The sequence below is a fragment of the Nicotiana tabacum genome, chromosome 20, assembly GCF_000715075.1.
Source record: "Nicotiana tabacum cultivar K326 chromosome 20, ASM71507v2, whole genome shotgun sequence".
NCBI classification, from domain to species: domain Eukaryota; kingdom Viridiplantae; phylum Streptophyta; class Magnoliopsida; order Solanales; family Solanaceae; genus Nicotiana; species Nicotiana tabacum.
In genome coordinates, this window is record NC_134099.1 from 112,564,632 (window position 1) to 112,636,720 (window position 72,089).

Sequence of the window (72,089 nt, forward strand, 5' to 3'; positions counted from 1 at the left end):
AGGGTGATTTCCCCTTTTGTAGTTTCATTCGCCATGTTGAATCTGTTGAGGACTCGAGAGGTGGGTACAATTTGGTCAAGCGGTCCAAGCTGCTCTACCACCATTGACCTGATAATGTTGGCCGAGCTACCTGGATCCACAAGTGCACGTTAATTTGAAATGTATTTACAAGAAAAGAGATTACCAGTGCGTCGTTGTTAGGCTGAGATAAGGTTTCGATGTCCTCGTCGTTAAATATGAGGGCATCCTCGGGTATGTAATCCCGAGTTCGCTTTTCTCTAGTGATGGATATTTTTGTTCTTCTCATCATGGGCTCCTGTGGGGCATCGATGCCTCCCAAGATCATGTGGATGACATGTTGTGGCTCATTCATTTCGTTCTTCTTGGCCACCTCTCTCTCTCGAAACTGATTTTTGGCCCAGTCACTGAGGAATTCTCGGAGGTGACCTTTACTGAGTAATCTGGCTACTTCTTCTCGGAGTTGGTGGTAATCTTCGGTCCTATGGCCGTGCGTGTTGTGAAATTCACACACTAAGTTATGATTTCTTTGCGAAGGATCTGATTGCACATGCCTGGGCCACCTGGCGTCTATGATTTTACTGATGGCGAACACGATGTCTGATACATCTATGTTGAAGTTGTACTCCGACAAGCGAGGTGCCTCCGTTGGCCCCGTGTTCCTATTGAATCCAGCTCTATTGACGAGTTCCCGAGGGTTCTGGCCTCGGTCTATCCTTCGATCATTGCGGGGCATGTTGCGCCTCGGGGCATTTTTCCTGTCTTCGGTATATGGCTGGTACCTTTCTTTGCTCGACTTTGGCTCCTTCGACAGAAGCTTGGTTGGGTATACCAAGCCCTAGGGGGCTCCTAGTTGGTCGTCCTCGACCCTAATTTTAGATTGATATCGGTTGTGAACGTCCGACTAGGTCACGGTGGGATATTCGACCAGATTCTGTTTCAGCTACTTTGAAGTCATCGAGCTTCGTTCATTCAGACCTTGAGTGAAGGCCTGTACTGCCCAATTGTCAGAAACTGGTGGTAGTTTTATTCGTTCCATTTGAAAGCGAGATACGAACTCTCGCATTATCTCGTTCTCCCTATGCTTGATCTTGAAGACGTCAGACTTCCTTGTTGCTACTTTAATGGCACTGGCATGTGCCTTTATGAAAGAATCTGCCAGCATGGAAAATGAGTCTATGGAGTTAGGAGCTAGGTTGTGATACCATATCATGTCCCCTTTCGATAGTGGTTCCCCGAACTTCTTTAGCAAGACAGACTCGATCTCGTCTTCCTTTAGGTCATTGCCCTTCACTGCACAAGGGTAAGCAGTAACGTGCTCATTGGGGTCTGAGGTTCCATTGTATTTCTGAAGGTCTGACATTCTGAACTTCTTTGGAATGGGTTTTAGAGCCGCTTTCTCTTGGAACGGCCTTTGTATGAACTGCTTTGAATCCACGCCTTTCAGGATTGGGGGTGCGCCCGGAATTTGGTCGACCATGGAGTTGTAGGTCTCGACCTTTTTGTCTTTGGCTTCTATCTTCTTCTCGCCCGATTCGATCCTCTTTGTGAGGTCCTCGAGCATCTTTACGATGGTAGGGTCAGCCACCGACCCGTTGTTTCTTGATCTCCCCGGTACCTGCTCGGCTGGGAGGAGTCGTCCCCGACATTACCGTGCTGGGAGTTTTTTGGTGACTTTGCAGTTGAGCAATCGCTAGCTGTTGTGCCTGAAGCATTTCAAAAATAACGTGAAGGCTAACCACCCGTTCTTCCCTAGCCGGGGTTTCTTGAGCTTCTTATTGGTCTCCTTGGTGCACATTCCTATTAGTGTGGGAGCTTACATCGACGTGTTGAGCATCGCGTGAGACCGCATCCATGAGAATTGGTTCTAGTGTGTTCTCATGGTTTCGTGGTGCTACACCAACACCTAGAACATCCACCCTATTTTCTCCATGGTTCTCAAGATTGTTGTTCACTGAGTCAGATATTTTGACATGAAATCAAAGGTCTTGGGCAAGAAAAAGTGTGAAAGATAACTTGCGTTATGTAGTTAAACCAACAAGAAAATAATCACTATTATTTTTAGCCCCACGGTGGGCACCAAACTGTTTACTGTGAAAATGGTAATAACAATTAAATTTGATTTTGTGGTTCTAAAAATATGTGATCTTTTTTTATGCTAGTTGTTAGGCAGTTGATGCTATATGAAAGATTTAGAAACGAGATAAGAGCTTGAGAGTAAGGCGATAACCAAACCGAATGATCAATAATCGGGGCCTCGAGCTTGCCTATTCGAGGGTCTCGGGGTCGAGTCCGAAGCTCGGCTGTGAGCAATCGAGGGTGGTCGATGGAGACTAACAGTGATAAATAAATCAATGACAGCTCTTTATGACCAATAATAAGCAATAAATGATGAACTTTCAGTAGAACACAATAAATATGAGCAATAAATGAAGTAATGAGATCAAGAGAATATGTTAGAAAACAGAGAAAATGTTCTTGTGTCTTTAGTATTGAGAAACAAATGTTTACAAAATGGCAAGTATCCCCTTTATATATGAGGGGGCATCCCAACATAATACAAAATACATTAATTACAAAGATATGGAGATGGGACAGCTAGTTGACGTCCTGATTCGGGTTTAGACTAGCCTGACAGACTTTGTCGGCTCTAGCTGCACGTCTTGGGAACTCCCCACTTTCTCTTTGTAACCATAGGCCTATACTGTCCTGAGATTGGGCGTCGATGGTCCTCGAGGGATAATGCTCGATTGTGGTCTCGATCCTTCGAGGTGTGCTTACGAGGCGTCGTAATGATGGAAAATTGGACCCTCCAACTTTCAGATACTTTTGCAGCAAAACTGTGGTGGATGTTTTGGACCAAGGAGTCATTATGGACTCATTTTATGAGAGCTACGTATTCTCAGAGAATTCATTCAGTGGCTAGGAAATGGAGCTCCACACACACTCATACTTGGAGAATATTGATGAAAATCAAGAATAAAGTTGATCATCTAATCCTTTGGAAAGTAAATAAGGGTAATTCCAATTTTTGGTGGGACGGCTGGACTGGATTTGGAGCTCTGGCTCAATTTGGAGAAGCATCAAGATCTATCAGATTTCATGTTGTAGAGTGAAATATTTCAATGCTCCGTCAACAACTCCCTTTACATATTGTTCATCAAATCATGGGAGTTAACATTGGCTCATCCACTATAATCGATCAGCCAATACAGACTATTTCAATAGGTAGGAGATCCAATTGTAATCCGGCATGGAATATTCTAAGAGAAACAAATGGTACTTCTTTGATAAACAAGATGATGTGGCACAAGAAGATCCCCTTCAAAGTATCCTTTTTCTTATGGAGATTACTCAAGCATGAAATATTTGTAGATTCCAATATGGGTAAATTTGGAGTTCAACTTCCCTCGAAGTGTTCTTGCTGTATCAATTCAAGTCAGGAGGATGAGGAGAATTTGTTTATTCACGGCAGAATAGCACAAGAAGAGGAACATCAAACATATGGTCATCACATAGTGGTTAGAAAATTATCAAAATCCTCTTCATAAAATGATTCTCCAGATCCTTCCAGGTATTATTATTTGGAAAATTTAGAAAGCAAGGTGTACTAGTAGATATGAAGGGGGGAGAATATCTTCAAACAGAATCATCTTGAGCATCTCTCAACAGATCAACATAATCGTTCATTAGAATTCCCCTCTTTATGAGATGGAACCATTTCTTTGACCTTGTTGACAACGCTGGACCTGTGTTCAGCTCCATTGCTATAAAATGGAATCCTCCTTCTAATGGTTGGATGAAGTTGAGCTCTGATGGCTGCTTTAAAGGTAATCCAGGTCCTAGTGCTGGTGGTTCCATAGTAAGGAATGAAAAAAGGGAGATAATTATTGCCTGTGGAATGCCCTTGGGTGTAATGACTAACAACACTGCAGAAACTCTTGCATTAAAAGTTGGAATTGAATGGTGCATTGATCAGAATGTAAGGAAACCCGAAATAGAAAGTAATTCTCTGATGCTGGTCCAGTGGTTAACAAACACAGCTAGTATACCCTGGAGTTTGCAAAATGAGGTGCAAGACATAAAAAGCAGGATAGAGCTATTTGAGGAGACAAAGGTGAAGCACTGCTACAGGGAATGCAACAAAGTGACTGACAATTTATCTAACTGTGGTCTGAATTGTAGCGCCATAACCTGGTATACAACCTTTCAACACCTCCCAAGGGAGGCCACAGAGGAGGTTAAAATAGATAAGCTCCAATTCCCTTCATTGAGGATGAAACAAAAAAAGAGTGACTTTACATTGGATCGACATCTACTTAGACAATACAATTTTAAAGTACCTCGATTTACCTTTATGTATATAGGGAAAGTTATCACTCCCTACCCTCTTTTGTTAACATATCTAAAGGTCTACATATGTACTGGTTGCCGCATTCTACCTCCATGGAACAGAGTGTTTAGGATGCCAACGCCTCTGTCTTTTGCACTCCTAAAAAAAATAAAATATATATATATATATATATATATATATATATATATATATATATATATATATATAGTGTGTGTGTGTGCGCGTGTGTGTGATTGATAAAAAAATAAGATCTTGCTTCAATATAATAGTTTGAGACGGCTGACGACTCTTTGGAAAATGTTGTAGTGCCTTCAATTTTTACATTTTCCTAAAAGTGCAGGGTACGACAATTCTGTCTATTTCTTCATTGTATTTCCTTTGAATTTTAATTAGAAAGAGGATTCTGTGTAGACAATGATTACAGATTCACTTTCTAGATTAAATGAACGGGGACAATTAACTATTTGTTAGTTTAAAATAGCCACATTGTTATCTAACCTTTTCCCTATTTCTATACATTAAGACAAAAATGCGAGATAATATATTGATAAATACATGGCTTTTGCTCAACAACTTTCATGGTGGGTGTGGAACATATTTAGAAAGCTAAAAATACTTGGTTGTTAGGACCTTTCGTGGCTTTCTCTCTGAGTGAAATTCATTAGTGAATTAATCTGCAATTGGCAAAGGTCGTAATCAAATCTAGGTGTATTTGATCCCATTTGGGGGTTCCTCTCGAATCTCCGCGATATCACGCCATCATCTCTTTCTCTACAACAACAACAACAACGACGACCCAGTATAATCCCACAAGTGGGGTCTGAGGAGGGTAATATGTACGCAGACCTTACCCCTACCCCGAAGGGTAGAGAGACTGTTTCCAGGAGATCCTCGGCTCAAAAAAAGCAACAGGAGCCGATATATTAGTACCATAAAAATGCATAATAAAATAACAGCAATATAAGAGATATGAAATACAGAATACGAAATACAAAATAGATGGCTGGTATAGTAAAACTAGCAGGTAAAGCCCTGCTTCAATAGACGACCAATGACATTCTTAGTCTAACTCCTAACTGACTAGTCTCACTCTATTGTGCTGTAGAAATATTCACAAGTTTCCCCTAACCTACAACCTTAATGCTCGACCTCCATAATTCCCTGTCAAGGGTCATGTCCTCAGTAATCCTAAGTCGCGCCATGTCCTATCTGATCACCTCTCCCCAATACTTCTTAGGTCGCCCTCTACCTCTCCGCGTGCCCACTACAGCCAGTCGCTCACACCTCCTCACCGATGCATCAGTGTTCCTCCTCTGAATGTGCCCGAACCATCTGAGTCTTACTTCCCGCATCTTGTCCTCCATGGGGGCCACACCCACCTTCTCTCAAATATCTTCATTCCTAATATTATCCATCCTTGTATGCCCGCACATCCACCTCAACATCCTCATCTCTGCTACTTTCATCTTCTGGATGTGTGAGTTCTTTACCGGCCAACATTCAGTTCCATATAACATGGCAGACCTAACCACTACTCTATAAAATTTACCTTTTAGTAACGGTGGCACTTTCTTGTCACACAAGACTCCCGACGCTAACCTCCACTTCATCCACCTCACCCCTATACGGTGTGTGACATCCTCGTCAATCTCCCCGATCCTCTGAATAACCGATCCAAGGTACTTGAAACTACCCCTCTTGGGAATGACTTGAGAGTCAAGCCTCACTTCAACTCCCGCTTCCGTCGGCTCAACTCCAAATTTGCACTCGAGGTATTCCATCATCTCTTTCTCTCTCAATAAATAATTGCAATAAATTGAAAATTATGAGAAGGAAAAAAAAAAAGCGAAGTAGGGGTTTGACCTAACGTCAGTAAGGGATCGTTTGGTTTAAAAATAATTTATACATAAATTAATAATGCAATAATTATAATACATGGTTTATTTCTTGTTAGATGTTTGGTTTGATATATTGCATACTAGTATATATTAAAAATATATCCCTGTTAGTACTTTTTAAACATAAGAAATTAAAACCATTTATTATTATAAGTGTTAGTTGTGTCATTTTAGTATTTTAATCAATGTATGATATATTAATATCCGAATTGTTATTTTATATTTTATCTCGCATAAAATAATGTATACATTCACGAATAACTTATGAGTGAATTATTTATGAGAAAAAAGAATTAGCAACCAGATATTGTATTATTATTAATAATGTTAAATTTTACGTGGATATTTAATCTCCTTGCTACACTAACCAGAAGATATATCCCTATAGTATAAGAAGGCAAGCCTGCTATTTTCAATAGTCTAACTCAAAAGGAAAATCATATCTACACAGTTATAGTCCGTCTAATGACCCCTTGCACAATCGGGCTTGGTCTCGTACTATTCTATTTCTTCTTGTTATGTGACAATAGACGTATAATGGATTAGTATGTGCTTTTACATTTGGCTTACATTTTTCATACATATGCTTTCCCTAATTGAGTTTTGCAAGAAACTCACAAATTCAATAATTTGATCTAGGAATTATTTGCCCTAGAGATTAATGTCGATTCTAAGTTATAAGGGAAACTGATTGCACGTCACTAATTCTACTTGATCTAGGAATGACGTGCATGAGTCACATGTACAGGGCGCAAAATACAGTTGCCGGTCCATGAGAACTTTTCTGTAACGATCCGACCGATCATTTTATGCAATTGTAACCCGTTTTTACACATATGTGTTTATGATCTTATGATTTACGGGGCTGGTTAGTGTCACGCCTCCTTTTTACCCGAGGAGGATATAAGGAGTTTTTTCAATTTAAGTGACATTAATCGAAATGAGATTATTTATTTAATTTCAGAGTTGCCACTTGCAATAGTTATGGTGTCCCAAGTCACCGGTTCATTTTAAATCCTAAATCGAGGAAAATTTGACTTCATTTAAAAGTCTACGAAACCAGAAAAACTAGGTAAGCAATTCTGTTAACCCGTGAGAAAGTGTTAGGCATTCCTGGGTTCCGTGATTTTAGCACAGTCGCTTTGCAATTTATACTTGGCTTATTTTGTCTAATTACTCATTTTAGGATCGATATTTATTTTACCTTTTACCGCACTTCATAATTTGTATTTAAAGAATTAACTTAAGCTGAGTTACGCGTACGTATACTCCTTTAGTTTTAGTGTGTCAAAAATCATGTCACGCGTACGTATACACAATTCCTAACACTTAGTTTATTTAAGAAAAAAGGTTTGGGCAAAATCGCGCGAACACGTACTTTGAATTTATTTGAAAAAAAATCGCAATCACGATAGTAATTTAAAAATTACGCCTAAAGCATTTCTAGGAATATTTGATTAAGACGTTTTATTTACTAAAATGTTTGACCATGATCACACGAACGTATACCTTGGATTATGTTGGGCATCACAACTATGTCATGCATGCGTGTACATAATTGTAATAGTTAGTTCAATTTAAAGTGTACCTAAAGTTATGATTATGTCTCTAAGCTAAGTATCCTATACGTATCCTACATGATTATGTAATAGTTGAGTCTAATTGATTCTGGCCCTAATGCTTACTTTAAAGCCAGCTAAATCAATTTAGTCAGAACGACTTGGGCCTAATGATCATGGAGTCCAGATGACTCTGTTCTAATACAATGTTATCAAACATTTAATCATCTAAACGAATTTAAATCAGGAAGATTTGGGCTTGATAATGATGAGTCCAAGTGACTCTGGCCGAATGCATATTTGTGTGAATGAGTTTGAGAATAAAATCTATAGTAACCATTGTAAAATTTTACTTATATTTTTATCCATTTTTTTTTAAAAAACAACAGGAAGCTAAAAGGGGTTTTTTTGAAACGCAAATAAAGTAAACAAAAAGCTGGTTAAATTTGATGATTTTTCCTACTTATTGCCTAAGTCTTCCCTTTCTTAGATTAATTTTATATTAAAGCGCTAAGTTTAAAATTCATTTGTATTTTTTGAAAATCTTAAAATATAAAGGCCATTGATCAACATATTTTATTTAGCAGAGAATTAGAATACAATTCCAAGGAAACCAATTGGTTTTGGGCCTCAACAATTTATTTTAGGCCTACTGCCCAGTTTGTTTGTGAAAACCAGTTTCTCATGATCTAAAACTAAATAAATTGGAATTACTATATTTGATTGTTTAAAACAACATGGTAAAGCAACTAATATATTAAACTAAAGTATTGTACAAGAAAATATAGAAATGAGCTAAATCAATACATCTCAACAGTGATAATAAATCTGCCTGTTGCTACTTTTAAAAAAAAATATTGTTTTCTGTTTCTAATATTACATAGTAACGTGTAAATCTTATGAACATGTGAAAGCTTTAAACAGATTTTGCAGTTTCCAAAAAACTTGAAAACGGAGCTGGTATATAACTTAAATAGTGTAAGTAACCAACTCTACATGAATTTATACATAATTCTCAACCAAACAACCAACGTGATTCATGCAATATTCAAACGAAATACAAATTTTTGATAATCAAGCAGAGTCATTGCCATAATATAACAAAGTTAAACTTTACATTGTTAAAAAAAAGCACCTTGATAACAGCAAGCAAACAAACAGATAAAGATAATAGGTGTCTGAAACTTGAGTAAACAACAGCAGCAAGAATACCAAATAGGAAACCCAAAACAGCTTCAGATTTAAACTTAGAAATCCCAGCAAAAGTATGAAACCAGCAGGAGCTCTTTGCTAAAAATGAAGGAAATAAAATCCAAAAGAAATGCAGAAATCAGTGTATTTTTAGGGAATTTTTCTGTGTGTATTCAGATCTATTCAGGTGTATATAAATGAGTGTCTCAATGTGTAAAAATGCATCTATTTAATGAAAAGGAAGAGTGTATTTATTGAGTGAAGGAGTGAAAAGAGATAAGAATTAGGGTACAAAAGAATCTGCTAGAATTCCCTAAAAATCTGGGAAAAGGCATCTTTCTTAATCAGAAATGGACATCTGTCCAATTTCTAGTACCTTCATTATCTCAAAAAATGGATAAGTGTCCAGTTTCTGGATATTTTTGGATCTTATCCCTATTTTCCTACTCAGCATTGGGTCAATTGTCCCTATTCTAGAAGTTTCTAGCAATTTCTGAAAGAATTACAAACTAAAATTTCAAAATTGACCCTTAAAGGCCTTGGAATTACCTCAGAACCAGATTGGTTTTGGGCCTAAGTCGTGTGACTCTTAACTTGAAGAGCTTGAGCTCGTAAGCTTTTAACATAGCTAAGGCCACTTTAGTGAGGCCCAATTCTTTAACAATGAACAAAAATAAAAATAGCGAATAAACAACAACAATAAAATAACAGTAAACAAAAATAAAATAATAATAACGGAAATAAACGCAAACAATAATAACAATAAAACACATAATAATAATAATAAATAATAATAATAATAATAATAATAATAATAATAATAATAATAATAATAATAATAATAATAATAATAATAATAATAATAATAATAAAGGAAAAACAGAAAAGAACAGGAAAAGAAATTAAAGCTAAAGAACCCTTTTCTTGTGGTAAAAGATCTAGTTGCTAAAAACCCTCGTGCCATGACACTCTCCTGGAATCTGAGATCCCAGGTGAGAGATCATGGCGCGAGGATTATTATACAATCTAACTGACTTTTTTTTTTCCAAAAGGATCAGATCTAGCCGCTAAAAACCTTCTTGCCAAGGCACCCACCTGGAATCTGAGATCCCTAGTGGGAGATCTTGGCAGAAGAATTTTTAAACGAACTAAAAAAAATTGAAAGGGGGCAGATCTAGGGTTTCTAGAGTTTTAGATTTAAGATCTAGTTGGTGGGGTTTTGGTTGATCCGTTGGTATGGTTGGATTTAGGAGGGTGTGGGATGTTGTGGTATAATTTTGGGTAGGTTTAGGGTTCCGTCGCTGCCATAAGCAATTTTCGGCGGTGGTGCACGGCGGGGCTAGGGTTTCTGCGGTTTCTGGATCTTAAATTCACTGATTTTGTTGGAGCTTTTTGTGGATTTTGTTGGTGGGGTGATATAGAGGAGAAGAAAAGGAGTTGATTGATGTATGTTTGAGAATATTTGGTTAAGTCCGACCGGCGGAGCTGATTTCCAATCGGCGGCTGTGGGCGGAGGGTTTTGGTGCGACTAGGGTTAGGAGATGTTAAGGGAGATGAATGAAATGAGAGTGTATTGAGGATTTTGGGGATGAGTTAGGACTGTTATATATTAAAAAGGGAGGGAATTTTGAACCGTTACATCCAAGAAGATTAACGGCTGAGATCAATTTGTACCAAACGATATCGTTTGGTTTAGTTCGGGAGACGGGCTGGTTTTGAGGACTGGGCTAGGCAGAATTGGTTGGATTTTTTGGGCAATTGGGCCAACATTGGCTCAGTCCTGTTCTTTTAAAAGAAAGCCCCTTTTTCTTTGATTTGAAAACTAATTAATTGAAATAAACCCTAAATTAAGTACTAAATTATCTTAATTTGTAAAACTAATTAGCTATTTACCCCTATTATTTAACTAAATAGTCAATCCTAAGTTATAAAAAGTAAAATTACTAATTTCAACACTAAAACTAACAATGTCAAAAATAACAATTTTTCATGATATTCTTTTAATGATAAAATTTATGCAATTAAATTGTAAACCTAATAAAGCCATACGATGCAGATTTAAATATTTTTTTGTTGTTTTTTATAACTTAAAAAAATGCAACTAAAAATACAAATAATCTCAAATAATTGTCAAAATCCTAAAAATAAAATCTAAAAATAAATAGGACTAATTTGTTTGTCAATTTTGTATGAGTATTTTTTGTAGGGTAAAAATTACATGCTCACAGCTGCCCCTCTTTGCTCGGAAACACGAAAAGTTTTCGAACAAAGACAAAGTGAGTAGTCACGAACAAATTTTACCCGTTTTGATACTCCATGGGAAGCATTTTGAAAAAGTTTGGCCGAACCTTGCTTCAAAGGTAGCCTACATATCCTTGGCTATAAAGGAATCAGGTCAGTGTAGTTCTGGAAGTTTTGGTAGATGGGACTAGCGGAAAGCTACGATTTCACTATTGTTACTGCTATTACTACTACTGAACTCCTTATTACACCAAAGCCAAAATGAAGAAAACTAACTAAGCCTATCAGCTATTAGTTATAAGATTCCTATCTATAAGTATTCTAAAGCTTGATTTTGAGTCTTGGTTGGTTCTTTATGCAAACTTTGATCTGGATCTTGATACTTGTTAGCTGCAGGTGCTGGTTCAATCTTCTTCATCTTTTTCAGATCATGATGCAAAACTTGTTACTTCAATCTCGTCTTAAACAGTCCATATCTTCTCCGCTTATGTACTTTGGGTTTAACTTTTCTTTTTCTTCTTTTATTTTATTCCGGATTGAGACTACTACTTTTGTTCATCATGAACCTAGTACTTTAATGTATAATCTGCTCAGGAATCAAAACAAACGAACGAAATTTTCTGTCCCAGTTTTCACTAGGAAATTTCGTGAGTTATTGTAACCAAATTCTATACTACTTCATTATTGAAAGCGATAAAAAGACAGGAATGGTGTACCTGGAGTAAATGTGGACTAGGGAGTGGAGACCCTATGTCTAAAAGTAAAATCAACTAGGGATTTGGAACCCTATGTTGAGAAAATCATCAGGTTATGCCGGTATCAACTAGGGAGTGGGACCCTAAGTCAGAAAGTCATCAGGTTATGCTGGCATCAACTAGGGAGTTGGACCCTATGTTGGAAAGTTATCAGGTTATGATGGCATCAACTAGGGAGTGAGACCCTATGTTAGAAAGTCATCAGGTTATGCTGGCATCAACTAGGGAGTGGGGCCCTATATTGGAAAGTCATCAGGTTAAGTTGGCATCAACTAGGGAGTGAGACCCTATGTTGGAAAGTCATCAGGTTATGCTCACATCAGGTTATGCTGGCATCAACTAGGGAGTGGAGACCCTATGTTGGAAAAATGCAGTTAGGGATTGGAGACCCTATACTACCCTGTCTTTGAACTTTTCTTGTTTTCTTTCTTTTCATTTCATTTTCATCATTTTTATTTAAGAGAGTGAGTAAAATACAGGAAAGAATTCGGATGAGACTTTCCTTTTGGATTGGTTATTGTTGCATAGTTATTTTAGTCTCTGTGTGGTTTGCTTTTGTTGCACCTCCATCTTGCAAGGTAGCTTTGAAGTACACCTGTTTTCCTGCTTTACAAACGAAGAACAATTTGTCAGTTCGAAATAGTGGTTGGTTTTGTGGCCTTTAGCTTTTCAGTCACTTGATCTCGGCCCAACTCCTTTGATGAAGACCTCGGCTACAACTGCTTGTTCATTGAGAACCAATTTTATTTCTAGCCCTATCGAACTTGGCTTTTTGAGAACTTTACCATGACGGTTAATCACGTGGAACTTGACCTCTTTGAACTTTATTTTGCCTTTGTGGGCGTTTGACTTTGATTTTCTTTCTTTTCAGGAGTTTTTGATTTCAAGGCATCGGCCATTATGGCCAGTCGAAGTCGACTCGATGTACCTGCCGAGGCTGGGCGCCTTCTTGAATGTTGGCTTGTGTCAAACAAAAACCCTATAAACCATTCTTGCCATCTTTTCTTTATCTTAGTTTCGGAACGGAATTAGACCGAAAGGGATTCAAAGAAAACAAGAAATGGAATGGACAAATGAATTAAAAATGAGAGGTATCCCTTTCGGGAAAAAGAAAGAAGGACTTATCTTGAGTGTATACGGACTTCAATGAATATGACATGCCTCTTTGACTGGATGCCCAATCTGTGTAAACCGTCCAACTCTCAGAAATTCATCACAACTTATGCTTTCAAACCAAGAAACCTTGCTAGGATTCTGTTAATGTCAAACATTCGTGAGGATCATTTTTTCGATCAGTGGCACCCTTTGCGGGTTTTCACCTGCTGTCCTCTCTCATTTCTCTTCTCACCGTTGCCTTGTAGTGCTCTTTGAGAGTTTTCACTAACAAGACTCTCTCATTTCAATTTCTCTGCTTACCATCGTCTTACGGTGCCCGTGAGGGTTTTCACCAATAAGACTCTCTCATTTTATTTCTCTTATTTTGTTGTACCAGATCAAAATGATTGTATCCTCTAATTTGAACATTCTTGCTGATTGATCGGAAGGACTTGAACAAGATTTGGGTAAAAAGAAATATGAGCGAATTACAACTTTAGAACTTTCTAGGCAAAACTATTCCGAGTCATTGTAATTTCTTCCCCAATTTCAACTTTGGGAAAATGTGAATTTTTGTTTTGGTGTGACTGAACCCCAGAGAGAAGCTGCCTATATATTCTTTCGGAATCAAGTCGAACATAGTTCAAGGAACTTAGTTTTTGATTTGTTTTTTTTTCAACTTTCATAACAACTTCCTACTTCCAAAGCGGGTGATCAAAGAAGAGCAACCGACACAAAGGGTTTGTAAAGGGTTGATAGTGTTTAGGTAGCAAGAATGAAAACCTTCCTCATCCCAATCAGAGAGCATTAAAATCACGTGAAAAGGGTTAAACATAATACCTTTTGACTGCATCTGCATTAACAGTTGTGGATCATTTCCTTTGATGTCCCCAAATATAGTTCTCCTTTTTGCAACGGTTTTCTTACAATGTACAGACCTTTCCAATTTGGAGAAAATTTTCCTTTTGCTTCCTCTTGATGCGGGAGAATACATCTTAGAATGAGTTGCCCCACTTCAAAGTTTATGGGCCGCACTTTCTTGTTGTAGGCACAAGCCTTTCTTTGTTGGTACAACTGCCCATGGCAAACTGCGGCCATCCGCTTTTCATCAATCATAGTTAATTATTCCAACCGGGTCTTAACCCATTCATCATCCTCAATCGCAGCTTCAACAATGATTCGAAGAGAGGGAATCTCAACTTCTGCAGGTATTACGGCTTCAATGCCATAAACCAATAAATGGGGTGTGGCCCCAACTAATGTGCGCACGGTTGTGTGATATCCCAATAATGCAAAAGGCAGATTTTCATGTCATTGTCTAGAAATTTGAATCATTTTCCTGAGGATCTTCTTGATATTCTTGTTTTCTGCTTCAACAACACCATTAGCTTTGGGCCAATAAGGGGTATAGTTATGATGCGTAATCTTAAATTGTTCGCATACCTCCCTCATCAAATGACTATTCAAATTTGCAGCATTGTCTGTAATGATAGTTTTAGGAATACCAAAACGACAAAGGATGTTGGAATGTATGAAATCCACTACCGCTATCTTGGTGACGGCTTTGAAAGTGACTGCCTCAATCCATTTTGTGAAATAATCAATGGCAACCAGGATGAATTTGTGCCCATTTGAAGCTTTCGGCTCGATCATCCCAATGACCTCCATACCCCAGGCAACAAACGACCAAGGTGTTGACAAAGGATGCAACTCTGAAGGTAGTGCATGAATCAGGTCACCATGTATCTGACACTGATGGCACTTTCGGATAAAACTGAAGCAATCATTTTCCATGGTCATCAAATAATAACCTGCCCAAAGGATTTTCTTTGCAAGGACATATCCGTTCATGTGGGGCCTACATACTCCTGATTATACTTCGTTCATAATATTTCCAGCTTCTTCGGTATCTACTCACCATAAAAGATTCAAATCTGGAGTTCTTTTGTACAAGACCTCTCCACTCAAGAAGAAACTGCTGGCGAACCTCCTAATGGTTCTATTTTGGTCTCCACTGGCTTGCTCGGGATATTTCTTTCTTTTCAAAAATCTTTTGAGATCATGATACCATGGCTGAATATCTGGTTCTATTTTAACTGTATTGCAATAACCATGTCTTTCTCGAATTTGGATCTCCAATGGGTCAATATGGACATTACCTGGATATGGCAACATTGCTGCCAAGGTAGCTAGCGCATTAGCTAACTCATTATGGAATCAAGGGATGTACCTAACTTAAACAGACTTGAATTGTTTGCTAAGAACTTCCACATGTTGCATGTATGGGATAAGTTTGATGTCCCGAGTTTCCCATACACATTGAGCTTGCCGAATAACCAAGTCAGAATCTCCCATGATTAATAATACTTCCACATCCATGTCAACTGCCATATTCATACTCATAGTGCAGGCTTCATACTCAGTGGTGTTGTTTGTACAGAAGAATCGAAGCCGGGCTATGGCTGGATATTGCTGACTAGTGGGCGAAATCAAAATTGCCCCTATCCCGACACCTTTTGCATTTACAGCTCAATCAAAGAACATTTTCCAAGAAGTAGTGTCTTCTGGAATTACTTCAACTGAATTCACTTCCTCGTCCGGAAAGTAAGTACTCAGGGGTTGGTCTTCATAATCAACTGGGTTCTCAGCTAAATGATCGGCCAATGCTTGGGCTTTCATGGCCGTACAGGTGACATAAACAATGTCGAACTCAGTGAGCAGGATTTTCCATTTTGCTAGCCTTCCCGTGGGCATCTATTTTTGGAATATATTTTTCATAGGATCCATTCTGGTTATGAGATATGTGGTGTAGGCCAATAAGTAATGCCTAAGCTTCTGAGCGTCCCAAGTTAAGGCACAACAAGTTCTTTCCAACAACGTGTATTTGGCTTCATAACCAGTAAATTTCTTGCTCAAGTAGTATATGGCTTGCTCTTTCTTCCCGGTCGCATCATGTTGACCGAGAAACAAGAACAAAGGTCTTCCAGGCTTAGGGGGAACCAACACTCGTGGATTTGACTAATATCTTTGATTTTATCAAAAACTTCTTGACATTTGTAAACATGTGATTTTTGACCCTCCCCAAGATTTTTTATATTTTAGCATGTAAATATTTAATTTAGGCCTAATATTGCTATTTCAACTAATTTTGACTCTTTTACTTTATTTTATTACAAGAAAAATGAAAATTACAAAAAAAATAGTTTCATTAATGTTTTGTAGTCATTTTTAATCTTGAAAAATACCAAAAAATAGGTTTGTTTTAACGGTTAGTGTTATTTTAATAGTTATTTTATTTAAGTAGGATTAATTAGTAAATAATGTAGTATTTCAGTCTTTTTCGGGGAAAGAATAAAACTTGGGCTCAAACGACCTATTTTTAAGCCTAATTTTCGGACCTAGCCAATAATAACCCAAGCCCAATACCACAAAACCCTAGACTTAGACTATAAAAAGAACCCTAGACCTAGTTAGACAAGGTCTATTTTTGGACCTGAAGAGACCTTCTTCTTCATGACATTTTGAACTCAAAAAAAAAGAGAGGACGAGAAATAGAAGCTAGCAACGGCTCCATCTCTGAACAACGATTCCTCTACTCTAAAATTCCAGCGCCTCTTTTCTTTTTCGTTTGGATCTTCTTCTTCCCCTACACATAAAGAACGGTCAAGACTAGAAGACAAGCTTACCTTGGAGCAACTTGATAACTTAACTGGAAATGGTAATGAATTTTCTGAACCGATATACTTTGGAAGTGTGTGACGGGCTTGGGAAGACAAGTTTTGAGTTGGCACCACCTCCTAGATCTTACAGTAGTCTAAAAGGACTATTTAAGGAGTGTGTAAAGAGGATTTAGTCTGGCCTGCAAACTATTCAAGATAAGCTAGAAAAGCTTGGGATTAGTAATGGAGCGAGAGAGGTAGATTTGCAGCACCCTACTATAACACCTCATCTTCCTCACCAAACCTCACTGCTTTTGGCCATAGAAAACCGTTTCAAAATAACCATTGAAACCACTTCAAAATCAGCTGATAAACATCACAAAGATCCATCGTCGAACAAGGCCTGTTTGAGCTTTTGTCGAGTCCTCATTGCGGCATCGAGGTCCCAATTCTTGGTCTATGTTCACATTACTGTTTTGGTTTGGGGAAGGTGAATCTCGGTCCCTAGTTTGATTGAAGATCGTTGTTTGTAGTATTTCCATTCCTCTGTAATTGTTTGCAATTTTGAATTAATAATGACTATGAAAAGCAGAAAGCTACAGGTACTTGCACTTCTGCTCCCTTTTTCTTTTGCTCATAGTGTCCTTTGAATGTTTACAACAAAGTACTATATAGCCTAATACCTAAGCTACTAGCGTTACATTACTCTTTAGCTTGTTAACTTGTGCCTTCCTTCATTTCTTGTTAATACTTAATACTGATTTTTTAGGTGAAGAAATTTTGAAGAGCATTTGTTCTAATAACTGTTAAGTTTTTTTTTAAATATTTTGTTCTAATGATTTTATTTTTTTATAATTCATGACCTTACAAACATCTCAAATTAATTTTAGGATGAATAAAATAAATCTCGTAGTTTGCTTTAGGCGTGTTAATTAAACATTTATCAGGCATACGGATTCGGTTCCCGTGACGTAGTTGTGATTTGTAATTGCTAAAATTCGGGTGTACATTTCATGTGACCCGGCTCCAATTCCAACAAGGTTAAATAAAGCGTGTCGTAAACCACGAGTACATTTCATGTAGCGTGACTTACGATGTGTTTTAAATAACTTTGAATTGTCCTAAAAGTATTAAAAAACGAGGTTTAAAAATGCACGCAGGTTTAAAACAGGTGATTAATCAGATAATTAGGCCAATATTAATAGTTGAGCGACCGTGCTAAAACAACAGAACCTAGGAATGCCTAACACCTTCTCCCAGGTTAACAGAATTCCTTCCCGGATTTCTGTGTTCGCGGACTGTAAAACAGACTAGATCTTTCCTCGATTCGGGATTTAAAACTGGTGACTTAGGACACCATAAATTATCCCAAGTGGTGACTCTGATTTTTAAATAAATAATCCCGTTTCGATTATCACTTAAGTTGGAAAAAATTCCCTTACACCCCCTTTCGTGGGTGGTAAAAAGGAGGTGTGACAGCTCTGGCGATTCTGCCGGGGAGAAGAACCCAAAACCGTTGGTTCAAGGTTCAGAATTCGAGCTTATAATATATGTTATAGTTGGCTTTATTTGTTATCTGATTTTTATCTGTTTGAGCCTAATGTGTGAATTGCTGCTTTTTACCGCTTTGATATGGTTTGGATTGTATATAAATTGTTACGAAACCCTCTTCTCTTCGAGTCTTCTAAATCATCTGGGAAGTGTGCACTTCGTATGACTTCTCTTCTATTAGAGTCATATCCCAATTTTAGAACGAGGTTCGGACAAGTTGCAAAGCCGGTAAAGGTTCTGTATTCCCGGTACGCTGCCCCCCCCCCCCGGCTCGAGTTGTCCGTTCGGGTAAGCTAGGTCTAAAAAATAAACCCAGGTTTTAAAACCTAGAATAACATAGCCTCATGCCGGATCCCTAGTAGGAACGTTTGTTACATCACATACATTTGACATAGGAGACTCAACACAGGGGTTGGGTCCGTCTAGGATAAGTGTACCAAAAAAAGAAAAGACCATCTTGATGCATCCTAATGTGCTACATGTTGCAATCTTCAAGGGTAAAATGGGTCATTTGGCGGACCAATGAGGTTTGAGGGTAAATGGAAAGAAAAGAGTTTGAAGTATAAAAATGAAGCAAGTGGGGCCCAGTTACAATTTTCTTTCACACTTTTACAAGAAAAAAAAACAAAAGAAAAGATTTTGCACTATTTCATCATTTTTCGAAAATCAAAAAAAAAAAAAAAGGACAAGAAAATCCAAAAAAGAGTCTACATGTATCATCATTTTTTCAAAAAACAAAAAATACGAAAAACATATTTTCTCTAAATTAGTTGTTTTTTTAAATTCTCGCCCGTATCCAATCTGCCCGAACTACGCATACCTGATTCTCGTCTTTCGGGGCGTGATACGCAGGCAACCCACATAGGGTCCGGTCTTTCTAGTGAGTCTTAGGTTCTTGGCTTCGCGGGGTCTTTGCCAAATCTTGCATTTTAGCCACTTTTAGCCACATAGGTTAATTTTAGAAAAATAGTCACAATCATGTCTTGCATGTGTCCAACAGGAAGTATTATTGTCTCACATAATGTTTTAGGTCTTTAACTTTATTTGGTCTAATTTTTTCATACAGGTGTGGATCTACTTATCGGAGTTTGGGCATGACAGACGCCCTAGGACCATCCAGTTAGGGTCGCTCATTCAGGAGTTTGCTTAAGGAGATTTTTTTAGTTATTATGTTATGAGTCTGTTGTTCTTATGTCATCTTTTACCTTCTAGTTTTGTACAGTAATGTCAAGTCTTTTAGGTGATGTTAGAATTTGTCATAGTCTAGTTAAGTTTGCCGAGTCTTTTGTTATTGTATTTCCCATTTTGTATTTGGAAAACATGTTATAAATCAAAAATCCAAAAAAGTAAATAAATTTTGTGTTTTTATATTTCCATTAGAAGTTTTCTTTAGAATACTAATTCTAGGAATAAAAAAAAATCATTTTAGGTGGTTTTCCTTTATTAAATTAATATCTACAACTCAAATCAAAAATTGCTTTTATATTTCCGTTTAGTACATTAAGACTAAAAATTCAAAAAAAAAAAGAAGAGAATTTTCTTTTAGTGTTATAAAGTTTTCTTTAACGTATTAATTCCAAAAATCCAAAAAGATTTTCTTTTGAGGTTCTTTTTTGGGAAATTAATAAAAAATGAAAAAAAAAAATCTTTTTTTTTTCATTAGAACTTTAGGATATTGTACATAGAAGAAAAAAACATACTTGATCTTCTATTTATCTTTAAAGTTTCTTTCTTAGGTAATCAAAGACTGAAATCCAAAAACATTTTTTTATCTTGTTCATTTCTCATTTCGAAATCTTTCTTCAGGGATTTCAAATGAAAATTCAAAATATTTTTCTTCGGTTTATTCTTTAGATTTCCTTCCTAAAAAAAAGAATCAAAAAATAATTTTTTTCTTTTTCTAGGCTTTTTCCTTAATAATTTCTCATAGATTATTTGTTTCAAAAAGAAAAAAAAAAGAATATATGCTCGTTTAAACTTGAGTTTAGAATAGGTTATAGAACATTAAGTCTATAGAATTTAAAAAAATATTTGTTTCTTTTATTTCTCTTTTATCATAAGAGTAGTCATTAAGGTAATAATCAAAAAAGGGTAAAAAAAAAAAGAAAAAGGAAAAAAAGAACGTTAGTTTGTTTATTTTATTCCCGATCTTCCCGACCTACACAAAGACCTGATTCATGTGGCGTCATGATACGTAGGCAACCTACATACAGTTTGATCAAATTATTATTTTTATTTTATTAAAAGAAAAAGGAAAAAGAAAAAAAAAAAGAAAAAAAGAGATGAAATTATGGGATGTGAGAAATGAGAGGAAAGAAAAGAGTGATAATTAGAAAAAAATAAAGGAAGAAAAATGAGGAAGCCAAGAAGTGCTAGAAAAGAAAGAAAAGAGAAGATTGAAATGAATAAAATTGGGATGATGTCAAGTGACCTTGTGACCCTAGAAGTCATTCTATAACCGTTAATTGTTGCTAGGTGCATTGCACGCAATGTGATATTTTTAGCTGTTAAATGCCCTAATGCTAACAGGATGACTCCATTTTGTTCCTTTTGTTATCTTCATTGAGCAGAAGGGTGGTTGATTTTTGGTTCTTAAGGTAACTCATCCATACAACACAAGGTTAAAGAGCAAGGTAGTCATGACTGGCAAAGAGTTGGGCAGAAGGGTTATTGATCTGTCTAAGGGAATTGTTGAATCAGAATCTGAGTTGAAAGAAGAGGTCTTAAGGGTGAAAGGATAGATGGCCTAAATATACCAAGTCTGGATTAGTAGGCATCCTCCACCATCAGTTCCCAATAACTACACTGAAAGTCTTATCACCATTCCGCCACTGTCACAAATCCAGATTCCCACAGCTGCTGATATCTCCCCATAACCTTTTCACACTCTACCTACCAAAACCACCTCATATCCCGTTCATTTGGCCACTCATGCTCTTGTAGCTCCTCCTCCAGCTGCTTTTCCTCGATCTTCTAACGAGACTGTGCTCAAAGTCCCCGATGCCCAACACTATGCTCCAGAACCAACTTTCAAAGTCTCAGATCTATATTCTTACACTCCTCATTTTGAGTCTCCCGGTGAAACTGAAAAGCCTGGTAAGACAGTGGAGCAAGATGAGATATCCAGGAAGGTGAAAATCTTAGAGCAATCTTTAAGAAACATGCAAGGGATATGGAGCCAGATGAGCGTGGCTTACAAAGACTTGTGCTTGTTTCCTGACGTCCAACTGCCTGCTGGGTTTAAGATGCCAAAGTTTGATTTGTATGATGGGCACAGAGATCCTGTGGCCCATTTGAGAGGTTACTACAGTAAGATGAGAGGTGCCGGTGGGAAAGACAAATTATTGATGATGTATTTCAATCAGAGTCTGAGTGGGGTAGCTCTGGAGTGGTACACCCGTCAAGATTCTAACAGGCGGTACACGTGGGACAATATGGCTCACGCATTTTCCAGGCACTTTCAGTACAATATAGAAATTGTCCCAAATTGCATGTCCCTGGCCAAGATGGAAAAGAAGCCTAATGAAAGCTTTAGGGAATATGGGCTCAGATAGAGAGAGCAAACTGCTAGAGTCAATCCCCCGATGGAAGAAAAAGAGTTGGTCGAGTACTTTCTTCAAGATCAAGAGCCACCTTACTTTGGGCATTTGATCACGGCTGTGGGTAGGCCTTTTAATGATATGGTAAAAATGGGAGAAATTGTATAAGATGGGATGAAGTCGAGCAAGATCATGAGCTATTCTACTTTAAAAGCTACAACACAAGCAATTTATAACGACACAAGAAGCTTGCTGGGTCAGAAGAAACAAGATGATGTTGCCATGGTTGTCTCAGGATCAAGACAGGGTTCAATGGGTCCGCCTCACCAATATACTCAGCCTCAACCCCAACCCCAAACCTATACCCGAGCTCCACATAATCCACCTCAGTATTATCCCCCGAACAATGTTCGGTCATCTGTCCAACCACCGGGTCACTCGTTATGGCGAGCACCAGCACCGCATAATTCACTTTTGCCTTCACAACATTTTCGAGCATCCAATAACTCTATAAAACTAGGGCATGGAGGGAAAAAATGCAAAGAAATAGTTTCACGCCAATCGAAGAATCCTATACAAGCCTGTTTGGAAAGTTAAAACATTCTGGCCTGATTGAGCCGCTCCTCGGCTATACTCCGGACACATATGCAAAAGGTTTTGATACAACTGTACGGTGCATGTACCACTCTAATGTCCAAGGGCATATCATTGAAGATTGTCGTTCTTTGAAAAGGGAAATAGAAAGAATGATTCAAGAAGGGATAATTGTGATCTAGGACAGTGACACCCATCATATCGCGCAGAATCGTTTACCTGCACATGATGATGCACACTTTGTGGGGTTGATGCGTGGTGACAGAGAGCATGAGAATTCTTTTGCAAACTTGCTGACTGAAGTTAATGATATGAAAATTAGCAATGGTCTTGGTAATATTGATGTGGAACTCAGTGGCTAAGATGCCTAGCTTGGTAATTGGAAAGACGCTCCTTTCTTGGCTAGCCAGGAAGGAGTCTTGGTGGTTCATTTTGTTGTCATTACTGTTGTCTAGGTTATTTCAGGGTTGTAATCTGGATATATCTTGTAACTCAAGCCCTTCTATCTTTTTATTTTGCCTAGTTCCTTTATTCGTAACAACTCATTTAGTGTAATCTAGTTTTGTTCCAGGGTTGTACCCCAGTTTATTTTGCTTGTCTTGCTGTTCAAACCCCTTCACCGTCTGTCTAATGCAATTTTCTGTTTCCTGTTATTTCTAGTCATTTTTGTTTAGTTCTCTTTTCCTTTTATATTTCTTTTCATGCTGGTTCTAGTGACATGACATGCGCGTATAATTCTAGGTATGGTCTTAAAAGATAGTTTAATCATGAAACAATGAAATAATTTTGAAGATGATAGGGACATTTGAGGGAAATAAGTAAAGACATTTTGAGATCATTTGAAGCCCGAACTGTGTGAAACTGGAGCAGATAATTTGGGAAGTTAATAGGATGATAAGAATTTGTTACAAGAGAGCGCGTCCCAACAATTTGAAGTGAGCAGTTTTGAGTTTAAGTACACCTCAATTTACAAGATAAAGTCAAGGGAGTTTGCTCCAAACAGACAGAGGGTACCCATCGTGAAGAAGAAATCACCCAATTGGAGTTTTGTACTTGACAAGGCACTAAAAAAGGTGGAAAACATATCAGTGATATCAATGCCGAAGATATAAAAGAAATGTTGTGTGTGATCTTCATTTTTCATTTTTCAAGTTGCATATGTTATACTTGGTGTTCTTAGAGATTGGGAGGCCCTCTTTCAACTATCCAAACACTTATACCTTTCGATCCCCTTTTGAGCCTGTACTGATTTCTTTGACCTCCCCTCTTTTTGAATCAAGTTAGAGTCATATGAAAAAAGGTTTCATGACCCCATAGGTTTATTTTAGAAAGTTCATTCCAAAAGAAAAATTCAAAAAAGAAGAAGAGAAAAATAGAAATTCAAAAAAAAAAAAATGAAAAAAGGAAATAAAGAAAGAAGGAAAAAGAAAAAAAAGAAAAGGAAAATAGTAACAAAAAGTAGTCTTGTGAACTACGTTTGACATGATTCTTATCAGCACAAGATGCGTAGGCAGCCTTACGGTTCGGTCATACCAAATAAAATATTTCATAATCCCACGAAGTCGAAAGTGGGGCAGTCTTTCTTAGTAACTCCATCAAAAGAAAAAGAAAAAAAAAAGAATCAAATTCCCCTATTTTAGAAATTGGGGCAAAGCTTTTAGAATGGATTCCAAAAGTTGTAAATAAATTAACCTCATTGTCATAGTTATTTTGAGCTTTTATGATATCCTTTCTTTCTAATCCTGTCCAAAAGCCATATTACAGTCCAAAAAAAAAACCTCCCAGATAATCTTTGAGGGGTTGAGTTTAGACATGCCAAGAGTATATGATGTTTTACCATGGTTAATGCCTTGTCATTTGCAGCATCAGAGAAAATAAGAAGAAAGGAACAAAATGAGAGAGTCTTATTGGTGAAAACGTTCACAGGCACCATAAGGCGATGGTGAGTTGAGAGAGAGAACAAAATGAGAGAGGCTTGATGGTGAAAACCCTTCAGGCACTACAAGTCAAATAAGGATCGTGAATCAGAGTGGATAATCGGAGCATTGAAGCCCAGTTTCACGGTTTAGGGGTATAACAAGAGTTGAACATCAGATTTGCTTGACAGATTAGGCCACAGGTTCATGTCATGGTCATTTGATTTGGTATCCACATCTGATAAGTTTCTACTTTGTAGATTTCTTTTTAGTAATCGTCTCTTTCCATTGTCCTTTACTCTATTTTTTTACTTCCTCTTCCCGAGTCTGTTTGGTCAGAACAAGTGAGGAATGACTTCAAATTTGCAACTAGCTTTCCAATTGCACAAAAAGAGATATGGCTAGCACATCAAAGTGGCATGAGTCAGGAAAGAACAACGTGCATACTGAGTTGGTAACAATCAACGTGCTTTGGGATTCATGTGAAATACAAAGGTTTGGTATATGTCAATTCATGAACAATGCAACAGATAGAGGATGTTGGGTGAACGAATCAAGGGTATTTTCTGTGATAAGATTGACAGAGAAAGTGGTTAACCAGTGACAAGCAAGGTCTTCCAAGTGGAAATCAAAGTCATCATGGCAAGTGAAGGAGCCATAGACCTCATGGCCAAGGCCAGTGGCATACGTTAGGGAATAATAGTACACGCATCGAGTTGGTAAAAACCAACGTGTTTTGGGATTCATGTGAAATACAAAGGTTCGGTAAATGCCCAATCATGAGCAAAATGCAACAGATAGAGGATGTTGGGTTTGAATGGATCGGAGGTATCTTCTGGGATAAGGATGACAGAGAAAATGGTTAGTTAATAAACAAGCAAGGTCTTTCGAGTTGAAATCAAAGTTATCATGGGAAGTGAAGGAGAAATTGCCCTCAAAGTCAAGGCCACAAACCAACCACCATGTTTAAACTCACAAGTTTTATTTGTTTGAAACAAGGGTGAAGACTATGCCCAAATCAAAGATTGGAAGCTTGAATTTTTCAAATGTTATGCCCAAATTATGTCAGCACAAAGGCGGTTTGAGAAGGGGAAAGAAATTTGTTCGATCTACGGGAACCTTCCATGAGGAAAAGCATGATTCAGGGGCAAGGAATTTTGTTCATTCTGCAGAGATCCTCCAGGAAGAGAGTGTGACTCAGGTAAGTTCATTCTCGGCTTCTCAGGACCCTCATGGAGAATGGGACTTAATTTAAAATTTTCAGGGCCCTCCTAGATAATGGATTTTTTTAAAAAAAAGGTTAATTTAAAAAGTTCTCAGGACCCTCATGGATAATGGGACCTAGTTAAATTTCAAGACCTTTGTAGATGACAAGATTTAGCGTAAGTTCTACTTTGGGGGAAGTATAATCTAGAATTTAAAGTTTTTCACTTTTGAGATAAGACTTGGTTTGAAATTTTCAGGATAAGGGAATTTAGCTTAGAACTTATTTTGATAACAAGAATCGGTTAACACTCACAGATGTTCCCAATATCAAATTAGGGTAGAAATATTTCTTTCGTTTTGTCTATTTTGTTGAAATCAGGCACCCACCTGGAGAAACAAGGGAAGACAGTTCAAAGAAAAGCAGTTTCAAGAAGAGGACAATTCAGGTTCAGTAATCAGGCACCCACCTGGAGAAACAAGGGAGACAGTTCCAAGGAAAAGTAGTCCCAAGAGAAAGCAGTTCAGGTTCAACAATCAGGCGGCCACCTGGAGAACAAGGGAGGACAACTCAAGTTCAAGTTTAGCAATCAGGCGCCCACCTGGAGAGCAAGGGAAAATGGTGCAAGTTTCGAGGGAAAACAGTTCCAAGTAGCAAGAGAAGATGGTTCGAGTGTCTGCAATCAGGAGCCCACCTGGAAAACAAGGGAAAACAATTCAAGTTTCAGAGAAAAGGAATACAATTCAAATGTTGGTAATCAGGCACCCACCTGGAGAACAAAGGGAAAACAACAATGTTCAAAGGAAGACAGTTCAAGTTCAGCAATCAGGAGCCCACCTGGAGAACAAGGGAAACAAGTCAAGTTTTAAGGGAAAAAAAATGCAAGTGTTGGAAATCAAGCACTCACCTGGTGAACAAAGGGAAAGCAACAATGTTCAAAGGAAGACAGTTCAAGTTCAGCAATTAGGAGCCCACCTGGAGAACAAGGGAAACAAGTCAAGTTTCGAGGGAAAAACTATGCAAGTGTTGGAAATCAGGCACTCACTTGTAGAACAAAGGAGAAATGGTGCAAGTTTCGAGGAAAAATAGTTCAAGTGATAGAAATCAGGCGCCCACCTGGAGAATAATGGAAAAACAATTCAAGTGTTGGTAATCAGGCACCCACCTGGAGAGCAAGGGAATACAGTTGAAGTTTCAGCAATCAGGCACCCACCTAGAGAGCAAGGGAATACAATTAAAGTTTCGGTAATTAGGCGCCCACCTGGAGAGCAAGGGAATACAGTTAAAGTTTTGGCAATCAGGCGCCCACCTGGAAAGCAAGGGAATACAGTTGAAGTTTTGGCAATCAGGCGCCCACCTGTAGAGTAAGGGAATACAATTCAAGTTTTGGCAATCAGGCACCCACCTGGATAGCAAGGGAATACAGTTAAAGTTTGGCAATCAGGCGCCCACCTGGAGAGCAAGGGAATACAATTCAAGTTTTGGTAATCAGGCGCCCACCTGGAGAGCAAGGGATTACAGTTCAAGTTTTGGCAATTATACGCCCACCTGGAGAGCAAGGGAATACAGTTGAAGTTTTGGCAATCAGGCGCCCACCTGGAGAGAAAGGGAATACAGTTAAACTTTTGGCAATCAGGCGCCCACCTGGAGAGAAAGGGAATATAGTTAAAGTTTTGGCAATCAGGCACCCACCTGGAGAACAAGGAAAACAGTTCAAGTTCAAAGGAAAACATTTCAAGTTTCGAGGGAAGGCAGTCCAAGTTTCGAAGGAAGATAGTTCGAGTATTGGTAATCAGGCACCTACCTGAAAAATAAGGAAATTCACTTTAGAATGCAATTCAAGTCAGCAACAAAAGAAGCTCGTGGCAAGAATGCGAGTCAACAGTCCGAGATGATCAACAGAAGTTAGTCACAATCTAGAAAAAAAGAAAAGCAAGAAGTGAATCCAGATGCAGAAGTTGATGAAAGATGTGAGCTTCTCAAGACATGACTGAAGTCACAAGCATGGTATGTCCGATTTTGATCCGAAAAGGTAAAGAAGAATGAACTAGCACCTGCAACTAGCAAGCGTCAAGGTTCAAATCCAAAGTCTGCATGAAGAACCATTCAAGACTCAAGATCAAGCTTCAGAAGACTTATAGATAGGAATCTTGTAACTCATAGTTGACAGGCTTAGTTAGTCTTTTTCAATTTTTTGATTTTGATGTAATAACAGGACCGCGGACCGGAACCTCGACGGAATGACACCTCGATCGGCTCTCCACCTCGGTATACTCCATCATCTCACTCACTTCTGAACTACACGTGGCCTGATTCCTTTATAGACAAGGATATGTAGGCAGCTAAGATATCAGGGCTCGATCACATTCTCCTTCCTCTTAGTTTTTGGTCTCCTTAAATGAGGGTCGGGTCAAAAAACCTGTCTAGTCATTTTTTGTTTTAAAACTCTTCGCATTTCCAGTCAAAGAGGGGCAGCTGTAGACATGTGATTTTTGACCCTCCCCAAGATTTTTTATATTTTAGCATGTAAATATTTAATTTAGGCCTAATATCGCTATTTCAACTAATTTTGACTCTTTTACTTTATTTTATTACAAGAAAATGAAAATTACATAAAAAAATAGTTTCATTAATGTTTTGTAGTCATTTTTAATCTTGAAAAATACCAAAAAATAGGTTTGTTTTAACGGTTAGTGTTATTTTAATAGTTATTTTATTTAAGTAGGATTCATTAGTAAATAAGGTAGTATTTCCGTATTTTTCGGGGAAAGAATAAAACTTGGGCTCAAACGACCCATTTTTAAGCCTAATTTTCGGACCTAGCCTATAATAACCCAAGCCCAATACCCCAAAACCCTAGACTTAGACTATAACAAGAACCCTAGACCTAGTTAGACAGGGGCCGTTTTTGGACCTAGAGAGCCCTTCTTCTTCATGTCATTTTGAACTCAAAAAAAGAGAGGACGCGAAACAAAAGCTAGCAATGACTCAATCTCTGAACAACGATTCCTCTACTCTAAAATTCTAGTGCCTCTTTTCTTTTTTGTTTGGATCTTCTTCTTCCCCTATACATAAAGAACAGTTAAGACTAGATGACAATCTCACCTTGAAGCAACTTGATAACTTAACAGGAAATGGTAATGAATTTTCTAAACCGATATACTTTGGAAGTGTGAGATGGACTTGGGAAGACAAGGCACCACCTTCTAGACCTTACAGTAGTCCAAAAGGACTATTTAAGGAGTGTGTAAAGAGGATTCAGTCTGGCCTGCAAACTATTCAAGAGGAGCTAGAAAAGCTTGGGATTAGTAATGGAGTGAGAGATGTAGATTTGCAGCACCCTACCATAACACTTCATCTTCCTCATCAAACCTCACTACTTTTGGCCATAGAAAACTATTTCAAAATAGACATTGAAACCACTCCAAAATCAGCTGATAAACATCACGAAGATCCGTCGTCGAACAAGGTCCGTTTGAGCTTTTGTCGAGTCCCTGTTGCCGACATCGAGGTCCCAATTCTTGGTCTGTGTTCACATTACTGTTTTGGTTTGGGGAAGGTGAAGCTCGGTGCCTAGTTCGATTGAAGATCATTGTTTGTAGTATTTTTGTTCCTCTATAATTGTTTGCAATTTTTAATTGACAATGACTATGAAAAGCGGAAAGCTACAGGTACTTGCACTTCTACTCCCTTTTTCTTTTGCTCATAGTGTCATTTGAATGTTTATAACATAGTACTATATAGCCTAATACCTAAGCTATTAGCACTACATTACTCTTTAGCTTGTTAAATTGTGCCTTCCTTCATTTCTTGTTAATACTTAATACTGATTGGTTAGGTGAAGAAATTTTGAAGAGCATTTGTTCTAATAACCGTTAAGTTTTTTTAAACATTTTGTTCTAATGATTTTATTTTTTTATAATTCATGACCTTACAACCATCTCAAATTAATTTTAGGATGAATAAAATAAATCTCATAGTTTGCTTTAGGCACGTTAATTAAACATTTATCATGACTACGGGTACGGTTCCCGTGACGTAGTTGTGATTTGTAATTGCTAAAATCCGGGTGTACATTTCATGTGACCCGGCTCCAATTTCCAACAAGGTTAAATAAAGCGTGTCGTGAACCGCGGGTGCATTTCATGTAACGTGGCTTACGATTTGTTTCAAATAACTTTGAATTGTCCTAAAAGTATTAAAAAACGAGTTTAAAAATTCACATAGGTTTAAAACAGGACATTAATAAGATAATTAGGCCAATATTAATAGTTGAGCGACCGTGCTAAAATCACGGAACCCGGGAATGCCTAACACCTTCTCCTAGGTTAACAGAATTCCTTACTCAGATTTCTGTATTCGCGGACTGTAAAACAGAGTCAATCTTTACTTGATTCCGGATTTAAAACTGGTGACTTGGGACACCATAAATTATCCCAAGTGGCGACTATGATTTTAAATAAATAATCTCGTTTCAATTGTCACTTAAATTGGAAAAACTCCCTTATACCCCCTTTCGGGGGTGGTAAAAAGGAGGTGTGACAACACTCATCCATCCATTTAATTGCCCGCATCTTTCTTCAACAGCTTAAATATGGGCTCACACGTAGTAGTCAGCTAAGCAATGAACCTGCTGATGTAATTCAATCTTCCCAGTAGACTCATGACCTCTTTCTTGGTACTTAGAGGTGGTAAATCCCGAATAGACTTTATCTTTGTTAGAACTTACTTGATACCCCTCCGACTAACTATAAACCCTAGGTGTTTCCTAGATGGAACTCTGAAAGCACATTTACCTGGATTTAACATCAAGTCATACTTGCTCAGACGCTCAAAGAAATTTCTCAGATCTCGCACATGGTCGTCCTGCGTTTTGGATTTAATGATCACATCATCCATATACACCTCAATTTCCTGGTGCATCATGTCATGGAAGATGACATTCATAGCTCTCATATAAGTTGCCCCGGAATTTTTTAAACCAAATGGCATGACCCTATAACAGTAGGTGCCCCAGGGTATTGTGAAGGCCATTTTTTCTGCGTCTTCTTCATCCATTATAACCTGGTGGTACGGAGCATAACAATCCACGAAAGATTGTATCTCATGTTTGGCACAATTGTCAACAAGAATGTGGATGCTTTGTAATGGAAAGTTGTCCTTTGGTCTTGCTTTGTTCAAATCCCGATAATTATCACACATTCGGGTTTTCTCGTCTTTCTTCGGCACTAAGACCACATTAGCCAACCATGTGGTGCATCGGACCACTCGAATCACACCAGGTTTTAACTGTTTGGTGACTTCTTCTTTTATCTTATCACTAATATTTATCTTGAACTTTCTCTGCTTTTGTTGGATAGGTGGATAACCAGGATAATTTGGCAATTTAAGCACTACCAAATCAACACTCAGTCCTGACATTTCATCATAGGACCATGCAAATACATACCTAGTGCATGAATGCTTATCATGGTTCTGAAATCAATACTCAGTCCTGACATTTCATCATAGGACCATACAAATACATACCTAGTTCATCCATGGCAACTTTTGAATTCCAACAAAAGTTGGATCAATGCATCTATAGTGCTTTCATTGGCGTGAATGCTTATCATGGTTTCCCGTCCCTCTTCTGGACTACCCAAATTAATTGGCTCGGTTTCATTTAGGTTTGGCTTAGGCTTATTCTCAAATTGTTCCAATTCTTGATTTATTTCCCTAAAAGCCTCATCTACATCGTATTATGGTTCTTGATTCATTATTTCACAGTTAGAAAGTGTTTTAGGATCTGGTCATGATGTTCGCAAGAGTGTTATGTTATTTAAGTCTGCATTATTAGAACTGAAAGAAAAAGATAAGAAAAATAACAAAATAAGAAACGATAATAGAAAAAGACTCATAGACGATGAAATATTTGTTTTATTTCATTAAATTTAAAGGTAAGAGGGTTTACATCGGAATTTAAAAGACAACAAACTAAAATCATTTGAATTACACCCTGAAAGAACTCAAAATGTAGAAAAGATGTCAAGACTGAACTACCAGAATTCCCATCTGACTGGGAATGGAGTAGCCTTCAAATTTTGAAGTTTAGCATTTGGCCCCATGTATTGTACCTCAGCAGTGCTTGATCCTTTGCCCGGTTGGACCATGTAAACCTCATACAACATTTTCCTCATTGCCCCACAGATGTCCTCAATTTCTTCGGCCATGAAGGCCTCTTCTTCTTCTTCTTCTTCTTCTTCTTCTTCTTCTTCTATAGCGAGATACGAGACTGGCTGAGGCAGGTCCCACGAATTTTTCTTACGTTCATTGGTCCACTTTACGTTGGCCTCAATAGCTTGGAAACCTATGCCAAAGAACTTCTTGTTGATAGTCAAGTGGACGGGCTTTGTGATTCCTTGTAAGGATACCCCGAGCCCTTTCTAGGGCTTGTACTAATGTTTGATCATTTCACTGGCAACCATGATTGATGCGTTCGATAAGCAGGGTTGAGTACATGGGGTTCCTTCCTTGCACTAGTCGGCGACCACAATTTCAAAAACTTGGTAGACGATGTGTTCACTTCCCTCTCTAACCTCCAAGTGTGGGACTGAAGGGTCCCTATTGATTGACCATTCATTGTCTCCCTGGACAACTATTTCTTGGTTTTCATGTTCGAACTTGACCATTTGGTGGAGAGTAGAGGGCATGGCTCCCCGAAATGGATCCATGGTCTTCCTAAGAGAAAGTTATAGAAAGTGTCCATGTCAAGAACTTGGAATGTTACTTCAAAATCTACAAGGCCAATGGTTAGGACCAGTTCAATTTCCCCTATCGTATCCCGCTTGACACCGTCGAAAGCACGCACACAAACATTGTTAGGTCTGATCCTCTTTGTCCCACTTTCCATCCTTTGTAATGTTGATAGAGGGAAAATGTCAACTCCAGACCCACCGTCTAATATAACCCTTTTCACATAATATACTTCACACTTGACAGTCAAGTCAAGGGCTTTCTTGTGGGCGGCTCCTTCTGGAGGCAAGTCATTTTGGCTGAAGGAGATTCGGTTGACCTCAAAAAATTGTTCTTCCATTCTTTCCAACTATTTAACCGTAGTTTCAATCAGAACATACGCCTCATTCAACGTCTTTAGAAGCACTTTCTGATGTTAATTTGAGCTTATCAGCAAGGAAAAAAGTGAAACCGTGGAGGGAGACTTTCTAAGTTGATCAATTATAGCATACTTTGAGGTTTTCATCTTCCGAAAAAATTCCTCCGCTTCTTCAGCACTAACCGACTTCTTGAGTGGAAACCGCTTTTGCTTTGTTTTGTTCAATTCTTTTGGGTTGTGATTCTTCCCAGATTGGTTCATTTCATTTAATTCTCCCATAACTTCCTTTCCTTTATATGTGACCACCGTCTTATTCTAGTTCCAAGGGATGGAAGTGGGGTCTCTTATGGGTTTCTGCAGTGCGTGGCTGATGACCACAAGCTCATCTAGCCTGGGTGGAATTGTTGGTCTTCGCACCACATAAGTCCCTTTTGGTACATACATATTTGGCATATTCAGTGTGGATTTTTTCTATTAAAATATTTTAGGAGGGCTCAACATGAGTTGTTCCCTCTTGGGGGCCCTAGGAACGTCGAGAATGACATCTTTAGCAGGTGCTTCCCCTGTCTTTGTTTATACAGCCTTTTCTGCATTTTGGGGAATGGAATTTATGTTTTTCTCATTTCTAGCCTATTTTGCCACCGCTTTGGGTTTCTTTTCCGAGACGGCGATGGCAATGATAACTCTTAATGCTGGGTCGAATTCTTTGTCCTTACAGATCATCTCGATGACTGGCCCGTTGTTGTGAGCCGGTAATGGGTTATTAGTAACATTAGGAACTTCTTCGTCCCTCAACACTACCCGCTTCTATTCTATTAGATTCTCGACTGCTCTCCTAAGGGTCCAACAATCTTTAGTGTCATGCCCTTCCGCCCCTGAGTGATAAGCGCACCTGGTACTTGGTCGGTAAGATAGAGATTCTGGATTCTGGCTGTTTGGAGGTACTGGCTGCAACAAACCCATTTGGACTAACTTTGGGAACAGGCTGGAATAAGACTCACAAATATAGGTGAATTTAGCCTTCCTGGATGGTATACAGGGATGTGTGGTATATTGGTAATTGTTCTGTGGTGGACAGGGATTGTACGAAGCTTGGTGAAAAGGGTTATTTCTTTGAGGTGGAGCTCTGTTTTGGTTGTAATGCTACTATGGCCATGCGTGTGGTTGGGAGTTTATTACTGCATAAGTATGCATGGCCATAACATATACTGCATCTTAGTGGGGTAATAATGCTACGGGGTCCTAGAAGGCGGACCAAAATAATCCCGGGGTTGACGAGAGTTTCTCAAGCTTGAAGCCATCATGACTCCTTCTTCCTTCTTCTTCCGGTTTGCTAAACCTCCCGAGACGCTCTGGATGGCTTGGGAAGTGGATCTTATAGCTGATTGACTTATGATGCGACCTATTTTCAGGACGTTTTCTACCATTTCTCCAATCTTTATGGCCCCCGAGAATGGTTTGCCCATGACAGACATCATGTTTTGGAAATAATCGGCCTCTTGGGCCTGTAAGAAGACATTGACCATCTAGATTTTGTCTATCGGTGGGTTTACCCTGGCCGCTTGTTCACTCCATTTGATAGCATATTCCCCGAAACTTTCCGAGCCTTTTTTTTGAAGTTGGTCAAAGAATTTGTATGCGGTGAAATCAGGGGGATCTATTTCCCGCCATTAAGGTACATTCGGAAAGTCATGTTAGCATCTCGAGGCTGTGGATCACGATCGAGCTCCCTCCCTCGAGGATCGTCCGCGACCCTTCAGAGACTCTGAGGATAAGGGATCTATCCGCGACCCAACGAAGGTTATGAAGACGGGGAACTTCCAAGGCAAGCGGCTAGAGTCAATAGGCACTAGTAACATGCCTAGCCGTCCCATCCCTATGTCTTTACATTCAATACACTTTGTACTATATGGTATTCCCTATCCTATATAAGGGATTTCCATGCCACTTTGTAGGGCGCTGCTGTTGTTCCATTTTCTCCATAGGTGCAATAATATATATATATCTCTCTCTCTCTCTCTTTCTCTCTCTCTCTTTCCTTTCTATACTTGTTCGTTCTCACTGGCCCGAGGTCACCTTGATATTCATCTCTTTCTTACTTTTTCTTCATCATATAACTTAGTATTGGCCATAAAGAGCCTTGTTTAATTATATTCTCAACTGTTATCCCATCCCCGACTATCCCCGATAGCTCGAGCTCGACCTCGAGGTCCCCTATCGACCCGACCTATATCCGGGCCACAGGCTCCTCGGTTTGATTACTGCCTCATTTTAGCTTGCATTTTATCATTAAATTCCATATTCTTAGCATCAACTGCTCTAACAACTAGCTCAGGATAGGTCACGTATTTTTAGAATCCCATTTACAAGTTTAATTGTTGTTACCATTTTCATGGTAAACAGTTTGGTGCCTACTGTGGGGCTAAAAATAATAGTGATTATTTTCTTGCTAGTTTCATTGCACAAAGGCACATTATCTTTCACACTTTTTCTTGTCCAAGATCCTTTGATTTCAGGTCAAAACGTCTGGCTTGGTAAACGGAGTCGGGAACGACAACCTCAAAAATCATGGGGAAAATGGCGTGGCTGTCCCGGCCGCTAGAGCACCACTACAGAATCCCGATAATGCGCCCGAGCCGATTCTAGCTGACGCGGACTCACAGGACGCACTGCAAGTCGACGAAACTTCTCACACCAACAGGAGCATGCAACACGACTACCAACAGGAAGCTCAAACCCTGACCTGGGAAGTACAGGAAGTTAGTCTTCATGTTATTTTTGAAATGTTGCAAGCACAACAACTGGCCATTGCTCAGTTACAAAGCCAGCCGAGAACCCCTAGCACAGAGGCACTAGAGACAGATCCCCCCGCCGAGCAAGTACCCGAAAGATCAAGTAATAACGGGTCAGTGGCTAACCCTGCCATAGTGAAGATGCTCGAGGACATCACCAAAAGGATCGAATCAGGTGAGAAAATGATTGCAGCCAACGATAAAAAGGTCGAGACCTACAACTCTAGGGTGGATCAGATCCCGGGAGCACCCCCGATCCTAAAAGGTTTTGATTCGAAGAAGTTCATACAGAGGCCATTCCCTGAGGAAGTAGCCCGAAGCCCATTCCCAAAAAGTTTAGAATGCCGGAACTCCCTAAGTACAATGGTACTACCGACCCCAACGAACACGTTACTGTCAGTACCTACGCAGTAAAAGGTAACAATATAAAGAATGATGAGATCGAGTTTGTATTGCTGAAGAAATTCGGAGAAACACTTTCGAAAGGGGCCATGATGTGGTACCACAACTTAGATCCCAACTCCATAGATTCGTTCGCCATGTTGGCGGACTACTTTTTAAGAGCGCACACTGGTGCCATCAAGGTAGCAACAAGGCAGTCTGACGTGTTCATGATTAAGCAAAGGGAGAATGAAATGCTACGAGAATACATATCTTGCTTCCAGATGGAATGGATGGAGCTACCGCTAGTCTTCGATGACTGGGCAGTGCAGGCCTTCACCCAAGGCCTAAACGAACAAAGTTTGGTGGCCTCGATACAGCTAAAGCAGAACCTGATCGAATATCCAGTGGTGACCTAGTCGGACGTCCACAACCGGTACCAGTCAAAATTAGGGCCGAGGATGACCAGCTGGGAGCCCCTTCGGGCTCAGTGTACCCAAACAGACTCCTGGTAAAAGAATCTAAACCAAATAAGTAAAGATACCAGCCGTACCTCAAAGATTGAAGGAACGCCCTAAGGCACAACCTACCTCGCAACGGTCGGAGAATAGATCGAGGACAGGATCCTCGAGGGTTTGTCAATAAAACTAGGTTCGATCGAAGCATAGCGCCAACAAACGTGCCCCACTTATCGGAGTACAACTTCAGCATCGATGTACCAGACGTTGTGTTCGCCATTAGCAAGATCGAAGATGCCAGATGGCCTAGACCGTTATATTCAGATCCTTCCCACAGAAACTACAAATTGATTTGCGAGTTTCACAACTCACGCGGGCACCGAACCAAAGATTGCAGGCAGCCCCCAGAGGAAGTGGCCCGATTGCTAAAAAAACAGGCACCTTCGGGAACCTCTCAGGAGCCGGGCTAAAAATCAATCGCGAGAAGGAGAAATGGCAAAGGGAAACAAAATAGACGAGCCTCAACACATCGTCCACACGAACTTCTGACGATCTCCCAGAACGCGTTCAAATAAAGGACCCTTTAGAAACCGCCAAATATGCGCCAGTACTCGAGAATCGCCATCGCTACCGAGGTATAAGCATCTATCCCCCTTCCCATCTTCTACTTAACGGTTACCCTTGTGCAAGACAATAACCAAGATAATCAGGATGATACCCCAGCTCGAAGATTCTGAGGCTTCAGAATGTCTGTTGCACTCTTTTCCTTTGATCGGATTTTTTATCCCGAAATAGGTTTTCTGCGGGCAGGGGTTTTTAACGAGGCAACGGCGACGCACTCCCCAAGAAGGATCTAGCAAGCCTACGGGACTTTCATTACAACCGGCCCCATGCCGAAAAATGACGAATGAAGCCCCAATAGGGAATAATGCAATGAACCGAACAGTCCAAGGAGCCTCGCCCACGTGGGCCGAGCTCGCAACAACAAAATGGCATGTATTTACAACATATATCTACGCCAAGCAATGAAGAATATCTTTCAGCATCTCATACTTTAGAAAAAGGAATCTTAAGTATTCCCTGCAGGAACCTCTCCACAAAATGCGTCACGAGATACTCGAAGACTTAGCATCAGCAATTGAGCACCCGAACAACCCCAGGGTCGGAACTCCAGGATCACAAAGCCCATAAAAGGCAACTCCGATCTCATTAAAAGTGATCTTCACGCTTAAACAAATTCAATTGCTCAGAGACTATCGTCCATCGCTGATCGCCATGCACTGGAAACCCCAAAACTGTAAGACCCCTAGCGGGCAGACTCGGCATAACCAGATCTATTTCAGGCATGACAAACTGTAAGACCTCAACAGGCATGACAAACTATAAGACCTCAACAGGCATGAAAATCTCGAAGTTTAGGCTATACGTCGCATTTGTGAGAATCCCGAAAGGGCATACCCTCGGTGTAGATGCCTAAAGTGTCACTCAGGATAAAAAATGGCTACGGACAAACACATATGACTACATTCAAACGGCTGATACAACCAAACTAACGTGACTCGGGGACGACCAACCGTCGCTAAACAAAATCGTAGGCCACTACTTCGAAAATACTTCGGAAAGAATCAGTTAAAACAGGCTTCCCTCAACAGGCAAAAATGAGCTTCGACCATGTCAGCTCTAAATCCCAAAGCTTTGACCTACTCAGCCTAAGAGCTATGAACCTTCTGAGGTGCTCGAAAAATCACTGATAACAACTTGAAGTCGAGGTTCTTCCAGAACCGATGACGGGTCAGGCAAAAATCTTTCAAAAGACCTTAACGAGTGGAAAACAAAGCCTACAAAAAGCCCATGGGCAAAAACAACGTAAGAGCTATTGTCGCCAGCTAAGCAAGCCTTCAGGCCACATATTAAAATGTATCTACGACCAAATAGCGTAAGAGCCATTGTCGCTAGCTAAAACATTGACAACTTGAGGATTAAAATGAGCTTGAATCATAACTCTATTCGGAGAACGGATCCAAAATAGTTAACTATGCAAGCCTCCGGGACACATATTGAAAGTTCTCAATGACCAAAACAGCGTAAGAGGCACTATCGGCGGTCTAAAAATACTTGAGGGTCAATTAAAGCTCGAATCACAATGCGACTCGGAGACTGGACCCAAAATAGTTAAACTGCAACATGCCTAAGGGCATGGAATAAATGCCACTGTCAACCAGCCGAGTGATCCTCCGGGCCACGCACCTGTAAGGTCACATCGACTCGAAGCACAAAAGGCCATCGTTGCCCACCCATGCAGGCAGGAAAGAACTTTAAGGTCAATTAAAGCTCGAGTCGCAACACGACTCGGAGACAGGACCCAAAATAGTTGAAACAACCAAAGGCCCAAGGGCAAGAAATAAAAACCATCATCGCCAGCACAAACAAACGCAAAACTCGATGGTAAATTAAGCTCGAGTCAAATCCCGACTCGGAGACTGAACCCGAAGACGGTTAAAGCATGCAAGCCTAAGGGAAAATCCGGGATCGAATCGAGACAATTGAAACTTCAACGAGCAGAAGTACAGATGATACAAGTTGCGGGGTTCCCCCTCTTATTGCTACATATTGACGACAAAGTGCAATCTCAGCCTGCGTCATATAATGAAAGCTATATATACACAATAAAGAAGGCAGGGAATGGTCATTCCGATTTTTTCTGGCAGTTATAGCCCGACAATCTCCTCCTCATCGTCCTCAGCATCAGACAGTAGGAACTTGGCATCATACTCCTCTCCTTTGGCTTGCTCGATCTCTCCCGAGAGATCAAAGCCCCTGGCGTGAATCTCCTCAAGGATTTCCATCCGGGATCTGCACCTCACGTACTCCTTGCTATTGTTTGCACGATCGAGGGTCTTCTTTAGCTCAACTTTATCAGCGACAATGCTTCTCGAATAAGCTGCCACTTTCTCTCCCGCCCGGGTATTATTCATCACAACCTTGGCCCGGACATTCACCACCTCGATTTTCTCCCTTGAAAGCTCGGATGAAAGTCTCACGATCATCTTCATCCGAGCAGAATTATTCGCATGGGAGGCCTGAAATTGTGCCTCAAGATTGGAAGCCCCGGCCGGAGCCCTCTCTTTGGCTGCAGAATGGGCATTCACATGTGCCTATAGCTCGATGAATTCACATTTGGCTTGGCCAACCTCACCCTAGAGTTGCTCCAGCTCATCTGCCTTATCCTTCAACTGAAACAACAATGCGTCAAGATGGAAAAACAAAAAGGGAATACAGGCCAACACGAGATGCAAGATACAAGTTTCTCCAAGAGGGCTTCCCGAGCCCGACTCCGGTCCACCTCACGCTTTAAAGAGACGAGCTCACTTTTCTTTGCCGTACAAAGAAATCTGAGGGATTTCTCCCTATCTCGAGCGTCCCGCAATGGGGCCTCGCAACGAAGCAGTTTAGCTTTGAACCTGTCAGAAGCCTGAGAAAGAAAGTCAGGTAAACAAAAAGAAAAGAAAGGAGTGCAGGGCTGGAACATCCTTACAGCGGCCGAAACTCACCACAGGCCTTCTCGCACCCCAGGGCATCTTTCCTTTTTTCGGTGTTCCTTGACCCCAGGGCCAACAATCTCTCCTCTTCCCTCGGGGGATTTGACCTTGCTTCGAAAAGACTCCCGGCACATACAACAGATAAATCAGAGGAGCCAGCAAGAAGGAAGCCGCCCCTTAGAGGGGAAAGATGCCATACACCTACCATGGTGCTTCGCCTCCCATCTCCCTTTTGACAGATCTCGCCACTGGCGCCTATCGTAGGCCGAGCAAGCTGCTAGCTTACGAGACCATTCGGCTAAATCAGGGATCTCGTCGGGCAACCAATAAGTTGCTATAAACAAAGAACAGAAAGATATCGTTACGGGGCCAACCCCATGCTAAGTTAAAAGTCAGTTCAAACGAAACACTTATGTGTGAGGTTCCATCTCTCAAGGAATGACAAAAATTCTCCAGGGATAACATCGGTCGTCCGGATTAGAACGAACCGATTCATCCATCCGCGGTACTCATCCTCATCGCTGTCGATCATAGGAACTCAGGTGGATCTATGCTGAAGATCAATCGGGCCCCAATAATGCATAGGCCGATACAACCTCATGAGGTGGCCGATGGTGAATTCTTGTAAGGTCCCAGAAAATTTTGCTAAGTAATTTAGGATTTTGGGGTGCCACATAAGCTTATTATAACATTTTATGTGCTATTAACATGGTGGACATCAATTGGATTTGGTAAATAATTGTACAAGTCTTATGGTAAGTAATTTGGGGCCCAAGGAAATGCCTAAGCCTAAGTCACATTGGAAAATTTCATAATAGGCTAAGATTCCAACTAAGTTTACACAAGACCACACTTTGAACAAGCATATATAAATATGTGTAAGGTTTTATGTGATGAAAAACCTATAAAATGAAAGGTATTTGAGTCTAGTTTCCAACTCCTTAAACCGTTTGTCATTTGGACATTCCTACACAAAGTTATGATCAAATGACCAAAGGCTGGAAAAATGCGATCCTACGATCGCAAAAACCATTATGCGGTCCGCATACTTGATCTGCGATCACAAATCTGGTCGCAAACTGGACCAGTGTAGCCTGGTTTTGGGCACCGATTCTGCGATGCATTTTGCGACACACATTCATGTTTTGCGGTCCATTCTACGATCGCAAACCCTACTTCGGAGGGTTAATCTTCCTATTTTTATAACCCGACCCCATTTTAATATATAGGCTTTGGGGTTCATTTTGGGGTCATTTCTTACTGATTTTAGAGAGAGATGAAAGCATTTTAGAGAGAGAAAGAGGAACCCAACATTCAATCATCCAATCTTGCATCAATCTTCAAGAAGCAAAGAACCCAATCACAAGTTCTTCATCTAAGAGGTAAGGTTTTATACCCTAGACTTTAATTTCGAGTTTGGGGTATAAAGTGGGGTATTGAGGTATGATTCTTGGGTGTAATACTACTATGTATTCATGAATGTACAAATTAGGTTTGTGAAAAGATTTTTGAACATAAATAAGTAAAGATTGGGTTGGGGAATGAAGGAAACCTTGTAAAAGAGATTTGAAATCAAGATGTTCAACTAGTATTTGATGAAATGCTCAAATGAGCTGAAATCATGAATACCTTCCTAATTTGTGTTCAATTGTGTTATGTCTCAAAGTAGATTGGGATTGCTAGAATTTCTGGAATGTTGTATTAACTTAAGGAAAGCTTAAACAAGGTATGTATGGCTAAAACCTCGTCTCTTAGAAATTGAGCTTCCATGGTGCCAGTGTACATGTTGTAAGTTTGAAACATAATTGATGCAGTACTTGTTATGTTAAGTGGATTATTATTGTGAAAATGTATGTGGTAGGTACTTCTTCATGTGTTTAATGTGTTACTCTTCGTAAATAGAGTATGTGTGGAGAACATGATTTATGTGCTAAATGCCTAAATGTCATGCCAAGGTTACTTTGGGACTAATATGCCAAACTTGACGAATTTCTCTCTATGCTTATGATTTAATTTGCCTTTGTATGCACCTATGATCTTAAGTGGCAAAGTATATGTTAAAAATGGGAACAATGTTAACGTGAATTATGGAATATGAATCATGTATTGAAATGCTTAGACCTTAAATTTAGATTGAAGTTGCATTATTGTGCCATCTACGTGAAGTCTTATCTATGCTTATGATTTAAATTGCTCTTGTGTGTACCTACTGTCCTAAGTGGCAAAGCTAATGTTGAATATAGGAACGATGTAAAAATGTGGCCTAGTGCCAAGGATAATGTGATAAGTTGTGGCCCCAAGTGCCTATGAATTGATATATGTGAAACGAAGTGACTAATGTGAAGGGAACAATGCCTCGGAAAGCGGCCCAGCCAATCGGGCCGAGATCGGACTCTGCTCAGGATAGCATTGGTATTGTGAATGAGTTCCAGAAAAGAAGGAAAATGAGATTGTGATTGAAGCATATGTCTCAAATGAGGCGACCTAGCCGATCGGGTCGAGATCGGACTCCGCTCAAGATAGCGGTGGTATTGGAAACATATGATGAATAGTATGGAATGCCCCAAACTAAATAGCTATGGAAAAATGATGTGGAAGTTCTATGTTTCTTTTATTTGATGATGTGGTGATTGTTAAAGCTTTTGATTGACCTTTATGATTTCTTTATTCTTGTTTGATAGTTGAAGGTGTTTATGATTTCTTTGTTCTTGTATGATAGTTCTTTCTAACTAGATAGTGTTTAGTTATACATACTAGTGCTATTCGATGGCACTAACGTCCCTTTTGCCGGGGGCGCTACGTCTTTAAATGGATGTAGGTGCTTCTATAGCAGGCAGTGTTGGTTGCAGCTAGTGCCGCATCATCCTTTCAGCTGACTTGGTGAGCCCCACTTCATTTCGAGGTCCTGTTTCATCTATTTTTTTTGTACGTTGTATTTGAGGTATAGCCGGAGCCTATTACCTGCATTTCCATATTACATTACTCTTCATTTGTGTTTAGAGGCTTCGTAGACAGGTTGTGGGTAGTGTCGGGTATTGGAATTAAAGTAGAAATATTGATGTTGGCAAAGACTTATAAAACTTGTAATATTTTGATAATTATGATTTAAGCTGCTAATGGAAATTAAATGGAAGTTGTTAATGAAATACTTACTAAGTATGATTAATGGAGTCCATCTCCTATTTATTCATGAATTAGTTTGGGTAGAATGAAACCTAACAAGCTTGCTCAGTCGGGTTTACTCGGTTGAGGGCCGGTCACGCTCCTCGGATTTTGGGGCGTGACAAACTTAGTATCAGAGCCTAAGGTTTTAAAGTGTCCTAGGATGTCTCGAAGCCGTGTCTAGTAGAGTCCTTCTTATCGGTGTGTTGTTGACCACATCTATAATGTTGGAGGCTATTCAGACATTTAGGAATTTCACCCTTTCTTGATACTCCAATCGTGTGATAGAGCTCAAGTTAGGGAGTTAGTTTTCTCTGCAAGCCTTACTCTCAAAATGAGTAATCATGATACCATAATTCGCAAATTTGAAGTCGTGAGAGGGTAGTGATCCCACCATTGAGTTCGAGTGGATTCCCTAAGGACTTGTTAGGAGAATGTATTGAGCTGTGGAGGGATTGGTAGAACCTATCGCTAAGAGGGGAGTGCCCTTATTCCTATTAATCTCACTGCACCACCAGATAATGTAGTCTATTGGTATGTTACCGACTTGTATTAGGGATGTGGAGTCGAGGGGCATCGATTAAGTTATTGCCCTATCAACCTAAAGTCACCAAGTAAGTCACTCCCTAGTACATCATTATGAACAACACAAAAATTTTACTCATTGCATGTGTACATCCTTATTGAAGAATTCTCATAAACATGGTCTTAAAAAGGTGTGGAATAACAAAACATTGCATGTATCGACTATTTGAACGAGACGCATTATTCGTGAATCCACTCTATTACAAATCCTCTTATTTACATTCTCGTGGAATTAAGTCCTATAATTGTGTCCTTGAATGGAGTCATGACTCTAGGATTAACACTTCCGACTTGCTTTCTTAAATTCTCAACAAGGGACTATATCCGATGAATTTCTTACAAAATCATTTTATGGACAACGTCTGCTCATTTGTTCCTATGCATGCACCGTTGTAAAGTTTACCTATGTGGTGTCAAGTTCCATGTAAAGCATCCGAGTGTTGCGATCCTTCTCGAGTCACTGTTTTACTCAGTCGTGTATATGGCTTATATGGTTTGAACAACCAATCTCTTGCGAATCTCATCATGAAACCTTCTCACTGTCTAGTAACATAAGAGCATATCTTAGCACCTGTCATAGGAATGCATGTCAATCGACATGGTCACCGTGCGCATAAAGCCTCTCTGAAAATTGAGATCCTCACATCTCCGTCATAGGAATATCATGTGTCTCCATCGTGGTATAACTTTCCTGTCCACTTGGTACATCCCGTAGCAAGTAGCTCACTTGGTTTCTAGTTTTGTGGTCGCCCATGATGTGGTCTTGTATTGCAGTCTGAGAGTTAATATAGTAGAAGCATGTAGCTCATAACAAATGATTATTTTCTCTTTATACCTCTACAACGTGTTAATTGTATTTCATAGTTAGTGAATTCATTGTACTAGTTTCCCAACACTTGTACGATAACCATGAGAGAACATGCCCTTCTATGTGTCACTATGACACTTCCTTTCTCAAGTCAAAACCCATGGAGAATTCATCATGAACATATGCAAACCTTCCATGATTATTTTGCACTGTCTCATTGAGTTTGGTTGTTTTTACACCTTTGACTTCTAGAATCATTGACTATGTCGTTGTCATGTGAGTGGAGTTTTGCTACCCTTGATATTTCACCTTCTTGGCTGGATAGGAGTGTTATTTGTCTTCTCCCCGGAGCATCGTGTTAACTATTAGAACTCCTCTAACAAATACATGATTTCGTCCAATATTAAGATGTCCTAGCTATGTGGTTTCACTCGTGAAAGGTTGAGGTTAGATGCCTTCAGATTTTTGCACCTATCGTGGGCTTGTGGCATAGATTCCTTGTGTCAGTTAAAGTTAAGAGTGTAGTTCAACTTCATGTGTTCTGAAAACCATATCACATTCAAGGTGCCAGAATATTCTCATTCTTGATAATTGGATTTTCCCTACACTCCAGGAGATGACTGGGTCATGTACTTGAATATTCCTCCTTAATGGTTCCTATTGCCAATGTACGAGTTACCCCTATGCCTTAATTGTCTAATAGTTGATGTCGTCACAATGATTAACCATATCAACACCATTAATAGAAATCCTCGTGTCCCGTAGCATGTAACCTCAGAAAGTACTCTACTTAGTGCATTAATGAATTCCTGGATAACTCTAGCCCAATCTTGAACTCTGTGTTCCTCATTGTATTAAATTTATTAGGTATTGAAGGTCCAAACATGTCAAATGGGGATCATCCCTGTGCGATCACATATGTTCGATAGGTAGTTTTATGGCCAGTTTATGATAGCACATCTTTGAGTAATCGTCGAAGGTCATCAAAGGTTTAGCATGAGTGTTAGAGTAGAGATTTAGAATTCAGGAGGGTGAACCTTTTTTTCTCAAAATTTTCCCATGTAGATGTTATGTGAATTGATGATGAAGGGTACGTAAGCGCATTTCCCATTGGGTCGCACTAGGAGTATGATGTTTCCCCATAGTTGTTCCTCATGAATTTGTGTTTTCATATGTCTATGTCTAAGAAGGTAGGTGGAGATCATTTGTGTATCATCCTGGTGTAAATTATTGAAGGTGAATGTTAATGGATAGTTAGCTTATGCAAGGTATCTAGTTTTCATCCTTGTTAGATAAGTTTAGTGGTTGGGATTGCTTCCGTGAATATGTTATGGCAAAGCTTGTGAGTCGAGGAGGCCAACTTGAAGGCCGAAAGTATCGTGGAAGGAAAATATTTTCGCTTGATTGTATATCAAAAAGCTTTGACTTGAAAGGTACCTTATAGGTGTTATGATTTATAAATATGTAGTCCATGTCCAGGTATCATCATGATAATGTAGTGCTTGTAATGGTGAAACTTGTATTGTCGATATATACATTGTGGTGCTTTGTCTCGTTGTGTAAGTGTTGTTAGAATGGTTTTGGTGGTTCTCTGACAGGTGGATAGACCTAGTTAGAAAGGAGACTCTGCCGAAATTTCTGAAAAATTTGGGAGTTAGTCAAAATTTAGGGACTTGAGGTAGGGTAGAAAAGAGATATGTTATGTTAGGTATTTGGGTCAGGCTCTACTCCTCATTCGAGGACGAATGATCCTAAGGGGGGAGAATGTAAGGACCCAGCAAATTTCGCTAAGTAATTTAGGATTTCGGGGTGCCGCATAGGCTAATTAAAACATTTTATGTGACATGGTGGACATAAATTGGATTTGGTAAATAAGTGTACAAGTCTTATGGTAAGTAATTTGGGGCCCAAGGAAATGCCTAAGCCTAAGTCACATTGGAAAAATTCATAATCGGCTAAGATTCCAATTGAGTTTGCACAAGACCACACTTTGAACAAGCATATCTAAATATGTGTAATGTTTTATGTGATGAAAAACATATCAAATGAAAGGTCTTTGAGTCTAGTTTCCAATACTTCAAACTGTTCATCATTTGGACATTCCTATACAAAGTTATGATCAAATTACCAAAGGCTGGAAAAATGCGATCCTGCATCAATTCTGCGATCGCAAAAACCATTATTCGGTCTGCATGCTTGATCTGCGATCGCAAATCTGGTCGCAAACTGGACCAGTGTAGCCTAGTTTTGGGCACCAATTTTTCGATGCATTTTGCGACCCGCATTCATGTTTTGCGGTCCATTCTACGATCATAAACCCGACTTCGGAGGGTTAATCTTCCTATTTTTATAACCCTACCCCATTTTTATATATAGGCTTTGGGGTTCATTTTGGGGTCATTTCTTACTGATTTTAGAGAGACATGAGAGCATTTTAGCGAGAGAAGGAGGAACCCAACATTCAATCATCCAATCTTGCATCAATCTTCAAGAATCAAAGAACCCAATCACAAGTTCTTCATCTAAGAGGTAAGGTTCTATACCCTAGACTTTAATTTCGAGTTTGGGGTATAAGGTGGGGTATTGAGGTATGATTCTTGGGTGTAATACTACTATGTATTCATGCATGCACAAATTAGGTTTGTGACAAGATTGTTGAACATAAATAAGTAAAGATTGGGTTGGGGAATGAAGGAAACCTTGTAAAAGAGATTTGAAATCAAGATTCTCAACTAGTATTTGATGAAATGCTCAAATGAGCTGAAACCATGAATACCTTCCTAATTTGTGTTCAATTTTGTTATGTCTCAAAGTAGATTTGGATTGCTAGAATTTCCGGAACGTTGTAGTAACTTAAGGAAAGCTTAAACAAGGTATGTATGGCTAAAACGCCGTCTCTTAGAAATTGAGCTTCCATGGTGCCTGTGTAAATGTTGTAAGTTCGAAACATGATTGATGCAGTACTTATTATGTTAAGTGGATTATTATTGTGAAAATGTATGTGGTAGGTACTTCTTCATGTGTTTAATGTGTTATTCTTTGTAAATAGAGGATATGCGGAGAACATGATCTATGTGCTAAATGCCTAAATGTCATGCCAAGGTTACTTTGGGACTAATATGCCAAACTTGACGAATTCCTCTCTATGCTTATAATTTAATTTGCCTTTGTATGCGCCTATGATCTTAAGTGGCAAAGTAAATATTGAAAATGGGAACAATGAAACGTGAATTATGGAATATGAATCATGTATTGAAATGCTTAGACCTTATATTTAGATTGAAGTTGCATTGTTGTGACATCTACGTGAAGTCTTATCTATGCTTATGATTTAAACTGCTCTTGTATGCACCTACTATCCTAATTGGCAAAGTTAATGTTGAATATGGGAACTATGTAAAAATGTGGCCTAGTGCCAAGGATATTGTGATAAGTTGTGGCCCCAAGTGCCTATGAATTGATATATGTGAAACGAAGTGACTAATGAGAAGGGAACAATGCCTTGGAAAGGTGGCCTAGCTGATAGTGCCGAGATCTAACTCCGCTCAAGATAGCGGAGGTATTGTGAATGAATTTTGGAAAAGAAGAAAAATGAGATTGTGATTGAAGCATAACAGGCTTGCTCAGTCGGGTTTACTCGGTTGAGCACCGGTCGTGCTCCTCGGATTTTGGGGTGTGACAACTCTATTCCGCCCCTGTCAGCAAAATATCTCATCAACTGCACTATTCTCCAAAGAAAGGGATGACCCTGCGCCAACGTTACTTGATATCTCCTACAGAAATCAAGCTCGACCCAGTCTGGGGAACCCGACGCAAGAACGTGAATATGCACACTCAAGAACCCCTCAATGTATGTCATGATACTCTCCTCGGGGGAAGGTGCTCGCAAAATCACGCCTTCTCGCCATCCGCATTCTTTTCTAATCATCTCGAGGTTTTCCTCCCTCACCGATGAAATAATCCTTAACACATGATCTCGATGGCCTGGAACATTAGGAGGTCTCCCCGGTGTGACACCCTTCTTCGAGGCAGGGCAACCCGAATCTTGCTCTCCTAATATCGGGGGCGAGCCGATGATACCAACCAAAGGCAGAGCACAGCTGGGACTCCCCTCCGTATGAGGATCAGCCATCGAAGCGTCGGCCATGATTACAGCAGAATAGGGCGAAGAAGATGAGGATCTAGGCAAAAACTTTCTAAAGCAGGGAGTAGAATGACTCACACAAATCGCCAGGCTCTGCAGAGAAGATAGGCTTATCAAAACTTCAAAATCACCGCTTTAAGGGCAGATGAGCAAATATATAGAGGCTAAGCGACAATTGCTTGTTTGCCCAAGAGGGCCAATTAATTCTAGCTGCGTTAACTTCACCTTCTCCTTGGGGAGTGCACTGGCAGAATCATTCCACGCTCCCACATAACTCATATAACCAAAGGACCTCGGGAGATCCCCGACATCATAAATACCGGTTCGGAAGGACCTATCGATTATGCCTCGGGACGTGGCTAGTTTCGGGGCCCCCGGTCTGTACCACGAAAAGGCCCCGAAGGGCCGGTGCCAGAACACAAAAACAAAGAAGCAAGGAGAAGGGCTGACAGGATAAAAGCTCCTTTTATACATCGGAAAAGAGAAACAAAAACGTCTTTACACTATTTATTTCCCGGGGGAGGGGGGGAGGGGAACACATGAAGCAAAAAGAAAGGCATACAAAAAAGGCTCGGAGACTACTCCTGGCCACTATCATCTTCACCCTTATCAGGGGTAATCAAGAGCGCCAGTCTTCCCTCCATCGCACGAGCCTCCTCTAGATTGGCAGACAGCTCGAAGCCTCTGGCCTCGAGTTCTTCTAGGGTTTCCATCTTCGCCTCCACTTTGGCATACTCGACAGCTCGAATAAGTCTCTGCTCAGCTGGCATTGACATGTCACAAACCATTTTATGCGCCGTGGTCGCATCCTCCTTAGAAGTGGCAGCATCTCGTTCAGCCTCAGACTTAGCCGCGACCAAAGTAACAATCTCCCTGCGAGTGTCCGTGAGAAGATCCTAGGATGTCGCCAATTCCGCAGCCACAATCTTGTTTCGCTCTTTCAGCCCAGAGATCTTCGCTTCCAACTGACTAATCCGCGAGCTACTTTGCTCGACCTACGAAGAAGGGCAAGTCGATGAATATATAAATCTAGAACATGTGTGAATATGGGGTAAAAGGGCGGGTATGAGCAACGCAAAGTACCTGAGCAGCAAGAGCAGCCTTCTCCCGGAACGCTGCCTCCAATGCTGTCCGAAGCTCCCCCAACTCTTTATCTCCCAGGGAACCATGAGCCTCCGAGTCCTGTAGCTTCGATGCAATGTTATTATTCTCCTTCTCGTGGAAAAAATGTTCCCCATGGAGCCGAAGAATGGCATGATCATACATCACTTTACACTACGGCACAATGTGAAAGTTAATAAAGATGGTGAATAATGCCCGAGAACAAAAAGAAACACGCAAGGGAAAACTATCACCTGCTGCATGAACTTCTCCGCCACTTTAACGACGCTAGAAATATCGAGATCGGCCCTGTCGATTACGCCATCAAAAATGTTGGCAATAAAATCTCCCCCTTTGGGAGGAGTCCCGAATGTGACGCCGATCATCCTTTCGGCCTCAGCTCCCCTGATGAAACCAGAAAGCTTGAAATGAGGTCTTTCGATTTGCCAATTTCTCCAAATAGCCACCAACGCTCCTTAGCCAGGATGGTCTAACACCAAGCGCGGTACGGGAAGTTCTTGTCCAAACGCGTGATCCATACCGACAAATCTGGGACCACCTCCGGATGCCAAGCAGCGACTGTAGAAAGCACAAAGAGGTTATTATGATGAATGAAAGAGTAGTCGAGAAGCGATTAAAGGGAAATTTGCCTATGTCGAGCATTCCACTACTCCGGAAAGGGCATCCTCCGGGCCGGGATGATGTCCGAAGTCCTCATTCGGATAAACCTGCTCATCCATCCTCGGTATTTCCCCTCATCAACGCTCATGAAAAAAGACTTTTTGGATCGGTGGCAGAGCTTGATTAAGCCTCGATATAGCCAAGGGCGGTACAGTCTGATCAAATGGCTAAGGGTAAAAACCTCACCTTCAACCCCTTCGGTGAAATGCCTAAGCATTAACACTATCCTCTAAAAGGATGGGTAGATCTAACCGAGGGTCACTTGATATTGGTCTCAGAAGTCAAGAATAACCGGGTCGATTTCCAAGGAAGGAGATTCGACGAATTTATCAGGGCCCAGGGTGAATGGGTAAGTGTATATATAAAGGAAGCCAACCTTGAAGTCGGTAATGTTATCATTGGGGCCGGGAATCTCTAACTCCACTGCCTTGCTCCATCGTCAGTCTTCCCTCACTTTGCTAACATTAGTCACGACGCTAACATATCGAGACATGTGCTCACACTGACTCGGCATAGACGAGGCAGTATCGATTTCGAAATCCTTCGATGTGTCAATATTAGGTGGAGTCCATTGCTCTAAAGTGGGAACCGATCTATTTTCTCCCTCAGGTAATCGGGATGACGATGTAGTATCGTTCCGTCGGGGGACCATCCTAGAAGTCCTAACCATGAAAAATGGTAAAAACCCTTCTGTGAAAAGAGGGAAGGATGTCAAATAGCAAAATTCTGATTCGCGGGCTTATAAGAAGGGTGAATATAGGAAGTGTCTAGCAATCAGTGCATTTATAGGAATCGCTAGGGAAGTAGAAGAGACGACCCTACGACAGTTCGTGGGTTTCTCGATTATCGTGTTTACCGGTGGCCCTGCACGGTTATCTGGGGCATAGCATTTAATGCTCTTAGACAGTTGATGTCATGGCAATAATGACCTCGAGATGACGATTCAATATCGTTTCCTATTACTTCGTTCTAAGAAACACAGAGACTATCTGTATGCGGTGAAATGAGGGGGATCTATTTCCCACCATTAAGGTACATTCAGAAAGTCATGTCAGCATCTTGAGGCTGTGGGATCACCATCGAGCTCCCTCCCTCGAGGATCGTCCGCGACCCTGCAGAGACTCCGAGGATAAGGGATCTATCCGCGACCCAATGAAGGTTACGAAGACAGGGAACTCCCAAGGCAAGCGGCTAGAGTCAATAGGCACTAGTACCATGCCTAGCCATCCCATCCCCATGTCTTTAAATTCAATACACTTTGTACTATATGGTATTCCCTCCCCTATATAAGGGGAATCCATGCCACTTTGTAGGGCACTGCTGTTGCTCCATTTTCCCCATAAGTGCAATAATATCTCTCTCTCTCTTTCGTTTCTATACTTGTTCATTCTCACTGGCCCGAGGTCACCTTGATATTCATCGCTTTCTTACTTGTTATTCATCATATAACTTAGTATTGGCCATAAAGAGTCTTGTTTAATTATATCCTCAACTGTTATCCCATCCCCGACTATCCTTGATAGCTCGAGCTCGACCTCGAGGTCCCCCATCGACCCGACCTATATCCGGGCAGAAGGCCCCTTAGTTTGATTACTGCCTCGTTATAGCTTGCATTTTATCATTAAATTCCATATTCTTCGCATCAACTGCTTTAACAACTTAAAAAATGCAACTAAAAATGCAAATAATCTCAAATAATTGCCAAAAATCCTAAAACAATCTAAAAATAAATAGGACTAATTTGTTTGTTAATTTTGTATGAGTATTTTATAGGGTAAAAATTACATGCTCACAGCTAGTTTCATTCCGGGAAGGTTTCGGGTTGATTTGGACCCTTTTATTCTTGACTTAGAAGCTTAAGTTAGAAATGTTGACCAAACTTTGACTATTGTAAAATTAATCCCGTATATGTGTGTTGATGGCTCTGATAGCTTCATTTAGTGATTTTTGACTTGGGCGTATTCCCGGAATTGAATTCAAAAGTCTGTAGGTTGATTTGTGTTGTTCTGCCGAAATTTGGCAATTTGAAGTTGAAAGGTTTGGCCCTAGATTGACATTTAGCTATCAAGTTCAAAATGTAATTTTGGGACTTAGAATAGGTCTGTTATGCTATTTAGAACATGTCTGCAAAATTTCATATCATTTGGAGTTGAATTGATAGGGTTCAGATGCTTAGATGCAATTCTAGTAGTTCTTGAAATTTACGTTGGAATTCATGCGTTTTAGTGCTCGATTGTAGTTTTCGATATTATTTTGTGTTTTAGTTGCGCGAGAGACTTCTTATGATATTTTTAGACTTGTGTAGATTTTCGGTTTGGATCCAGAGGGCTTGGATGAGTTTCAAACATATTTTGGAACGTTTCGAAGTGAAAATAAAAATAATTTGGTGTCTGATGCCTCTAGTGTCGCATTTGCAAACACTAAAGTCGCATTCGCGACCTTAGTAGGGAACCATCGGTATCACAATTACAATGCCTAGGTCGCATTTGCGATGTTGCTTGGGGCTAAGCTAGGTTCGCATTTGCGATAATTTTGTTGTTTTTGCGAGGGGAACATGGTTCTCAATTGGGAACCCATATTCGCATTTGCGAGAAATTCCCCAAACCTGTCAGTGCCGCAATTGCGATCTTTTCTTCGCAATTGCGTACCCATGTCACAATTATTTATTGTTATTTTGTTTTCATATTTTTTATTATGTCGTAGTAGGTATCTTGACCTGGCCTTATTACTACTCTACCGAGGTTAGGCATGATGCATACTGGGTACCATTATGATGTACTCATACTATGCTTTTGCACATCCTTTTGTGCAGATCTATGTACGTTTGCTCGTGCTGCACGTAGTAATCGACTGTTAGCCTTTATCCGGAGACTTTAAGGTATACCTACTCGGTATCCGTAAGTCTTGGAGTCATGTTTCCTTATTGTTCTTTTCTATTGTATTTTTCATTCAAACAGAGTTGTAGTAGACATTCTAGTTTATTCAGTAGAGCTTATGACTCAATTTCACCATTTTTGGGAAAATTATTGTTGAGATTCTGTTTTGGAAGACTATATGAGTTTTGTTAGTTCTATTTCGGTATCCTATTGATTATTGCTATTGATTTATTATTATGTATTAATTTTATCTAGTTTTAGAGATTAGGTGCCATCACGACATCATAAGGTGAGAAAATAGTGTCGTGATAAGTTGGTATCAGAGCTCTAGGTACATAGGTATTATGAGTCATAAGCAGGTTATCCCGAGTGAGTGTCTGTCGATGCAACATAGGCTCTTGGTTGTGGATTTTGAGGTGAAGGGAGCAAGGAAGAAGAGAGCGGTGTACGGACAACCTAAGATCAAGTGGGGAACCCTGACTAAGGGAAAGGCCCAGGAGTTGAGGGAGAAGATGTTGGCTATACGGGCCTGGAAAAGTAGGGGACACTAGTTGTATGTGGACCACGACAGTGAACAACATTAGGGAAGCTACTAGGGAGGTGTTAGGGGTCTCTAAGGGTCACTCTAGTGTCTAGAAAGGGGACTGGTGGTGGAATGGGGAGGTCCAAAAGTGGAAGATAAGAAAGCAGTGTATTTGAAGATAGTGGGGAGCACAGACGAAGAAGAGCGGGGGTTGTATAGGGAGTGTTATAACAAGGCAAGGAGAGAGGCAAAGCTTTCGGTCACGATGGCTAAAACTGCAGCTTTTGAAAGATTGTATGAGGATCTTGGGGGCAATGGAGAGGAGAAGAAGCTGTAGAAGTTAGCCAAGATTAGGGAGAGAAAGGCTTTGAACCTGGATCGAGTCAGGTGCATCAAAGATGAAGATAGCAAGGTATTGGTGGAAGAGGCGTATATCATGTCGTAGATGGCAGGAGTACTTCTATTAACTCTTGAACTCATGATAGGTGAGTTGGAGAACTCAGTGAGTTAGAGAAATTTTGGGGTTTGTAGGCGTATTAAGTGTGAGGAGGTTGATGTGGAAATACGGAAGATGAGCAGGGGTAAGGCGACTGGGCCTGACGAGATCCCGGTGGAATTTTGGAAAGAAAAGGGTATGGTAGGGTTGGAGTGGATTACTAGCTTGTTTAACGTCATTTTAAAGATGAAAAATATGCCCGAAGATTAGAGGTGGATTTTGATGATTCCGTTGTACAAAAACAAAGGTGATATTGAGAACTGCAAAAACTATAGGGGGTATCAAACTACCGAGTCATACTATGAAGGTTTGAGAGAGAGTGGCGGATAAGAGTGCAAGGGCATGTGTATCTATCTGTGAGATACAATTTGGATTTATGCCAAGATAGTTAACTACAGAAGCCATTAACTTTGTGAGAAGATTGGAGGATCAGTATAGGGAGAGGAAAAAGGACATGCACATGATGTTCATTGACCTTGAGAAATCTTATGACAAAGTTCTGAGGGAGGTACTATGGAGATGTTTGGAGGTTATCTGGGTCCTGGTAGCGTACATTAGGGTGATTAAGGACATGTATGAAGGTGCTATGACTCGGGTGAGGATTGTGGGAGGAGACTCAAAATATTTCCAGTAGAGATGGGGTTGCATCAGGGATCAACCCTTAGCCCATTTTTGTTTGCTTTAGCATTAGATGTGTTAACATGACACATACAAGGGAGGGTTCCATGGTGTATGTTATTTACTAACGACATAGTACTGATTGACAAGACGCGAGAGGGTGTTAACGCTAGGTTGGATGTTTGGAGACAAACGTTGGAGTCCAAAGGATTCAAGTTGAGTAGGTCAAAAATTGAATACTTGGAGTGCAGGTTCAGTTATGAGAGGCATGAAGAAAAAGTGGAAGTAAATATTGATACTCAAGTCATTCCCATAAGAGATAGTTTCAAGTATCTTGGGTCTATAATCCAAGGAAATAGGGAGAATGCCGAGGATATTACTGACCACATTAGAGTGGGTTGGATGAGATGGAGGCTAGCTTCGGGGGTTTTATGCGATAAGAATGTCCCGCCTAGACTTAAGGGCCAGTTCTAAAGGGTGGTGGTTATACCAACTATGTTGTTTGGAGCTGAGTGTTAGCCCGTCAAGATGTCCCATGTCCAGAAGTTGAACGTAGTTGAATGGGGATGTTGAGATGAATGTTTGGGCATTACAGGAAAGACAAGATCAAGAAGGAAGTTATTAGGGACAAGGTGGGAGTGGCATTTGTGGAATCCAAGTTGTAGGAATCGAGGCTGTGATGGTTTGGGCATGTGAGAAGGAGAGACATAGATGCCTTGGTCAGGAGGTGTGAGAGGTTGACCATGGAGGACTCGAGGAAGGGTAGGGGTAGGCCAAAGAAGTATTGTAGAGAGTTGGTTAGGAAGGATATGTCGGTGCTTCACCTAACCGGGGACATGACTAGTGATAGGAAGGTATCGAGGTCGAGGATTAATGTGGTGGGTTGACAGGTAGTTGTGAGTTTCTCCTAGGTTTACTAGTAGTACTAGTAATATTCTTATTCTTGGTTGAAAGTTACTTCCTTCTAGTTTGTTATTATATCTGGTACTTAGCAACCACATCCATTGTTTTTTTGGAAATTGCTACTGAAAATTCTTGCTCCCTGATTGTTACTATTTGATCTTACTCTTTCTCCTCATTTATTAGAAACTGTTGCTTCCTGATTATTACTAGCTGATGCTACTTTATCTCCTCCTTTTCCTTATCGTCTTTTGTCTCTCCCTTCTTTGTTTCTCCCCCTTTCTTCTTCTCCCCTTTTCATCCTTTCCATCTGTTCTTGAGTTAAGGGTCTATTGGAAACAACCTGTATACCTCTCCAGGTAGGGGTAAGGTCGGCGTATATACTACCCTCCCCAGACCCCACCTGTGTGATTATACTAGGTATATTGTTGTTGTAAGTAGGTTTAGTAGAGTCTTGTGTATCGGTACAAAGCCGTCTATACTTATCTTCGAGAGGCTACAAAACTATTAGCAAAACTTCACTTTTTGATTTCTTATCGTGCGAATTGGTTGACTTCGAAAACTAACTCTTTAACTTTCTATTATCTCACAGACGGTGAAGACACGCAATGCTAGATTAGATGATCAGACACCCGTGCCACCTACTAGAGCCATGAGAGGATGGGGTAGAGGCCGAGGAGGGGCACGTGGTGCAGCTAGAGTAGCTGCCCGAGCTACAGGAGAGGAGCCACCAGTAGCTCTAGTTGTGGACAGGCACCCGAGGTGCCTGTTGCCACCCTTGCACTTCATTAGACCATTGCACAGTTCTTGAGCATGTTTTGTACCTTAGCGCAGATGGGGTTGATTGCACTTCCACGAGCCACATCTCAGGCTACGGGAGGAGATCAGATGCCTGTCATCCGTACTCCAGAGCCACAGGGCCATGTTGATCAGGTCCCAAAGGTTATACCAATATAGCTTGTTGTTCCGGTTCTGCCCAAGGTTAGTAGAGCAGCATCTGAGGAGGAGCAACTTAGACTTGAGAGGTTCAAGAAGTATCACCTTCCTACTTATAGGGTTATAAAATCGGAGGATGCACATGGTTTTCTATAGGAGTGCCACCATATTCACTGCACCATGGGTAATGTGGAGATGAGCAGGGTTTCTTTCACTACATTACAACTGTCAGGAGCAACATATCAGTGGTGGGAGGTTTACGAGTATGGTAGCCCAACCGATGCAGCTTCACTTATATTTATTTGATGTTTAGAGATGTTCTTGAGGGAGTTTATTCCTAGACCCTTCGGGATCTATGGTGCGCAGTTTGAGCAGTTGCGCTAGGGTACTATGATACTGTTAGAGTATGCTGCCCGATTTAGTGATTTTCCCAGACATGAACATGCCTTGGTTTCTATAGTCAAATAGCAAGTCCATTAGTTTATCGAGGGGCACAAATAAGGAATTAGATTTAGCATGGCTCGAGAGTAGGATACAGATACTCCATATCAGTAGGTGGTAGAGATTTCAAGGAGGTTGGAGGCTATGCAAGGCCGTGAGAGAGAGGACAAGGATTTAGTAGTCCTTGAGGTACTGGAGGATTTAGTGGTGGCCTCACTGCAACTACATCCCTTCATTGTAGAGGCCATGTGAGCCGTCCAGTTCACTCAGCATTTCCAGCTTCTAGTGGTGCTCCAGTTATTCCGAGGTCTAAAGTTGCACATTTTGCTTAGCCACTATCTAGTGCACACTTTGCTTAGCCACTATCTAGTGCACTTCCCAGATGTATTTCCAACGGATCTTCTAGGCATGCTACACGATAGGGATATCAATTTTGATATTGACTTGTTGTTGGGCACTCAGCCCATTTCTATGCCACATTTTTTATGACCCCGACGGAGTTGAAAGAATTAAAGGAGATGTTGCAAGAGTTGCATGGTAAGGGTTTCATTCATCATAGTGTGTCGCCTTGGTGTGCTTCAGATTTGTTTGTAAAGAAGAAGGATGTGTCCATGCGTAGTGTATTGATTATTGGAAGTTGAACAAGGTTATGGTGAAGAACACATATCCATTACCACACATTGATGACATCTTTATTAACCACAGGGTTCCATAGTATTCTCAAATATTGATTTGCGGTCAAGGTATCATTAGCTTAATATTCGGGATCTGAATATCTCGAAGAGTGCCTTTAAAAATCAGTATGAACACTACGAGTTCCTTGTATTGTCATTTGGGCTGACCAATGCCCCAACAACATTGAATATCTGGCGGCATTATTTATACGGTGTCCTTTGTGAGGTCCTTACCCACAACCAAAGTATACATCATATGTTCAAATAGAAAGATCATAACTTGCAATAGCGGAGATGGTTACAGTTTCTTAAAGACTATGATATCACTATTCTATGTCATCCTAGGAAGGCCAATATAGTGGCCGATGCCTTGAGTCAAAAGGCGGAGAGCTTGGGCAGTTTTGCATATCTACCGAGTTCTTGGCCAGCCAGTTTGTTCGATTAGTTGTTTTGGAGCCCAGTCAAGTTCTTGCTTGCGTGGTTTCTTGGACTTCTTTATATGATCGCATCAGAGAGCGTTAGTATGACGACCCCCATTTGCTTGTCCTTAAGGACATGGTACATAATGGCAAGGCCAAGGACGTTTTTATTGGTAATGAAGGGGTGTTACAAATGCAGGGCTGATTATGTATACCTAATATGGATGGGTTGAGATAGTTGATACTGGAAGAGGCTTACAGTTCACTGTACTCTATTCATCTGGGTACCACTAAGATGTATCAAGATTTGAGGCAGCAATATTGGTGGAGGAGAAGGAAAAAAGATATTTTAGAGTATGTAGCTCGGTGTCTAAATTGTCTGCATGTAAGGTATGAGCATCAATGGCGAAGATTTGCTTCAGAGACTTGAGATTCCAGAGTGGGAATGGGAATGTATTACCATGGATTTCGTTGTTGGACTACCACAGACTCAGAAGAAATTTGATGCGATATGGATGATTGTGGATAGGTTTACTAGGTTGGCTCATTTCATTCCGATAGTGACTACCTATTCTTCAGAGCAGCTGGCTCAGATTTATATATTCAAGATTGTTCGACTTTATGTTGTGCCTGTGTCCATTATGTCTGATCGGGGCACACATTTTATAGCATGTTTCTGGAGAGCTATGTAGAGTGAGTAAGGCACACGGGTTGAGTTGAGTACAACATTTCACTCCCAGACGGACGGTCAGTTTGAGTGCACCGTTCATATATTAGAGGATATGCTTTGTGCATATGTTATGGATTTTAGGGGTTCTTAGGATCAATTCTTGTTGCTTTTGGATTTAGCCTACAACAACAGCTACCAATCGAGTATTCAAATGGCTCCTTATGAGGCCCTATATAGGAGACGATGTCGTTCCCCAGTTGGTTTGTTTGAGTGGGGAGAGTCTAAGTTATTAGGCATAGATTTGGTTTGAGATTCCTTGGAGAATGTCAAGTTGATCCAAGATCGGCTTTGTACAACCCAATCTAGACAGAAGAGTTATGTGTATTGAAAGGTTCGTGATGTTGCATTCATAGATGGAGAGTGGGCCTTGCTCCAGGTTTCAACATGAAGGTGTGATGAGGTTCGAAAAGAAGGACAAGTTGAGCCCTAGGTATATTAGACCTTTTGAGAGCCTTGAGAGGATTAGTGAGGTGGCCTACAAGCTTGCAGTTCCACCTAGCTTATCTACAGTTCATCAGGTGTACCATGTTTCTAAGCCTCCTGAATTATTATGGTGATCCGTCTCATGTTTTAAACTTCAGCACAGTTCAATTGGACAAGGATTTGACTTATATTAAGGAGCCGGTGATTATTTTGGACAGATAGGTCTTGAAGTTGAGATCAAATAACATTGCTGTAGTAAAGGTTCAATGGAGGGGTCATCGGGTTAATGCGACCTGGGGGACTGAGCATGATATGAGGAGTCATTATCCTCATCTATCCATCACTTCAAGTATATGCTTATGCATGTTAAAGGACGATCAGTCATTTTGTGCAATTGTGCCCCGTTTTACCCTTTTATACTTCACACATGTGTATATATAATTTTATGATTTACTAGGTTGGTTAGTTTCGTTCCGAGAATGTTTCGGATTGATTTGCATCATTCGATTCTCTCCTTAGAAGTTTAAATTGAAAATATTTACCAAACTTTGACTTTTGTGAAAATGACCTCTGATCGGTGTCTTGATGGCTCCGATAGCGTCGTATCGTAATTTTGGTTTTGATCGTATGCCCGAAATAGAATTCAGAAGTCGTAGGTTGATTTGTGCTGTTTTGCCGAAATTTGGCAATTTGAAGTTGAAAGGTTTGATCGTAAGTTGACTTTTAGCTATCAAGTTTGGAATGTGATTTTAGGAATTGGAATAGGTCTGCTATGCTATTTAGAACATATCTGCAAAATTTGATATCATTTGGAGTTGAATTGATAGAGTTCAGACACTTAGATGCAATTCTAGTAGTTCTTGAAATTTACTTTGAAATTCATGCGTTTTAGTGTTTGATTCATAGTTTTAGATGTTATTTTTGTGTTTTGATTATACAAGCGAGTTCATATGATATTTTTAGACACTTGTCGATATTTGGTTTGGAGCCCGAGGGCTTTAATGAGTATCGAACGTGTTTTAGAAGGTTTGGGGCTGCAAATGAAATATATCTTGTGTCTGGTGCCTCTGTTGTCAAATTTGCGACCTTAGCAGGGGACCTTAGGTATCGCATTAACGATGCCTGGGTCACATTTTCAATGTTTCTTGGGGCTGGGCTAGGTTCACGTTTGCTACAACTTTATCTCTTTTGCGAGGGGAAAAGGTTCCCATTTGCGAATGTATGTTTGCATTTGCAAGAAATTCGCCAAGTGTGTCAGTGCTGCAATTGCGAGCGTTTCTTCACAATTGCAATCCCATGTCGCAATTGCATTGGAAAAGTCAGGATTTCACCTAATTTCTCAAATTTTAAAACCCTAGACTCGGTAGGAGGCAATTTAAAGAGGGGGTTTTCACCAAGAAACTTTGGGTAAGTGATTCTAATCTATTTCCAACTATATTCCAATAATATATCTTATATTTTAACATCAAAATCATGTGAATCAAAGTGAAAATTTGTGAAACTTTGTCAAGTTTTTGAAAAATAAGAATTTGAGTTTTGAGAGTCGATTTGGACTCGAATTTTGAAACTAATTATATATATAGCCTTGTCGGGTTATTGGTAGTTGGAATCTAACTTTGGACTCGGGTTTCGACTAGGCGAGCCCCCGATTGACTTTTATTGACTTTCTAGGAAAAGTGTAAAGATCATAGCTTTATCTATTGTAATTGATTTCCCTTTAAATTTTTGATGATATTAAGTTGATTTTGGTTAGATGCGAGCCTTATGGAGGTGAAATTTAAGGGAAAAGCTATTTCTAAGAGTTGAATTAGCGTAGTTGAGGTAAGTATCTTACCTAACTTTGTATGGGGAACTACCCCTTAGGATTTGGGATTGATCGTGTCGTTTGTGCTATGTAAAATCTGTGTACCCAAAGTGACGAGTGGGTACACTGGTTATATGTGGTATTTGACTGGTTTAGGCTACTTAGACTCTTTCCATGCTTTAATTGAATTGTCATGTCATGTTCTAAACTCCCATGTCAATCCACTCTTACTTGTGTTAGTCTATCCTTACATGCCTTAAATGGTGTTGTTAACACTTGTTCTACACCCTAATTGATATTTCACTCTTATGCTTTAGTCTAACTTGTTGCCTATTTTATTGTTACATGTTATCTCGTCCATTATTGATTTACCATTATTTGAAGTTATTGTTACATGTTATCTCTTTCAATGTTGATTATCATTATTTGAAATCATTATACATGTTATATCTTTCATTATTGATTATCATTGTTTGAAGCCAATGTACATGTTATCTCTTCCATTGTTGATTATCATTATCTGAGGTCATTGTTGCACGTTATCTCTTCCATTGTGAGTTATTCTTGTTGAAGCCGTGAAAGCGGTTATCACATTGAGGCAAAGTGTTAATTATTGAGATATCTTTCTTGTCGAGAAAGTTTCATTCATTGTTATTATTGATTCTTATACACATTTTAGTGGAGCCATGGACTATTGTTGTGGAAATATTGATATCGTTGATTATTGGCATATTGTGACACATGGGAACTTGTGGTGCGAGTTGCTCTATTGATTTATATTGATGTATATACAGCGGTATAAGGATATGTGTTGATGTGCATGTAGCGGTATAAGCTGGGACTTATGTACGTGTTGCTTGTAAGGGAATTACATGAAGCCATGCTGTATCATAAGGTCGGCTAAAATGTCTGTATGTCACGACCCAAATTTCACATGTCGTGATGGTGCCAATCGCAATACTAGGAAAGCCGACATTTAGAATAAAACCACACATCTTTAAATTTAGAAAACATAGTAATATAAGTTCAAGAGAGAAATCTCATAAATACTAATAAGAAAATACCGCGACTCAATACAATATTCCCCAAAAACTGGGTGTCATTGAGTACATAAACATCTATAAAATATCGTGGTCTGACTGGTGAAACACTGCATAGAAAGGTAGAACAATATAAATGAAACTAAATGATAAAGAAGGAGAGTCAAAGTCTGCGAGTGCCAAGGAGACTACCTCAATAGTAAGCCCCAACAATATCAACCTTCGTGTCTGGAAGCACTTGGATATGTACACGAAGTGCAAAGTGTAGTATGAGTACAACCAACTCAATAAGTATCGTAAATAAACACGACAAGGTAAGAAAAGCTTAAATTATAAGTGATACTCGCTATCCCTATGTAGTTTCGTCTTTTAAATCGGCACACGACAATATTGAAAATTAACTCATCAAGTTTCGTGGAAGAACATCCGTTCATGCATGTGTATAGTTTCTCAAATACTTTGCTCAAATAATATTATGGCATGTAAAGGTGAAAAACAGTTAAATCAGATAAATGATCAAGAAATGAAAATTTGACACAACATTGGCCGGATTCTCTTAACTTTCTATATCCGATCTGAACCACTAATTAGTATTCTCAATAACCGCATGTACGCCTTCAAGAGAGAAACATGAGAGGGTAACCCTAGGTGGATGTATCCTTATCCACATGCTGCACGAACAACTCACGTGCTATACAGACAACTCACATACTAATAATAGAACCCACATAGACAACTCACATGCCAATAACATCAATATATCGATCCCCATGGGTAACTCATGTGTTGCACGGACAAATCACGTGCCAATAACATAATCAGCCCGGTATGGTCACAGGCCTCCAGTCCAAACATATCATACATGAGCAATTAAACAAGTATACATATATGTGATGAATGAATAATAATTCTCGTACTCCTGGACTGGTATAAATAACATGCTAACGTGTAGGCGTGTGCAAAGTATGCTATCATAGCTCAAATAAAAAATTTCATCGCTGAAAAATATTTATCAAGTTCGTTCAGGGATGAAACCTTTATGTAGCCTTCGCATGGATCAAATAGATCACACAAACTGTTACAAACATGGGAGATATCATAGCTTAAAGCTTAACAGTCAATTCTAGGCTTATAAGATCCAGATCACAACCCGAGCATGAATGACCCTGGTGCCCGCACAAGGGTTCATCCCCACGCATATGCGCACCCAACAACACATAGCTATCAAAATTCAGGTAACTAGTGCCTCAATCGAGTTTAAATAAGATACTTACCTCAAGCAAATCAAATCACTCTGTTAGCAAGCCCTTCCCACGTGTATCGGCATCCGGAAGGATCAAATCTAGCAAAAAATAACATAATACTATCAACAAACGCTATAGGAATCAATTCCATGTGAAAATGCTAAGTTCTTAATCAAAAGTCAAAAAGTAAACAAGAAGATATATTTCATTAATTAAATATGTGAGGTTTAAGTGAACAAAACCAGTCTATTACCATTGGTCATGTCATTTATAAATCTCCAAAATGTTACATTACACATTTATAGTCTAGAAGTAGAAGCATGTGATACAATTACAACATCTTTTAGTTTGACTTTCCCAACACCAATATACAAACCACATCATATCTACAGAGCCTCTAATAGATACAAATGAGTACTATGAGAGTGCCGACAACAAGGCCCCGACTATATGTCAAAACATACTACACAAGGAACAAAAGATGCACGACCCCTAAATAAAATAGGGCTCACCAAGTCCACTGGGAAGAGGGCGTACTGCTGTCACTGATCAATGTTGCCTGCTGTGAACCACCTACGTCCATTAAGGATGCAGCGCTCCCGGCAAAAAGGATGTTAGTAAATATGGAATAGTACTACTCTGAATGAGTAAACACGCTCTTAATAGAACAGTAGTGATACAAGGAAGAACAACCATAGAATCAATGGGAGCCTCAACCAATACAAAAACATCAAGTTCAGAGCAACAAAAGTTTTCAAGTAAATGTCCATATTTTAGGTTGGGAGATCTTTAGTACTGATATACTATCGTGTCTTTAGCACGGAGTCCGATCACGGCCCAATCCCCTAGGACGTCTCACCCAAACACATTCAATCACACACAACAACAATCTCAATCTCTATATCAATTACAATCTCAAGCATAATTACCACCATGTGTGCGGCGTGGCGTCCGATCTCGACCTGATTGGCTAGGCCGTCTCACTATAATGCCGTGTGGATCGACATTACCCTTCACTAGAAATCATTTCTTCTTAATTAAGGGAAATAATCTCATCACATCAATCACATCCCCAATAAGAGGAATAATCATAATCCATTCCTACATTGACACGTGTAGTTTAGGGGTTAGGTTATTTCAACCTACCCTTCCTCGTTGACTAACGATACTCCTAAATGTTTATTATATAAGGGATGTTAAGCTCATTTCATGATGTTTTACTCATTTTTTCATTTCATTGACACTTGTGGTGACAATTGTAATATCATTCTTTGCACGTGAGCCGTATTTTTTATTTCTTGTTCACCGATTTTCACTTTTAAGCATCCTCACTTTTAGTACACATATGAGCAAATAAGAGTCTTAGACACATTAAGTTTTCTTCCACAATTTGGAATAATAACTCTTAATGAAAACGTGGTTGAATTCATAATATTTTGACTCATTTGCTCACGTTTAAATACATTCCTGAAGGATCACACAATATGATAAGGGTATTCGGAACACATTTTGAGCATATATCTTTCGACACAAATTTTATTTGGAATAGTCAAATTTATAAAGAATAGATCAAAACTTACGAGAACATCATGTGATTTAATTCTAGGGGAGACATTTAGCCAACATACCTTGTTTGAGCCTTCCTTAAGTTACTACAACGTCCCAACACTTTTTAAAATATAAATCTATAGGAAGATAGAGAAAATCAAATAATAATTAGAAGGATGCTCATGGTATAAATCTCTTGGAAATTTTGTCAAACACCTACTATGAAAAATAGACTACAAAGCTTTACAATGGTAATCCTTTCCTCCCTCATCCAATTTCAACAAGATACTACCCAAAATAGTTTAACAACCCCACATACTATCACCTAGTGTCATATGCATGGATTATTTCCAACCCTACAACATACTTAAACCCATAACCTCTTGCATGAAAGTTTTAGGACAACGTCTAAGGAATGATTCCCTTAACTATTCAAGGTTGGGGTAGGGATTGATGATCAATGCACTTGGGAATCCTTCCTCCCTCTCAAAGTCACTTCCCTCTCTCCAATATATGTGATTAACCTGGCCAATATAATCCCGAAGTTGTTTTTATAAAAATGGGAGGGGAGGGGGATTTTCCAAAACTTAAACTCTACGATGCCAGGTCTGCTGTCGCAGACCGGACTGCAAAATAGGTATGTGGCCCGCAAAGGGGGTCGCTGAAAAGGCCTCAAAAATTAGGCAGGGCTGGACAGGTCTGCGATATATCTGCGATCGCATAATGGACCGCAAAACCTTCTTCTGAAGTTTTCTTATATTGGTTCTATAGTCGATTGTGCATCCCGTGAAATGGTTATGCGGCCGCATAATAGACCGCATAATGATCCTCAAAGTTGTTTCATGTTCTAAATCACTCTGCAGCGGATCTGTGGCCCGCAAAATGGTTCTGCGGTTACATAATGGACTGTATAAATGCTGTGGTTTTCATAAATCATTTCTTCAACTCCCCGTTACACTATACAACCCAAAAATTCCGTGCCATGATGAGCAAGCGAAGAATTTCTACAATCCTCAAACATATAAGCCTACCCTGACATCACGAAACCCCGGGTTCTATGTAAAATTTTACGAGGCCTTACATACTCCCCCTCTAAAGATCATTAGTCCTCCAATAAGGATCAAAATCCGCCATTAGCATCCAATGTGACCAAACTGTTACTTCACACACCAGCAATTCCACATTTTGTCTAACTCCGAAAATTTCAAAATATTTCGCCAGAGTCTCTAAATAAATGGGCCTATCCACCTGTCAGAGAATAACAGAAACCAATCCTAACAATCATAAACATAATTCACAATGCAACATAACACAAAAACAACACCAACTGTGGCCTCATAAGCAATATATTACCAAAAAGGAATACCCTTAACATCAACTCTACAACTGATACATAATTCATAGAAATTAAACTCTTAACATTTTTCATAGAGCACAACTTCATAAGTACACAGTTACTCGAGGAAATGGGGGTACTTATTCTTCATCTCTTCCTCAGCCTCCCTGATGGCCTCCTCAGCCTGTTGGTTTCGTCATAGCACTTTCATAGAGGCAATTTCTTTATTTCTCAGCTTTCGGACATGCCTATTAAGAATGGCAACTCGAACTTCTTCATAAGTCAATTCTTCATTAACCTCAATATTCTCAACCACAAAATGAGTGTCGGATCTCCCACTACCTTCTTTAACATAAACATATGAAACATCAGGTGCACAATGGACATCTCTGGAGGTAGCTCCAGCCTATAAACCACATGACCAATCCTCTGAATGATTTTATACGATCCAACATACCTCAAACACAATTTCCATATCTTACTTGTGAGCACGTGATTTTTGCCCTATATGAATTACTCCCATAAATTCAAAACAAATTAATTTCTTTCAGTGTTTGCAATTTTATGGATTTTCGTGGCATTTTTTGTTAATTGTTTGCATTTAGTTTGTGCATTTTAGTTAATGAAAAATACAAAAATATGTTGCATTTTCATTTGGATTTAATTTTTGTATTTTTGAATTAATTAGTAATTTAGTGTTTTATAAGATATAAAAATCACAAAAATAGCTCATTTTGCATTTTTAACTCTTTAGTTTTGAATTTTATATTTTCTTTGAACTTAGGATTTAATTAATTATTGTAAATACTAGGGTGATTGATTAATCTAATTGGTTAGGATAATTTAGTCAAAAAATTAATTTAGGTTTTATTTTTAATTTGAAAAAAAAAGAGAAAAGGATTTGAAATTGGAAAAGAAAAGAAGGGAAATAAGAAGAAATCGGATTTTTTGGGTTTTCCCATCAAATTTCTTCAAGGCCCAAACAATAACACCTAGTACCCGGTCAAATTGCCCCCACACCCGGCCCGAATTCGGGTCCAACCCGGTCCAAACCCCCCAGTACCGTACGACGTCGTTTCGAGTTAGTAGGTTTAAAATGATCTGAGCCTTTAATCTTGCCTCATCCAACGGTGGAGATGGCTTCTTGTACACTGATTAAATATGTCCAAAAGTTCTGAGATTAACTCAGAACAATCCCCCCCCTTCCATTGTGTTCATCACCCCTGTCTCTCATCTCCTTAGAACCCTAGCCCGCCGCCCAGTATTCCACCGCCTCGGCCCAGTGGCGATGCCATAGGCCACTCCAATCCTCACCAAACTAATACCACAACACATCCACAACCTCCCCATCCCAAATATCCAACCCTTTAACCTCGAATCAACCCCAAACTCTTCGAATCTGGAGGCCGAGTTTGACCCTTAGAAGATTCAAAGTCATATTTTAGTCAAGTCTGGTAACATGCAAAATCATGGAGTGCAATTCTTTCAAACTTTGAGGTTTGGACTCAACGAAACTGATGTCGTTCAGTTGTTCTTGACAAAGAATAAAGGATCGGCATAAGTTTGGTTGAGTCCGTTGTCCCCGTCTGGTTTTGATGGTTCGATTTGGTAAGTTCCTACGCTCTCCTTGCATTTTTCTTTCTCTCACAGTTTCATTATCCTGTTACCCCCCTTTTCTTTAATTTGGTTAAAATTCGTTTAATTTCTGAGTTCAAGTTGTGTTCCGTCCTATGTTTTGTTTTCCTTTTCTTCTTTCTCTCCCTCTTCTTTGGTAAGTTCTGGGTTTCTTCTCTTGGGAATTCTGGGTCAGTTCTTAATTTAGGGATCCTTGTCTGTTTCTAATTGGTTTCTGAAAAATCGAAAGACTAAGTAGGATCTTATTTGGGTCTGCAGACCCATACCAATTTGGTTGGGCCAATGTGACCCACATTTGGACCCGTTCTAGATTTTGACAGGTAATTAACCAGAGTTTGAGGGGTATTCCGGGCAATCAACATAGGGAATCTTGCTGTAACAGAAATAGGAAGCTTCTTAGAAGCTGACCTTGGGACCTATTTGATTTCTGGAAAATTAAGCTAGGGACACTTAAGCACAAAACAAAATTCGAAAGGGGGCAAAGTGCAAGTTGAGGCTGCCCTACTTTCTTGCCTATAAATGTATCATTTCTTGCCTTTCAAGGCAGACCCAAGAGATTAGAGAGCTAAAATTCAGAAAAAGGGAAAACGGCTGAAAATTAGAGTGAACTTAGTGTTTCATCGAAATTCGCTCTATAATTCTTTCAGTTTTTAAATCCTGAAAAGAGTTTCTGATTGATATAGTCTTAAAATGGACTGAGATTGGGTGTTTGAGGTTTAATTTTGAAGTTGTTTTGGGTATTGTTCGAGTGGGATTGTCTTTTATTTATTTTCAAGTTCATCTTGGTTGAGCTGGTGTTGCTGGTATTGGCCTGCTACTGTTCTGTTGCTGATTCTCCATTTTTCTGCTTTTCTTTTCGAATTCTAGGTACAAGTTCTAAACCCTTCATGATGTAAGGAATGGAAGCACCATCGTGCTTTAGTTCTTTGTTTCTTTGTTTGATGTTTATATTCCCTCATTTATTCATGGTATAGTCCTAGTTAAATTCCATTTAAGTAATTGAATTCTCATGCTGTAATTAGTTGTGAACTATAGAGACTATGATATATTTGGATCTTGCTGTTTATTTAGCTTTAGTGTTATAGGTCAATTTTTCAATCCTTGTTATCTGTATGTAGAAGTTATTGGGAAATTGTTAGGTTCCATTACTGTCAGCATGTGTAAGCTTGACATTCATATAGCAATTTGGTCGAACTTTAATAATTGAGCTATGTTGTTCACAAAGTATGGAAATCATCAGTGGTTTGATTTATAAGGGTATTGTTTCCGGTCAAGTGTCTTCAAGGTTGCTTCATGTTTAAATGTTAGTTTAGGTTTAAAAGTTTGAAATATTATGTGAGCATGAAAGTGATTAATGTGTGTTTGGTACAAGTATTAACCCTGTGGTGAATGGATGCTTCAATAGTCAGTTGTCATAGCTTCAGTTTTTGTGGTTATTCGATTCGAGTTTGGAAATCTGCAAATTTTTATAGTTCAGTCGTTCATGCGGTTTTATTTAGTTTGAAAACGTTCCTCCTGCGGCTGTTTGGAATCGATCCTCTGATCTCTTCCTCATTCAACTTGGGCATGCTTTTGTTCGAATTGGGCCAGTCTCAAGCCCAATATCAATTTCAACCTGGCATGCTAAGTCCTGACCGTCTTCAGCTACTGGGGGGTCTCTATCTTGTACGCACCTTATATGGACTGGGCTCCTTTGGGCTTATGAATTGAAATAGTAACTGGTCCACTAATGATTAAATATAGTAGGCTTTGAACTTTTCTAAAAATAGATATTAGGATTTCAATAAGGTGTTTTAGATTAATGTTAGGTCTTTCATTTCTTTAATCAAGTTCAAATAAATTGAGGCGTTCCATTTAGCAAATTTACCATGGCCCTCGCAAAGCTGCAAATGCGTAGTTGCTTTAGGCGCGTATTTTAATAATATTACCTTCCTAAACTCGGGTGTGCATTTCATGTGACCCAACTCCAAATCTTAACAACGTTAAATAAAATGTGTCTCAGACTGCGGGTGCATTTCATGTGGCGTGGTCCAAAAAACGTATTTTAGATGACGTTGAAATCTTCTTTAAAATAATTAAAAGCGGTTTTAAAGTTATAATGCACATAGGTTTAAAAACGTCTTAAAATCAAATAATTAAGCCGAAGATAACAGTTGAGCGAACGTGCTAGAACCACGGAACTCAGGAATGCCTAACACCTTCTCCTGAGTTAACAGAATTCCTTACTCAGATTTCTGGTTCGCAGACTGTTGAACAGAGTCAACCCTTTCCTCGATTCGGGACTCAACCGGTGACTTGAGACACCATAAATCTCCCAAATGGTGACTCTGAATCATTTAATAATAATCCCATTTCGATTGTCCTTTAATTGGAAAAACTCCTTTACGCCCTTTCGGGGGTAGGAAAAAGGAGGTGTGACAGCTCTGGCGACTTTGCTGGGGATCGAACCTAGAATCTCTGGTTCAGGGTTCAAGAATTCGAGCTTGGAATAATTGTTATAGTTGGCTTTATCCATTATCTGAATTTGTTACATGATTTGGGCCTAATGTGCTAATTGATTGCTTTTACCGCTTTGATATTCCGTGAACTTTATATAAACTACTGCGAAATCCCTCTTCTCCGCGAGTCTTCTAAATCATGAAGAAGTGTGCATTTCATGTGACTTCTTTTCTGTTAGAGTCATATTCTAAAATTAGAACGAGGTTCGGACAAGTTGCAAAGCCAGTGAAGCTTCTGTATTCCCGGTATGCTGCCCCCCTCCCCCCCCCCCCCCCCCGGCTCGAGTTGTCCGCTCGGGTAAGCCAGGTCTAGAACAGGTAAACCTAGGTTTTTAAACCTAGTATAACAATACCTTATGCCGAATCCCTAGTAGGAACATTTGTTTGCATCATGTGCATTTTGACTTTGGAGACTCAACACAGGGGTTGGGTCTGTCTAGTACAGGTGCACCCGAAATAAAAAAGACCATCCTGATGCATCTTACTTTCTACTTGTGCACTTATTTGCTTCGGACCTGCATGCTGACCGACTTTTAAATAAAAGGGAGAGAATTTGGGAAAAGAAAACAGCAGTGTGAGCTAATTACTCACAATGAAAACCAATGTCCCTAAAAGTATACTGAAACTCTGTCGAAATTTTGAAAAAAGAGGGGAATTTTGTGAATTTTAGAGAAAAATAGGAAAAAAAATCTTTGTGTTTTGGGAAAAGGAAAAAAAAGAAGTTGGGTTTATTTTCTTAAAAAAAAAAATTCCTGAACTACGCCAGTTTGATTCTCACAGGGTGTGAGATACGTAGGCAACCCCCATCGGGTCCAACTTCCTTTTTGCAAAAATAACACAAAAGAACAAAAATTTTACTTCAATTTGAAAATAATTAGGGTGATGTTATTCTTGTCAGAAATAGCCAAATGTCCCTAAAAGGGCGTCGGAAGGCTGTTTTGGCAAGAACAACCACTTTTAATCACTTTTAAAGGTTTTGGCTGGCTAGCCGACACAACCTTAAAATCTTCGTTTTCGAAGTGCTGAAAGGCCGTATTGGCAAAGCCGGATATTTGTGTGAAAATTTTGGAAAAAAAGATGGTCATTTTTCTTGAGTCAAAACGAGTCGTAGTTTCTTTTTAATTAAAATCACCTTAATAAATGTGCAGGATGAGCACAATTCAAAATGAACCTTTTCTCAGTCCATGAAGAGATCCCTTTGGAGTTACATATGTGGTGGCATGATTTGGGGGAAGATATCAGAAAGGCTGTGACAAAAGCATTGGGCGGTCTTATCGGGCTCTTGAAGGTTAAGCCAAGAAAAGACGTGATCGAGGCCTTGATACTATTCTGGGACCCAACACATAATGTATTTCACTTTGCCGATTTTGAGTTAACCCCTTATAAATTTTTGGACTTGTTAAGCATCAGTCGTGACATCCGAGACGGAAATTTGGCCAAAGGATTCTGTACCTTCTACTTTCTGTGTCGACGTTACGGGAATTCCCGTGGCTTCGAAATGCCAGATACCAGTCTTACTCACGCGGGAAACCAAAACAGGTGGGAAACTCGGAGAGGATTAGCTTTTATAGCGGCGTTCCTGGGTATTTTGGTTTGCCCTAGAAAAGACGGGAACATAGAGTTGGGACTT